Here is a 71779-nt window from a genome sequence, read left to right as displayed (position 1 = left end):
ACACAAACACAACAGCAGCAACATCAAATTCCAAAGAGCATCTGGGCCCATCAGCAGAGCACAGGGTGAGGGTGGGGTTGCCACCTAGGGTACTAGAGTTGAGAAAGTTGTAAATTCCCCACACCCAAGGGGCCTGGCATGTGAACTGTCAGTGGTTGGGAGGAGATACCTTCCCTGTGAACCACAGTCATCACCTTGTGGACTTTCTGCTTTTCCATCAGCTCTGGACACAAACCCAGGCACAGAACAAGAGAAACTCAGACACTTTCCAATGATGGACACTCCCTGTCGGGGCTGCTCGGTGGGCTTGGCTTCGGTTTTGTGGGAAGAGATGGGACACATGGTGGGGCCTTGGGAGACCATTGCAGGCAGACAAGTCACCATAGGAGGGAGCAGGACACACACACACACATATCTGGAGATTGTTAAGGTGCAAGGTGAGTGAGGGTGGAGACTGCACACCCCTCTCTTAGGCCATACCTGCCTAGCTGATGCATAGCTGCATGCCCTCCCCGCACCCGCTCCAAACACAGAGATGTTCTGGAAGAGCTGGCACAGTGGAGACCGATCAGATCACACTTCCGAGTTCAAACCTTCCCCTTTCCAGACCAACTTCAAGTCTTCCCATCTGCAAAATGGGGACAGATCCTTATCATTTTTCTTGATGACCTGGCTGAGAAACAAACTGGGAACTTGGACACCACCTGGCATGGGGTCTGCAGCTCTCTGCTCCCAGACATCCCTTTGTCTCTAGTCTTTCCCTCTTGTGTTTGGGCCTAGCAGATCTCTAACAGCTCTCAGAAGGGCTCAGGCCTGCCCATGCTTTTGACTTGGACTTTAGGTCCACCCTCAGTTGGTGGAGATTTCTTGCTGCGTTTGTAACAAACAAATCAACCATGGCCCTCCAATGATGTGATGAATGCCAGGAATTCTCAGGCTAGCTTGGACATGGGCTCTTGGGTCCCAGGAATGGTGCTTGCAGCTGACCTGTGGTAAAGTATGCTATAGACAGTAAGCATACCATTAGCTTGTCCTTAAAGGATGTACCAGAGAGAAGCACCCTAGAGAGGAGATCCAGCCCCAGTGAATTCTCTTTGGTCACAAGCCAGGCCAAAGGGTCTGGGTCTCTTTGAAGCTCTTGCTATTTCCAACAGATGTTGGCTTAGGTGGTTCTGAAGAGCTGAGCAAAGACCCAGGTAGTTCAGACAGGATGTTTTGAGTTGCGTTATTGTGTGTGTGTGTGTCTGTGTGTGTGTGCGTGTCTCTGTGTGTCTGTTTTTGTATCTGTGTGTGTGTGTGTCTGTGTGTGTGTGACTGTGTGTGTGTATGTCTGTGTCTGTGTATGTCTGTGTGTGTGTCTGTGTGTCTCTGTGTGTGTGTCTGTGTGTCTCTGTGTGTGTGTGTCTGTGTGTCTGTATGTGTCTGTGTATGTCTGTGTGTATGTCTGAGTGTCTGTGTGTCTGTGTCTGTGTGTGTGTGTCTGTGTGTGTGTGTCTGTGTGTCTCTGTGTGTGTGTGTCTGTGTCTGTGTGTGTTTGTGTGTCTGTATGTGTCTGTGTATGTCTGTGTGTATGTCTGAGTGTCTGTGTGTCTGTGTCTGTGTGTGTGTGTCTGTGTGTGTGTCTGTGTGTGTGTGTCTGTGTGTCTCTGTGTGTGTGTGTCTGTGTCTGTGTGTGTCTGTGTGTCTGTATGTGTCTGTGTATGTCTGTGTGTATATCTGAGTGTCTGTGTGTCTGTGTCTGTGTGTGTCTGTGTGTGTGTCTGTGTGTGTGTCTGCGTGTGTGTGTCTGTGTGTGTGTGACTGTGTGTGTCTGTGTCTCTGTGTGTCTCTGTGTGTGTGTGTCTGTGTGTCTCTGTGTGTGTGTCTGTGTGTCTCTGTGTGTGTGTGTCTGTGTCTGTGTGTGTCTGTGTGTCTGTATGTGTCTGTGTATGTCTGTGTGTATGTCTGAGTGTCTGTGTGCCTGTGTCTGTGTGTGTGTGACTGTGTGTGTCTGTATCTCTGTGTGTCTCTCTGTGTGTGTCTGTGTGTCTGTGTGTGTGTGTCTGTGTGTCTCTGTGTGTGTGTGTCTGTGTCTGTGTGTGTCTGTGTGTCTGTATGTGTCTGTGTATGTCTGTGTGTATGTCTGAGTGTCTGAGTGTCTGTGTGTGTCTGTGTGTCTGTGTGTGTCTGTGTGTGCAGGTTAGCAGTATATTTTTGAATACCTGTACCCATGTGTGCACACTATCCATGGAGGCCAAGGACTAACCTCATGTTCCATTCTTCAGGACCCTCCTCCTTGTCTTTCGAGGCAGGGGCTCTCTCTGGAACCTGAGACTCACTAATTAAGGTACACTAGCTGGCCCACAGGACTGTGGTCCCAGCTAAGGCAGGAGACATCTCCAGTACTGGGATTACAAGCTCAAGCCACTTGCTGGGCTGTTTAAAAGGGTGCTTGCTGGGTTTAGAACTCAGGTCCTCCTGCATCTGTGGCAAGTCTTTACCAGTGAGCTATTTCCCTGGCTCGAGGTTCAATGTATAACTGAGTATCAGCTTCTACATTGCTGAGAACAAGGCTCCTTTCTGGTCTTGCCTTGTGCCAACCCTTGGGTGCTGAGAAGACTAGATTCTAAGTCTACGTGTCTTTCCTCAAATGCTGTGGCTGTGTCAGGTAGGTGTCAGCTCCAAGGGTCTTTCCCAGGCTGGTAGTAGGTAATGAGACTGTTTCAGATGGGATCCCAAAAAAAGTACTGGCCACCACTTCTCAAGGGTGGGAACCCTAGCCCGATTGGGACCCCAGATCTGCCTCCATACCTGGGAGGTCCCAGAAGAATTGCTCTAATGGGAGTCCATGTTCATGAAAATGATGAATGCAGAAAGCATTTGGTAACTGTTTCCACACAGAGGGTCTTGTGTCGTCATCCTATCTGTCTGCTGTTATCATGAACATTCTTCAAGTTCAACTGTGGAGACTCTAAGAGACATGGAGACTGGTGTCTCTTGATTAATGGGGAATGTTGAGGTAAATAAGGTTGTGAGGGACCGAAGAGCTGGGACTGTCTTGGGTTCTGCTGACTGAGACCTGGAGCTAAGGCAACACCTGAGGACTCACCTGAAGACTCACTAGTCAGCGTGGCTTCCAGCTTCATGCTCAAATCAGCAGACTCCCCCAAGATCTATGGGCACGCTCTGGGCATGCCCACTGCCACAAAGGGGCTTATAGCAAAACATCAGTAGAAGCTACTACCACTGTGCCTGGCCTAGATCTGCTGTAAGTGCACCTCCTCCTGACCCCGGGTATAGCACCTTGTTGTTTGGAAGTGTGAGTACTAGGTGTGGAAGGAAGATCCTCATGGACAATAGCAGTTTGCATCTAGGTTCCATGGTTTCTAGCTGAAGAGGAAGCTTTACAAAGTCTTAGATAGTGTTCATTAACAGACAGAGCTCATGCTGATGCTTGGGTCTCTGATGGGATGACAGTGAGAGGCGTTGAGCAGATCTCTCCTGAAAGCCTTACTGATTCTCTCCAAAGAATGGGTTGGCTATATGGCATATCCAGCCAGTTTTCATTCTTTGCAACTGCCCCCTGCCTTCTGCCCGCTCTGCCATGTACAGAAGAGCACAAACCCTTCTCCAGATAAGCCTGTGGCACAGGCAGCTACCAAATCTGGGACTTCTAGTCTCCATATCTGCATGTTAGACACCCAATCTCAGCTCTTTTATTATTACAAATAGTATATATATAAAAAAAACTAGACCTAAGCCACCTAGGATGTGCAGAGTCCTTCTCAGACATGACAAGCATTAGTCAGTGACCTGCAGATCGGCTCCTGCTTAGCAGCTATGACGTCGGAGAAGGGGAAGGACTTGTCTGGGATTGGATGGCAGGTTGGGAGCAAAGCTGGAGAACGGGCTCAGCATGTCCTCTCAGGATCATCCTACAGTTGGAGAATGGGAAAACGGGTCGGCAATGACGTGGCTACATATGCCTTCTCTCCATCTGTGGTCTCCCCATCATACAGACACACTCAAACACAAGCAACTCAGACAGACTGATGGCCACAGAGCTGTGAGGAGATAACTACTGAGAGTCAGATTTGGAGAAAAAGGCAGAGATGGCCTCATGGCTGGAGCAGGGATGTCTTGTAAACTCATGAGTGAGACACAGAGAGACAGGTTAAAAAATGGTCAACTCAAACCATGCAGCCATGTTTTCTCTTGCTTCTTGTGACAGGGACTTACTATGTAGGCCATTCCAGTCTCTTGTTGGTAATTCTCCTGCCTCAGCCTACTGCATCCTGGATTGCAAGTCTGCAAAACCACGCGCAGGTGCCATGCTTTCTCAACCAATGTTTTTACATGTGTTGTGACCTAAATCAGATGTGGTAAAGATAATCACTCTCATAGAAGGCATTTTTGTTTGTAACTGTTTATAATTTAGTTTTTTTTTAAGAACAACAACAAAAATTTTTTTAGGATTTAAATATCTTTTAAACACACAGTTTTGTTAGAGAAAGAAGATGGATCAAGATGCTATTCCATTCTCTTCCAACACTAGAAACCTGTAGCGAGAACAAAGGCTAAGGTCAGCCTGGTTAGATAGTGGAAGGTAAGGCTTCTGATTTGGGTTCCTTCCCTGGCTTCCCTCCATGATCAGCTCTGTCCTGAGAATTGTAAGAAGAAATAAACACTTTCCTCCACAAGTTTGCTCATGGCATTTACCAGAGCACTAGAAACCTCTCTGAGATACAGCCTTTCCCTGAGAGCTGTGCACAGATGTGAAAGGGGGAAGAAGTCTATTCTAAGAACAGTAAATAAAGATGCTGGAGAGAGGCTTTGCACAGAGGAGAGCCTCGTCCTCGTAGAGACGTAATGAACTTGGGCAAGAAGCTGACTGGTATCATTCGATGGGGTTGACTTTTTTGTCACACGGGGGGGGGTCACAAAAATCAGCAGATATGCCCTTTGATCCTTTCTGCCATTTTCTGGGAGTGCCACCAGATACTCTGCAAGTAATGTGGGTGCAAGATGACTCCGCACAGCTTCACTGGCAGGAGCTGGAAGTTGGAAATAAACCCAGATGTCCGTCAAGAAAAGCTTAGTTAAATAAGGCATGGGACAGCTGAACAACAAACTCAGACACAGCGATGAGAAGGAATGAGGAAGCTGTCTGGTACTGATGTGAGCACAGATCCAGGATGTTTTGGTAAGGGACAAAAAAACAAGGAACAGTGTATCACGTATAGAACGTCACTGTTCACGATAGAGAGATAAGAATGTTCCAGGTGTCCTGGGACAGGGATATATGAATTCTAGAAGAATCTACAAACAGAGATGGTATCTGTGGGCAGGATGGGATCAGTGCTGGTGGGGGATGGGCTGGAAGAACAGGAAACCTTGCAGACCTTTCTATTTGCAAGTGCTTTGGATGACAGAAAGTTCACACGGATGTGATCATGCCAGTGTCCTACGAAAATATCCAGGATAGACAGGACTATAGAGAGACAGGTGAGTGGTCTCCAGGATCTGCAAAGATGGGGACACAGAGAATGACTGCCCAATGGAGGGAGAGTTTCCTTCTGACTATGATGGGTTCGAGAGGTGGCACATGGCCATATGTGTCTTGAATGAACTGGAGGTAACTGGTAGTAAGTTTTATATGTTTTCTACAGGGAGAAGAAGAGTATCTGTTTCCTGATGTATAATGTATCCTAATGTATAGGCTTCCTAATCCCCACACTTCAGACTGCATTAGCACCTAGTTCGCTCAAAGGTTCTGTCCTCTGGGAGAAGTTCCAGACTCAGGAGTCACCCGGGGCCCTTTCCGTTGTCCTGCTCAGTCTAGAAGGTTGAGGAAGGGGTAAAAATATTAGCTCTGATTCCAGCATGAAGCTTTCCACGGACCTTGAAAGTCATGCTCCCAAAAAACCGTTTTACCTAATTTATTTAAAGCGAACCCCCAGAATGTGATGGATCCCAGCCAGTGGAGTTACAAGGTCAAGGGGTTCAGCCTGCAGGTTCCTGAGGTACCAGATGTTAAAGAAAGGTCTGTATTACCAGGGACTCTAAACCTCTGCCACAAAGGCCGTAGGAAAGACAAGACACAGATAGGACATTGGCGTTTTTAGGGTTGTCAGCGTTCATTTGTCAGAGTAGCTCAGCGGTCCAAGTCTTTCCACACGGCTTCATGCAAAACTGAAGGTTCACTGACTACTCACGAGGTTGCCTGGGCAGACAGATGGTGACCATTAACTAAATAAACTGACTGATGGGCTTGGAATCAGCCCACGCATGGGGGGAAGTGGATTACATCGGAAGTTCTGAGGATAAGCAGGGACTCACTGCCTCAGTTGACACAGGATACAGTGAGCAGAGCAAGTAGGCACAAAGCAAAGTTTCTCAGCAAACACCCTCAGGTATTCCTCACATCATCTTGTGAAGAAGGCATTCCTTTCTAAGGAAACAGGGTTTCTAGAAGTTTCTCAATCCACAGAACCCCATCACTAGATGCTAGCTTTAGATGCCATTTCATCTTCCATCAAGGGGTGTGTGTGTGTGAGAGAGAGAGAGAGAGAGACTCCATATATGTCTTTGTGTGTCTGTGGCCATCTGTCTGTCTGTGTTTCTTGGGTTTGAGTGTGTCTGTCCATGCCTCTTCCCCCCATCCCCATGGTTCCATTTTTACCTTTTCTTATGTGACTTGGGAGATGTCAATCATGGTTCAGTCGGCTCATTGATACGATCGGAGCAGTACTAAGCTTGCCCTGTAGGAACCTATAAGTGACACAGAGGAAGAGTTTAAAGCCACAGCACAGTGTCCGAGGCTGTCCCCAGTCCATGCTAGCCTGTACTGCCTTCAAAGGTAGTAGCTGCTATATTATAGTTCTCTATTGCTTGGCATAGCTGGAAATGGTATGACTGGTCAGTAACAAATCCCCAGGCAGGAGACCCTGGCACAGATTGCACAGGGTTATTCTCTTTCAAACATTAAAACACAGTAAGATACCCCAGGGCTGAATACTTAGAGAGATGACTATTGTTTCCTGAACAATCTAGAAGTACTCCAGGGCCCACCACCACAAACCTGTGCCTTGGCTTCCAGGCACTCTGAGCAGGACCCAGAGTGATGGTCCCGATGGGTCAAGGAGCACTGTATGCCGCAGTGTGACAATAACCACCCAAGATCCCTGTGGTGGCTATTCCTAGTTGTCAACTTGACTATATCTGGAATGAACTACAATCCAGAATTGGAAGGCTCACCTATGATCCTAATCTGGAGGCAGAGAGATACAAGTTTCTGACCTGGATCTTGGCATGGAGATCTTGAGGCATAGTGGCTATACGTTCCAGAAGATTAAGACAGGGAGATCTCTGAGTTCAAGGTCATCTGCATTAAAGGCTTGGTGGCACACACCTATAATCTGGGCCACACCAACCGCTGGAGACCTACATAAGGACATTGGAAGAAGGAAGAATATCTCTTCTTCACCTGCTTGCCTTGTGGGACTGAGCAACTACTAGATCCTTGGACTTCCATTCACAGCTGCTGCTGACCATCGTTGGAGAGTTGACCTACAGATTTAAGCTAATTCCCTTACTAAATAGAGACTACCGAAAAGTTTTGTGACTCTAGAGAACTCTGACTAATACAGCCCCATGCTTGGGAGCAGGGACTGACCTTGACCAGGTACGCACTTGTGATTCAACCTTCTGTTGCCCCTTGCTGTTTGCTGGACTCTCTTCCAAGTTTAGAATCAGCTCAAAGCTTCCTTTAAAAGGACAGCTTGGCCCTAGCAGGCTGCTGGAATGACATGTCAGGCTGTCCCCAGAGCACAGTTGTTTCCCAATAGCCCAAGTCATGCCAAATTGCTTGAGGCTTGTACTGTAGTGCAACCTGAAAATATGTCCTCCCACCCCAATCGGGTAAAAGCTTTCAATGTATTGTAGTGCAGCCGGAAAATATGTCCCCTCCCCTAGAGAAAAGCTTCAGAGTCAACAACTACATGGTAGATGGAGATAGACACTCATTCCTTTCTGTCTCTAAGGCCACTACTTTTGGGGAGACTGAATCTCCTAACTTCTCATAGGTCTCATACGAGAAGAGGCACCCACTGCTCTAGCCCATCCTGCCTCCTGACTCTAGTACTTGCTAGTCTTATTACACCACTGGCTTGCTAACTGTGCTCTCCTCCTACCTTCTCTTGTTGGGTACATTTTGGAATGGACAGACCCACTAGGTTTAAACCTTCCTCAAGGAGATACCAGGGCACTGTGACACGGGCAGGGGAAGCTCTTGCTGCCTCTGCCTCCTACATCATCCTCAAACCTCCCTTCCTGTCCTTATCACTCAAAGAGCCAGTCATATACTGACTTCCATCTCAGAGCAAGAGCTTCCCCTGCCCGTGTCACAGTGCCCTGGTATCTCCTCGAGGAAGGTTTAAACCTAGTGGGTCTGTCCATTCCAAAATGTACCCAACATGAGAAGGTAGGCTTGGGATGAGGGTGTGAATTCTCCAGTTTCTAAATTGGTCAATTTGCAGTATGCCTTGGTATTTGACATTTCCAACAGATGTCAGGGTGGACATTTCCTTGGTAGTTGACATTTCCAACAGAGGCCACTGTTGGCCTCTCCAAGAAACACGTTTTGAGAATATTCGCCATGACCCATGGTCATCAGCTATGACCAGATAAGAGACTAGGGATATGTAATCCAAGCCCTCAAAAGACCCTTGAGTCATCCTCAGTGATAAGATCTTAGGTGACTCAGAACGTGGACCACTGTTCACATCATGGAGCTCAATTCTAGTTGTTGCTGGGTCCCAAGGAAGAGCTAAGTACAAGGGAAAGAAACAGAGACCAGATAACAAAACCGATGCAGAAAGCTGACTTGAAGAAAGCCAGGCCAGTTTGCATGGGGAACTGGAGCCTAGCCTAAGCTGGGATGACATCCTGAGGTCCAGGCTCTGAGGAACACTAACTCCTTAAGAAGGAACTGTGTCACCCTCCATACATCCCAGTATTAGATCCATCTCAATGCCACATGGTCCTTCCTGGCCTCCTGGATGCCTTCAGATACTTTCCCAGAAAGGAGTATCTACCATGCTCATTAGCATCACCAAGCAGGAGGTGTCCCTTCCTAAAAGGATCTCTACCTGTGACAAGCACATGAGGACACATCAGTTCCCAGACATCTTCAAGGGAGAAGATTTACTAAGCTAGTTCTCTTGTGTCAAAATAAAAAGCCAATAATGAAATGTCTACCTTCAGAGATGGTGATGGGAAACCATTTTCCGTGTGGTAATCTTTAGGGGGTGATGATACAAAAGCAAGCCTGCCTGGCAGGGGAGGACAACGACCCTGATGTCATGGACAAGACTAGAATTGTAGATAGCAGAGGCTGGGGGCACTGGAGAGAGAGGATGATAACCAGTCAGTTTTGCAAGTTAGAGCTGGGAAGGAAGAATACAAATACATCCTGGTCCTTTGATACACAGCAAGGAGATTGGAAACAGCACCACATCAGACACACCTCACACCTGGAAAAAATGGTTTGGATTATTCTCATCAAAAAGAAACAACAAGCGTCATGACAGAAGAGAAATACCCTAATTTGATTATTACTCAACATATAAACTGTATCAAGCCTTCATGCTGTGCCTATAAAGATAGGTACAATTATGTATTTATTAAAAATAAAATTCTTAGAAGGTAGAACTTCAACACTTTGGGACTGACATTCGATGTGTTTCATAGAGGACCCATTTGTCACTGTTGAGTCAGAATTGTCAGGTTCTAACCCCTCGGCTGCCTTCCAGCTCTGCCAGCCCCTGAGACCAAGCCTTGGGACCTCTGGGGACACTGACAACCAAGAACTGAAAACTCAGGTTCATAAGGAGCATCCCCAGGGGTGGAACACAGCACCTGACTGTGAGAGATCAGAGCTGTAAAGCACAGGCAGGGTAATTCAGTCTGCTGGGCACTTCTCTTCTCCTTTCTGGGTCTTGTAAAAGTTTCTCAGTTGAAGCTCTTCAGAAAATGAATGACTAAGGAGACAACCATCAACACACTAGACATTTCCTCTGCCCTTCCTCTTCTGAGTCTCCCAGAATTCTGGCTGCTTCGGGGAGCTGAGTTTCTCTTCAGGTCTGCGGTCACCTTTAATGGTGGCTCGCTATCTGGAAGATGAGAGAGAGAGAGAGAGCGGCTGAGGTTCAGACGGCAGACATACGGCTTGTGCCTTGCTCCGCTCGTCACGCGGATTATCTGCTGGAGGAAGTGACTCGGACTGGATGTGAGTGCCCTGTGCTTCGTTATGGCTTCTGAAGTGATCTGGACTCAGACAAGGCCCCTTCCCAGGCTCTTTTGACGGACTTCTTTTGGGAAGGGATGAGAGGCACCTGGGACGGTTACTGTTAAAATTGTTTGGGAGTTGTGTAGCCCTCCGCAATACTGCTCTGTTCAGAGTCAAAATGATTTCATTTCCATTTCTTCTCTCAAAGTCAAAATAACAGGTGAGGGACTTGGAGAGGAAAGGAAGCTAGTTCTACATCCAACCAGCACTGACCTAACTCCCAGCCTACCCGGCCCTGGTCAGCCTACTGTGGCCTATTTCCTTAACATCTCAACGGTTGCCTAAATTCTTAACACCACCACCATCATCCACCCCACAAATTTTGTGTTCACTGTGTCCGATGCAAAAGCTAAGCACAGTGTGTCGGGAGAAAGCCTGATAAGCGCTTTTGCCCGTTTTTCATGTTTTCCTGTATTTTCATGATCATCTTTATCAGAGTTCCAAAAGCTGAGATGGGGTGTTGGCGGGGGGGGGGGGACATTGGGGGGAGAATCTTTTACAGATGAGCAAACTGAGATTCAACAAAATTAAATAACTCGCCGGAGGCTACACGGCTCTTTCCCAGTCATCTTGAGTCACAATTAACTGTCTGGATCCCAGAAAGAAATTGCAGACCAACCACTCGACTACGGGAAATGAGCTGTCTAGAGGTGGCTGCCCTTAAAGGAATGTGGACGGCTGTCTGGGAGCTTCAGTACCCGTAGTGACCACACTTGGGTACCTCCAACCACTCACAGCTCTGGGAGTGTTTAAAAGGACCAAAGGCTTATCCCAAGTAAGCCTTTTATTATCTTAAAGTTCAGAGAGCTCGCTAAATACTGCTGGCCAACTGTTTATGAGCATGAACCATCCAAGTTAATCCAAAATGTTCTGCGTCTCTGCTTGGGTCAGTGCAAGACACTGCCAAAAGAGACTGGCATTGACCATTGAACCAGAGCCTGTCTCGAACAGAGTTTAAAACAGCCATTGTGCACACATGCCCCTTCGGGGCCCTATAGATTGCTCTGTTTACTAAATCCCCACTGGCTTCTGGTTTGTATTTTTCTTTTTTTGTGCTCAACAAAGGATATATTGTTCATTACTAAGATCCCTTGATTAAAAAATCCAAGTGTTGAGTAATCGCACTGTTCCTGGCTGTGCTAACCCCTCCCCCTGTTCCCTGATTCTCATCTACTTCAACTTCCTTCTCCATCCATCTCATGGGGAGTGGATCTGAACTCACATCTGTTTGATGTTACTGATACCGCCATACACACATGTGCCCGTAAAAAAAGAATCCCAGAAAGACTCGGGGAGGGATGGGGAGATGGGAAGAGAGGGCTGGGTTGCTGGGAACCGTCATTCTCCTGATCTTGTCTGCAATGCATGGTTCCACAAAAATTAGCTTCAGGCGTTAACTATTAATGCTGCCCTGGGTTTTAGGTAAGAATTAAATGGCCTAGTCGTTGTTAGTTTGGAAGACAGCCAAGACTGGCCAGCTGCCATCGAGCACCCTGGGAAGACAGTTTGCATCCCAGACAGTAAGGGCAACACTTGCTATAGTGGAGAGTCACTACTGTGACATGGAGCCCCATCAGGCAGAAAGCACAGAGGTGCCACAGCCAGCAACAGGGTGTTAGAGGTTTGGTGACGGCATCCTGGAGGTGGTCCTTGTACAGACACAGCTCAAATTTTACCCATGAGCATCCCTGTCACTCACACTAAGAAAACTGAAATGGATCTTCAGACATCTCTGAAGTGCCAGGAAGAATCTCTCAGAAAAGTGATCACTGCTACCAAGCCAACAGGTGATCTAATCAGCTCAACCAGACAGGGCAACCCCGAGATGTCTCTGAAAGATGAGACACTTTCTTTATCAAGATGTCCTGGGGGTAAATTTAACACCTCCCCCATCTCAGCCATTTCAGATCAAGTCACTATTGTTTTCTAGAAAGTTCTTAGGAAACCAAATTAACTCCTAAACACACAGGGAACATTTTCTTGGGTCTGGCTTTCAGGACAAGTTGGGAGTATGTGTCTCTATAGCAAACACAATAACAGGGTACCCCAGGGTCCCCAGAAAAGGTGCTTCCTGACAAAGGACATCATCGTGTCAGCTGTTAAGATGCTGGTTGAGACCATGCGTTCATTTCTCACCAAGGAGACTGCTGTGTTGCCCAACAGGACTGAAGGAAACCATGCCTGAAAACAAAACCAACTTGGCTGAGTTCTGTTACAAAACCAAAATTTAATTGTTCTCCCAGGACATAAAATCCCAAGAATCAGGAGAGTAGGCAATACTGCTTAAAATATTAGTTTTATTACACAAATGATGGTATCTTTCACTGGAATGTGATTCCTAGGGAAACCAAGCTAAGCAGGCTATAAGGTGGTCACCTTCCAGCCTTTCCCAGTGAGAAATGTTCATCATGTCCTTGGAAGGGGATTTTTTTTCCCCAAAAGTTGGGAAGCAGTGATGTAGCTCCTCAAGCTGCGTAGACAAGTGTGTGTCATACAGAACCAGACAGAGTGCTGTTCAAACAAATCTCAGAGATGACACACACTGAGTCTCCCTCTCTGCACCAAGAGCCTTGGGGCCTGAGGACCGGATTTCTGTTGGTGTTTGTATCTGCCTTTGTGACCTTCCATGGCACAAGCAGGCTTTGCTTGCCTCTTATCCACAGGAGCCTGGTCACTACCTTAGTGTTCTGATTTTTGACAGAGGTTTTCTTTCCCTTCGGTATAAGTGCTGAAGGCCTCCAACTTCCCATATTCAGGAACGCAACCCAGAGAAGCCAGTTTGTAGCCTTCACAGCTCTCACCACTGGAAAGACTGTGACTGGTTTGAAGGATAATCCAATAATTGAAACAACACATACTACAAAACTACCAAGTGTGCATGGGTAGCAGTTTTGCTTTTTTTCCTTTGCTATGACAAAACACCCTGGCAGAAGCAACTTTTAGAGAGAGAAGGTTTAATAAGCTCATAGCTCCAGTCCATTGTGTGGGGAAGTCAAGGACAGGGTTTGAAGCAATTAGTCACACAGCAAGGAGCAGACAGGGGGTGGATATGTGCACACCTGCTCCTCAGTTCACTTTCCTGCTCTTTGGTTATTCAGGACCCAAAGCCAAGGAAAGGCACTGCCCACGTTTAGGCTGGGTCTTGATACAATCTAGACAATGTCCTAAAGACACGTCTACAGGCCAGCCTGCCCTCACAACCTGTCTTAGTCAGGGTTTCCATTCCTGCACAAACATCATGACCAAGAAGCAAGATGGCGGTGGGGGGAAGGGTTTATTCAGCTTACACTTCCACACTGCTGTTCATCACCAAAGGAAGTCAGGACTGGAACTCAAGCAGGTCAGAAAGCAGGAGCTGATGCAGAGGCCATGGAGGGATGTTTTTTACTGGCTTGCTTCCCCTGGCTTGCTCAGCCTGCTCTCTTATAGAACCCAAGCCCAGGGATGGCACTACCCTCAAGGGGCCCTCCCAACTTGATCACTAATTGAGAAAATGCCCCACAGCTGGATCTCTTGGAGGCATTTCCCCAACCGAAGCTCCTTTCTCTGTGATAACTCTAGCCTGTGTCACGTTGACACCCCAAACCAGCCAGTACACAACCCCTCACTGAGACTCTCCTCCCAGGTGCTTCTAGACTGTGACAAGCTGACAAAGCCAACCATCTCGAGGATGAAACCTGAGAACAGGGAAGAATTTGGGCCTTAGAGTTGTGTGCAGCATCTTCCAGACTCTTTATTAAAATGATCTTTTCTACTAAAGGAGCAGCTTTGGCTTGGCTGTTATCCCTGGTGGTGGTGGTGTTATTGTTGTTCATTTATGTAACTGCCTTTGAGCTGAATTCAGGGAGGACTAGAGGAGAAACATGCCTACCTTGTACCGAGACACTTGGCCACCTGTTCAACATGGAGAGGAGTCGCGACAAAGCCCTTCATTGACCAACTGCAAGAAATCCTTCCTTCGGCTCCACCTTCTCTCCCCACCCTTTGGCAAAAACACTGGGTAAAGAGTGCACTTGGTGCCAAGACGTGGAGGTCAACAAACTCTTGCTTTGTCACAGGAACCTGGGAATCAGGTCAAGTGGACTTCAGGGAATGTCAGAGCTGCCCGCCCCAATGGAGTTTGAGCCTGAGGATTAACAGTAAGGGAGTCTGGAGGATGCACGCCAAGAAGATATGTGGCAGACACCCGATGCCACGACTCAGCTTGGCAACACCTAAGAGGCTTGGCAACACAACCTCTGTTGACCTCAACCAGGGGTTGTGTGTTGTTGGTGGAGTCTTCCTCTAGAGTGCTCATCACAGACTCTCTCGCTTGACTATGACAAGCCTAAGCTGGCTCCTGAGATCCCCAGGCCCTGGTGTACATACTCCTGCTGTTGAGGTTGGGTAGGACTTGTTGAATAAATACTGTAGGGAGAATATCGTATGTCTGTATGGGTGTGGCACCTGTCAATAATAAATCTGATGCCCTGTGCCCTCTCTGATTTCCTTGGGCAGGAGATAGAAGGTTAACATCCAGAAAGAGAATTCTGGGATAGAGTCGGGCCCAGGAGACACCCAGGAAGATGTGACAAGACATACTAACGGTGTCTGAGCACCAGTAACGAGCCACAGGGCAGAGTGGAGATTACAGTAAAGGGGTTATAATAAGTTATGATCTAGTCAAGGAAGAGCCTAGCTATATGGCCAAGGTACTCGTAGATATATTTTAAGTCTGAGTCTTAAAATTTATCTACAAATACCTTGGCCATATAGCTAAGTCAGCCAAGGAGCATGGGATTGGAGAAAGAACTGGGACAAAATATAGTATCCTTCTTGTGATTAGGTCACATGACAGAGCAAGGGAAATGACAGTCCCTAATTAGTTGACTTGAGTATAGGGACTCCAAGGGTTTGATTTGATCAGCTGATTATAAAGGAGAGTTCCTCGGATGAGCCTGGACTAGTCAAGTGAGTGCTTCAAAGGAAGACCACAAGTCAGAGATAAAGGAGATTGCAGAGAGGTAAGGCAGTCTTAAACACCAGGAGCCGACCTTAAAACCTGGTATGGGAATCCAGCTTTAGCCAGGACCTTCCTCTCAGCCTTTGTGACCCTGAACAAGATAAGCAGTTGTGGAACACACCGACTTCTAGTGGATTAGTCAGGTCTCTGTGGCTAGGAGCATGTGGGAAAGCAAAGCCACCCACCTCCTAGTGTTGAGAAAGCAGGATGGAGGAAGGACCCTCAAAGGACACATCCCAAGTTGCTCACTTCTCAGTCACTTAAGCCTATCTTGCTAAACGTCCTTGTACATTTCATCAGCACCAGAAGCTAGCAGCCAACACTCAGCACCACAAGGTCTTTGGAGGACATTTCAGAGCCAAACCAAAATACTCCCTGATGCCTGCAGCCTGTGGCTTATAAGTACAAGTCACGTATGCTAAGTTGATAACTTTGTGGCCTTTGTTGCATGGTGTAGAAAGCGATTACGTCATGACTAGGGAGATAAGAGCACTTGCTGTGCAGGCATCAGGACCTGGGTTTGAACCTCCAGCACCTGAAAAACCAGGCATGGCTATGTGTACTGTAAACTCAGTGACGTACAGGGGTGGCAGAGGGTAGAGACAGGCATCTCTTGGTAGTTCACAAAACAGCAAGCTTTCAGTTCAATGAGAGATTTCCTTAAATACATAACCTAGAGAGAAATAAGAGGGAAAGCCCTGATGCCCATCTCTGGCCTCAGTACACACCTGCCTGCCTACATACATGTAACACACACACACACATACACACACACCATTATCGTCACCATGATCATCATGGCCATAAAAACAACTCTAGAGGGAAAACATGCCCGCATTCCTCCACATCCATGTTCCTTGCACACACTTCCCAAAGCACGTGTATTAGTTACTCCTTTAGTGAAGCAAGCTGAGGTTAGATGGAAGGAAGTTGATGGGATGCCACAAAAGGCTCCCACAACCTTCACTCCTTACTGCTTGGATTATCAAAAGCTGAGGTGATGCCACGGGAGGTGTTCTGTGCAAAGGAATCCCATTGGACACACTGCGGGCGAGCACTGCTGATGCCCTAAGAAGCAGGCCAGTGAGTAGACACCCTTCCTGTAGTTACAGATGTCATACATGCCCTAAATGTGGAGAATGGCTCCTTCAGAAAGCAAAATGTCTACCAAAAATTCCTTAAGCAGGTGTCGAGCAATGTCCAAGCTAAGAACTAGCCCTGGTATAAGAGCCTCTGGGTGTGCCTGTGAGGACGTTTCCAGGAGATGTAACTGAGTTGGGAAGGCCCACTCTGAATGTGAGTGGCCCTGCCCGATGGGCTGGGATCCTGGGCTGAATAAAAGGCTGAATAAAAAGCATTAGTGATCATCTTGCTTTGCTACCTCACTGCAGATGCAATAGGACAGCTTCCCCCATCTGCCGCCATCACTTCCCTGTGCGCTCGGACCGTAAGCCAAAATAAACCCATGCCCCTAAGTCACTTTTGTCAAATATATTGTCACAGCAATGAGGCAGTGAGTAATAAAGATGGCATTCGTTTCTGTGCCCGGGGACTGTTCTCGACAATATTATCACTGGGCCTGAGCCCATCAGTCCGAGTCAGGGTTGCACACTGAATAGGTTGGAAAGGCACAGACTGCAATGCCCGTGCAACTCCTGCATTTGACAGTAGGAAAGTGGGGCTGTCGTTATGTCAGATGCAAAGTGTCCCCCACAGGCTCATGCAACCGTACTGCTGGTTCCCAACTGCTGGCACTGTTTCGGAATCTTCCATGCCTGGGGATTGAATGGCACTTGTAGGGTCCTCTGAGTATGAGCTGAGGTTAGATGCTGGCTCCACTTCCGATCTCAGCCGTTTCCTGATTGCCACAGCAACGGAACCAGTAACCTGCTGCCTAATGCGTACAATGTGGCTCCCAGCAGCCTTGATGGGCTACAGCATTGCCTAGAGCAGGGCCCTGAATGAGCCCTTCCTCCTCCCCTCGTCCCTCTCTGTCAGGGCCTCTGTCACAGCAATAAAAAGAGTAGCACAGGTTTCTCCCACAGCGGCACAAGCAGGACTCCTACCCCTCTCATTGAGTCTTAGTTTCCTGGGGATTCAGTAACAGAATACCATGGAGACAGTGGGCGGAGCTTACCTCATCAAAGTGCTATGTTCTCACTGGTCCAGAGACTGGAACTCTCAGTTGAGGTATCAGCAGAGTCTCTTCTAGCTTCAGGTGGTGACAGAGATGATGTAGAAGTGATGTAGTCTTGGCGTTCCCAGGCTTTCTGCTGCACCTCTCCTGCCTCCCATCCTGTCAGCACACGGTCCCTTCCTTTTGTGTGTCCGTGTATTGACTCTTCTTAGGACGACATCCATGACACCAGAATTAGGGACCAGCTTCATTCAACGGGAGCTCATTGGGATTTAACTAATTTCATCTACAAAGATCCTCTTTTGAAATAAGGTCATATGCTGCAGTTCCAAGCCACTATGAATCTTGAGAGAACATTTTACATTAGTGTGTGTGTGTGTGTATGCATATATAAATATATTCTAACATATATACACTTGTGTGTGTGTGTATATGTCTATGTTTGCACATGCAGATGGGTGAGTGTACACATGCTCGCATGCCCACATGCATGGAAGCATGCCTACGCATTCACTTAGGCGCATGCACCCATAATGAACCACAACCAACTTTCTCCTCTGTGCAGCCCCACCTCCACCCCCCAGAAATGTTCTTCATGACTACGCCATATGATGCTAGAACCCAGGATGCAGAAATCCAAGTTGAACTAGGCATAACGTTAGAGGGGGTCCAGCCAATGGTAGACGGTGATCCCAGTTCCCGGCTACATGAGATATTGAGGGGGGAGGGGGTCGAGTGCAAACACTCTTGGGCCATCCCTTGTACCATGAGAGACTGCACATGGTGGGGAGATGGTAGGAACAATGAAGTCTTATATTGGATGCCCAAGGGTCTGGAGCTGGACCTCTGAGTCCCTAAGATTGATTTAAATGTCCCTAAATCTGTCGACAAACAAGAACTCATCAATACATCTGATTTTATCCCGACTCCCTACTTATGTTGGTGTCAGGCATAATCGGGGGCTTCTTGTTCCTGGCACTTCCATGACAAGGCAAATAATTACGGGACTGAGCAGAATGCCGCTTCCCACGGTCATTTAGCACACCAGAAAGAAAAAAAAAAAAAACAAAACAGGGTTTGGGGTGGGTTTCCAGGAACCAACAGGGTGAATTCACACTTTGTTGTTTGGCTCTGACAGGCCACCTTTTGACGGGTTGGTCCCCCTAGGAAATACCTAGAGGCCTGGGCTGGGCTTTGATGAAAACTTTAATCTGTCTGCATCAGGCCAGAATGGTCAACCCAACTAGTACTTCTGGTCCAGTTCCATGGAAGGTGGAGGAGGCTCCAGGGGTGGGAGAAAGTGCCACCTAGTGGTGAAGAGAGACTGGCTTGCATGGGTCTAGGATTCTGGCTTTAGGGAGTCAAATCAAGTCTTATGTAAGTATCAGGCATTTGAAAATAGTGTGTCCAAGCCAAATAAGGGCTTCCCAATCAATCTGACAGTCTACTGTGGAGCCTCCCAGTTCAGTGTGTCTGACAAAGCCCCAGGCCAACTCTCCCCACCCAGTCAGCCCAGAGACCTATGGAAGGGACAACTGAGTCTCCAGTGACCACCATCCCGAGATCCCTGTGTTGTAGAGAACCAAGAATTCAGAGTATAACTACTTCCCACCTGTGTGACAGAGGATCCGATTCTGACAACTTCTGCTTTATGACAAAAGCCAATCAGAAGAGCAAATACCAAAATAATAACAATAATTTTAAAACAGCCAGCTATGTTGTAGATTATAGAGAATGTTTTCTTCTTTTTGAGTCTGAATCTGCAGCCCAGGGTAGCTTCAAGCTCAAGGGACTCATTCTGCCTCAGCCTCCCCTGTGCTGGGCTTTAAGGAGACTGTCACAATAATGTCATGTTATTATGTCTGCTAAGGATTTGGCTGCCGTTTATTATTTGTTTTCTCAGGTCTGCCTCAAAAAAAAAAAATCCTCTGGGGAAGAGGCGGAGAACACGCTCGGCTTCTTAGCGCTTAATCCTCAAATGAGAAAATCAAATAATGCAAGTGAAAACCATGACGTCGTTTGAAAACATTTCCTGTTCTCAAAGCAAGGAACATTCTCAGAAAGGACTAACCCACTGCTTCCGGGAATCAGGATTATCATAAGATCGTTCTGGAGTTTACGGGCGTCGGAAGTGTGGAGGAGCCTTGCAAGGCTCTGGTGGGTGTCAGTACACAGAGACTCAAAGCTTCAGAAAGACATCTAATTCAAATTCACAGACAGCAGCCTCTTGGAAGGACAGCCTTCCAGGGTGACAGAGCTGGCTGATCTGATGGACTCTGGGCCATCCTGGGCAAGACCACGGGGACATTCTTCTTGTCCTGTCACCGAGGGCATTATGGGAAGAGGTGAGAAGAGGCAGCAGTCTCAGTGGGGAGAATGGCGCCTCTCAAAGAGTGTCGTTAAATCCACTGAAGAGCTGGGAGCCCTGGAGGCACCCAGAGTGAGCTGGGACAGGGGCTGGGTGGCTATGAACGAAATAGTGTGTAAGATAAGACCCTGTTGGTAGTCTTACCTGGGCCTTATTCTCGGGACAGATAGCTCCTGCGCCATCCGGATGTGTGCTGCTCCACACTTCTGAACATAATTTCCCTTGGATCACAACCTGAACAAGTACCTGTACTAGTTAGTTTAAGCCAAATAATAAGGGTTGGGCTCTCCCCGACTACACAGCCTCATTCAAAGCAAGAGCTGTCCAAAACTCAGGATGATCCTTCAGCGGTGACACCACTTATTTTGTCCAAGCCAGGCTATGGCCGCAGGCGCTCCCTGTTGGCCTCCTAAGCACACAGAGGATAGGAGAGCAGGCTAGACTTACTAGTGCCAGGTGAGCCTGTCCCTGTTGCCAGGGATCTCCATCCAGCCTTTTAAAATGACCACGCCCACAAGCATGGTAACAGATTAAGCAAAAATTTAAATTTTGAAAGGTAAATGACTTAAGAGGAAAAGCTAAGCCACTGTCATTTTTGTACCGTTTATCACTTATTCGTCCATGTTACCGGATTGGGGATTTCACATTCTTAGAATAAAACATGTTTTTGTTCTCTTAACTGTAAAAGACAAAGAAAGGTTGGGGGGGGGTATTCTAGCTTTTTAAAGCAATTATTCCAAGAATAACTTTGAACCACTGATAATTGGGGCCTAAAGGGTGGCGGGACTCCACTGGGAGTGAGTCACCAGGCATTGGTGCAGGATGTGCAAGGGGAGCCCTGAGCTCTGCTCGCTCTGGGAGTTGGGCGAAGCCGTGCACGTGTATGTGCATATACATGCAAACACGCGTGGGAATAAGTGTATGTGCGGGGTTGTTAAGGGTAATGCGGGTGTATGTATATGTATTTGTGACAGTATGGTGAGCATGTATAAGATGCATGTGCTGGTGAGTGCGCATGTGCAGGTGAGTGCGCATGTGCAGGTGAGTGCGCATGTGCAGGTGAGTGCCCATGTGCTGGTGAGTGCGCATGTGCAGGTGAGTGCCCATGTGCTGGTGAGTGCGCATGTGCAGGTGAGTGCGCATGTGCAGGTGAGTGCGCATGTGCTGGTGAGTGCCCATGTGCAGGTGAGTGCGCATGTGCTGGTGAGTGCCCATGTGCTGGTGAGTGCGCATGTGCAGGTGAGTGCCCATGTGCTGGTGAGTGCGCATGTGCAGGTGAGTGCGCATGTGCAGGTGAGTGCGCATGTGCAGGTGAGTGCCCATGGGCTGGTGAGTGCGCATGTGCAGGTGAGTGCGCATGTGCTGGTGAGCGCATGTGTGCCATGGGTCGGCACGTGGCTAGCAAAGGCCTTTCATTTCTGGATCTGCTAAGATTTTTCTCAGACTGACTGCTACAGGATAACTATGCAGTCAGTGCTCTCTGTAGTCAAAGGAGAGTTGGCTTTCTAGTAAAAATGATGCGGTTATTTTCTAATTCTTCTCAACAACTGTAAGTGAGGATGGAATTAGATCGTCCCAGATGTTACACACACTCAGCATCTGTGGGGGGATTTCCCAGGGAGGGTGGAGCTGGGGGCGTGGCCAAGCAGGGTGGACATAAGGCTGGGCACAGGGGCCAGGACTGAGGATGACTGCCCCCAGGAGCCACTTTCCTAGAGCTACCAGTCATCATGAAAAGGCCCACACAGCATCTATTTCAGCCACCTGGACAAAGAGGCCACACATGTCTGTTCAGACCGCTTTGAGGTGCCATTAAAACGTCTGTGGTTTACAACACACATGGATTATCTCACGCGAACATAAGCAACCTCTGGTTCAGATTTGCACTCTTCGGTTTTTATTTCTTCAAATCCAAATGGAAAAGGCAAAGTGGGAGAGAGGAAGCTGGGGCAGGGGAGGCTGGTTTCACTTAATTTCTACTGTGGCTGGGAAATGGTTCAGCAGTGAAGTGCTTGCTGCACCGGGGTTCAGTTCCCTAGAACACAGGTAAATGTCAGGTGGGTGTGGTAGCACCAGCCTCAGAGGTGGAGACAGGATCCCTGGAGCAAGCTTAATAGTGCGACTAGCCATACGCTTTGGGCTTGAAAAACTCTGCCTTTAAAGAGTAAGGTAGCTGGACAGTGGTGGCACATGCCTTTAATCCCAGCACTTGGGAGGCAGAGGCAGGCAGACTTCTGAGTTCGAGGCCAGCCTGGTCTACAGAGTGAGTTCCAGGACAGCCAGGGCTACACAGAGAAACCCTGTCTCAGAAAAACAAAGACAAAAACAAAAACAAAAACAAAAAAGAGTAAGGTAGCAGAGCAGTCAAGATTCTCAACCTCTGTCATCCCAAGCCTTCACCGCATGTGCATGCACACCCACACATCCCAAACACAAACACACATGCAGGCGTGTTAAACACACATACACAAACTAAAGAAAAACAATGGAGTTGATTGAGAATGTTTAATTTGTAAGGCACATCGCTTGTGATCATTTTAATATCTAAAAGAACAAAATTAACATAACTAACTCCCAACCATCAACTCATTTACCAAGTTTGAATGTCACAAGAGCTTAACAAGGTGACTCCTACAGAGGTGCTGGACCAGGATGGGACAGGCTAGACAGAACCCTGAAAACCTTCTTTGGGTGACAAAGAAACAGACGATTGGACTGAAGCCACAGCTTCCAAGAAACAAGAAAATGTAGTGGCCACCATATTGGACTTCGTTTCCTTTCGAGATATTTCTTCACCTAATCTCGGGATCTTACTGGCACCCTCACCCAAGTGCCTATGAAGCATGAGGTTCCAGAGCCCAGCGCTGTAGCCAAGTGTACAAGAGATGTTTCCTGTAGGGTGTATGGTGGTGAAGGGACAAGCCTTGCAGAGCTTGCAAGCTCACATTTCCTCATTCATGGTTAGGCTGGAACAGGCCTCACTATGACCAAGGGTGGCCCCAAGGATGATGGAGGGAATGCCACAAGCACACCAGAAACTCCTCAACTTCTCAGGAAAGGACCATTTTTCCAGAACAGCTTAAGAGTGGGACTTTCCGGATTTTCATCTGGAATTCAGTTTTCCTGCTTCGCCTCAGGTTGACATAGAAAGAACAGCAATGAGATAGAAAGAAGACGTGAATGAGCTAGCCTCGGGTACACCATCTTCACCGAAGCACTGACATGAGCAGGACTTGTAGGCTTACACTGTGATGTAAGGCAGGGAGAGTCTCCAAGCCAGAGCTGACAGGAAGAGTCCCCATGAAAGCACAGTCCCTCTGGGGGAGTGAGAAGAGTGGGTTCCAAAGGCACGGGGAACCCTCTCCTCCACACCTGGGTTCAGAGCAACAACATCCTTAAAGCAGAAGCAAGATACCCTGGTCTCATTACCCTAGGTCCCGCTGTCCCATGGTTCTGCAAGAGGCTCTACAACCCCTGTGTGGCTCAGCAGGGCTAAATCCTTTGTTTTAAGTCTTCTGTGATAACCTTTAAGGAACCAGAAGATACCTTCATTGCCTTCTTACACAAATGCCATTCCACGGATGAATGAAATTATATGTGATGTATGTGCACTCACGAGTATGTATGAGCACAGGCATACATGAAAGATTGGCCGGTTCTGGAAATATTCATCAAATTGTCATCAGAAAATATATAGAATTTTATGTGATTTTAAAAACTTTCTTCTTCATACCCTCTAATACTGTTCTAAAGCATTCTATAAGTATAAAACAGCATCTCCATTTTAAACTGATACTTGAGAAGAGAAAAACAAGCCATGTGATTATGAAAACTATCAAAGAAAGACTAACCTCTTTAAAATGCCAAGAACTTAAGTCAAAGCCTGTTTGCCGTGAAACAAGCTACAAAACACTATCGCCCTAAACATGGATTACAGGAGAACTGAATCCCAAAGATATAAATTAGCGTAGGAGGAATGAGTAGACAAATCGCCAAGGCCCTGCATCCTATGGTGGCATTTAGAGAGTCAGCGCTATTTTGCAAAAGAGCTGTTTCAGGGAAGAAACAGAGGGCTCTCCTGGAAGGTCCGCCCACTCATCTGCCGCAAGCCAGCCTCACTTCATCCTTTTCGCTGCATCGGAATACGCGTGTTCAATCTCCCGGTCGGCTGGACACGTGTTAGTGAATTCATCCCGGGCGTAAGCATTATTCAAGTACCTCCAAATGCCAGTCATTTCAGAAGGAAACTCAAAATCTCTGTATTTCTTGGCCACAATCTGCAAATCAAGGGGAGATGGTGAAAGGTGACAGGCCACTCACGTGGGTGATCAGGTCAGGCAACCCTTCCTTGGGAGGCTCACAGCCTTGCTTCTGATGTCATCCTATGGTTATGTGGGCCACCCATAGTGGCACTTTAACTCTTCTAGGGCACCTTGGGAGAAGGGCGGGGGTCTGGGGGGTGGGGAGGGGGAGTTGGCAACAGAAGTACAGGACCCAAATGAAGTGCCCTGTGATGAGATCTAGGATCACTTGGGAGACCACCCTGTGGGCACCACAGTGAGGGAGCCTCTAGGGTGTGTTCATTGAGACTGAAAGACCTACCCTAAATGTAGAAGACACGACTCCATGGGCTGGGATCCTGGACTGAACAGAAAGGGCTTAAGGAGCTGGACACCAGCGCCCATAGTGCTCTGTGTCCTCACTGCTGATGCCTTGGGACCAAGTGCCTCACATTCCAGCCCCCATTGCCCTCCCTGCCACCATGGGCTTTATCCCATCAAACTGTAAGCCAAAGTCAACCTTCCTCTTGTAATGTGCCCATCAAGTTTCCCAGAGGTGGTCCTTGGGTTCCAGCCATGCGTGTGCACAGCATGCCAGTGGCTTTCTCCTTGTGTCTGTGGCAATGCCTTGGCAGGTGTCAGCTACTGCGTTACGTGGTACATGAAGACACACATACAGGAGGTCTTCATTTTAGATTTCATCAGGATCTTTTAATCAGTTCTCTCTTCTAGTTGTTCAACCCCATCTCCAGCGATCCCTAACGTCTGGTATTCAGAAGTCCACTACTCTCTTCTAAGCAGATTGCTCAACCATGAGCTTACTGTGTGCAAAAGGAGGTGCATAAACAAAACAGCTTGTTCCTCATCGTCATGGAGACAGTAGGAGCAAGAAAAGGACAAGTGGGTGGGTTTACTAAGGGACTCAGCCCTGTGAGATGGCTTCTTTGGTCCTGAAAGGGCTAGGTGGGAAATCAGTCACTAAGGACAGTGTCCAGTGACAGGGATGTGTGTCTCTGTTAGTGCTGCACACTTGAACAACTGAAAACAAAAAGGTTTTCTATCATAGTCCCAGAAGTCAAGATGTCAGTGGGGCCCTGCTCCCACTAAAGTTTCTAGGTTAGAATCTATCTCTGGCCTTCCTCCTGGCTTCTTAAACTCTTGACTACGGAAGTACAGCTGAGTCTGTGCATGTCTTCTTGCTGTGTTTGGGTGTCCCTGTCTTAAATCCTCTTTTAGCAGCAAGCCATATTGGAGGAGGGTCCAACCTTCTCTTCTGCACCTTTAACTTAGCTAATTGTGTCTTTGAAGACCCACATGCCAAATACATGCCATTCTGGGGTAATAGTGATTAGGACCGAGATATGAAAGCTTGGGGAAGCACGATTCCATCTGCTGCAGGGATCCAGGGCTACAAAGGTCATGTCTGCTGTGTCCCCACTCTTCCCACTGATCCTGGGATGTTGGAATGAATGCAACATGAGACTCAGCACAAATCAGATCTCAGTACTCAATTGTCAGACTATAACAGAGACCACCATTCATGCAGTGTGGCAGCCAATTAGGACCAAGGAACATCTAGAGAGCCTGTGACAGGGTCTGGCGTTCTTTGTCTGAATGCAGGTTTAGGGAATGCTCGAATCAAGAATTCTTATTTCTTTGGTGGATGCTTCCCTGATTCACTTGTGATCTTTTTGAAAAATATTAACCTGGAGTTTCATGCACACTAAGCAACTGCTCCCCTGTGGAGCCCCTCCCCCAGCTGAGCCCAGCTCTCTCTACTTTTTATTTAGGCATGGGGGTCTTATTATCTTGCCTAGGTGGGCCTTGAACTCGCTCTGTAACCCACGCAGGGTTGAGCTTGCAGTCCACCTCCATCAGCCTCGTGGGTGGCAGGTATTACAAGCCAGTGCCATCAGCCCTGGATATTTTAATATTAATGAGGAAACTTGGTAAATATCTTCCGATCATACATGGACACTTGCTTTTATAATTTCTCTCTGTTTGTATATATCTCTTTGTGCATGTGTGCAAGTGTGTGGATACTGTGTGGGAGTCAGATCAACACTGGGTGACTTTCTGGATGGCTAACTACATTTTGAATTCTATTCTAGATTTACTTTCTAAGTTATGATGTATGGAAGTGAGGGGGTTGGGGGAGGTGGTCTGTGCATGTGAGTCTTGGTTGGTTCCCATGAACCTAGAGTTACAGCTATAAGCTGCCTGACATGAGTGCTAAATGCAGGTCCTCTGGAACAGCAGCCAATGTTCTTAACCACTGGCCTAACGTATTGTTTTAAAGAAGTATTTCTTATGGGTGTGTACACGTGTGTGCAGAGGTCCCTAGAGGCCAGAGGAGGCATTCTAGTCCCTGCTGCTGGACTTGCAGGTGGCGACTCTCAAGGCCTGGTCTCTGCCAAACACAAGTCTCAACTGTTGAGCCATCACCCCAATCCCTTTTTCTCTACCTCATTTTTGAGACAAGACCTCCTGTTGAGCCTGTAACTTGAAATGCCAGCAACTCGGTGATTCTCCTGCCCGTGCCTTCCGGAGATGGGATGCCTCTCATCTGCCACGTTTTGCAAGCATTCTGGGGAATCAAACTCAGGTCCTCTTGCTTATGTGACAAGTTCTTTAGCCGCTGATCCCCACTCCCATCATGATTTCTGAGTTTCCTGAGTGTATGTGCGCACGCACACGCACACACACACACACACACACGCACACACACACACACACGCACACACACGCACACACACACACACGCGCGCACACACACACACGCACACACCCACACACACACGCACACACGCACACACACACACGCACACACACGCACACACACACACACACGCACACACACTCCGCTTCAGTAGCCCAGAGGCTGTAGTTTGGTTCTTTCTGAGAGCTCCCTAATATTTTCTATCAAGTTGATTCCTGTTGATGACAAAGGAGGGAACGTGCTAGGTCTCCTTGTCTTTCTGGCTCTTTTCCTTTACCATATGCTGACTTTACTCTGTCCCAGGAGCTGCTGCTTGGTCTCTACTGGTGTCAGCATTGGTTCCTCACAGGAAGGGCTGCAGCTCCAAGCTAAGAAGCTCATGGAAAGGATTTGTCCCTCTAATTGAATTTTCAACTGCAATCTATTTTTATACATTTATTTCACTTTTGATTAAAATGTAATTATATCATTCCCTCTCTCTAAACCCTTGATACGTGTGTTCACCAAACACATGAGAACAGAGAAACCAAACAGGTAGATGACAGAGATGTGTGTGTTGGGACTGTATAGTTAGGTTTCTCGTTCTTCTGGCACACTATGAGCAAGCCGGTGTCCTTTGAGTAAATTTGTGCTCTAAATTAGAGCAAGACAGGCTCCCTGTTTCTTAACAGACTTTTCTAAAGCACATCTTATCTGTGTCTGTCTTCTATTTTCATGATCATTTGAGTATTTCAACATATAGTAATTTTACTACTCGGGAGTGCTTATTTTACTGAGGCTGGGTGTCTGGGGAGATAATAACTGGGGATATAAAACTCTTTCATAATACACCAGACAGCCTTCCGTTTCCTCTCTGTTTGATTTTTGATGCCATGAAGGTTCTTGAGGCCACTGTAGATGCCTTCCTCCCGTAGGCAGTTCTGCTGTTTATTTATGTCATCACTGCTGCTGGTGAGTACTATTGCCTGGCTGTCTGCTCTAGTTTGAGTATGCTCTTTGACAGGTCACAGGTTGGAAGTTTGGGTCTCAGTAGAGCAATGTGTGGTGAGGCCTTCAAGAAGCATGGCTTGGAGGAGGGCATCACTGGAGCACACCATCTGGAGAGACTGAGATAGTTCTCATGGGAATCTGGTTGTCTGATACACAAGAGCAAATCTGAATGCTTCCAGTATCACCATACAGAGACTTCCTACCTCACCATATGGCTACTTCCTGTCTCACCTATGGTCACTTCCTGTCTCACCTATGATCACTTCCAGTCTCACCCATGCTCACTTCCTGTTTCACCTATGGTCACTTCCTGTATTGCCTATGGTCACTTCCTCTCTCTCCTATAGTAACTTTCTGTCTCACCTGTGGTCACATCCTGTCTCACCTATGATCACCTCCCCCTACACAAACACACCACACACACACACACAAACACACACACACACACACACACACACACACGCTCATACTGGGATGCCATAAGGTCCGTATAAGAGTTGACTCATGCTCTTGAATGTCTACAGCTGTGAGCTAAATAAGCTTTTCTGCATACCCCTGCCCCAAACATTTTGTTATAGTAATGGAAAGTGGACAGATTCAGTTTCTAATGCTTCCTTTCTATCCTTGGCTCTGTCAAGTATCAAACACGGCTCATTGTGTCGTTTGTCCTGGGAATATGCTGCCTAAATACGGCATGACCTTGAAAGCATAAGTTTGGAGCTAAGGATGCACCAGGGCTTGTTTAAATGTCCAAGGCCCTGGGTTTTATACTCAGCAAATAACAAATACAGTAATGATATAAAAATAAGGAGTCTTGTATGATGTACACGCTTGTAGCTCTAGGATTCATTACAGGCTTGGGGAATGGCGAGACTGAGCTACATAGTGAGACCTTGTCTCAAAATACCAAGGATTGGTGATGAATTTTGTGGTAGAGCAGTTGTCTAGTGTGTGCAAGTTCCTGGGTGTCATCTTAGTACAAATAATCAATTAGGATTATTCTTTAGATAAAGCAGAAGGCCCGGCTCTACTTTATATTAAAATAATGCCCTGCTTGGACGGCCCTCTTCCTGCTCTCCTTCCCTCTACTGTCATTCTGAATATAAATATCTGAGTTTGGATGATCTATTTTCAGATCCAGTCTAGCTACTTTTTGTGGTGTCCTTCTGTCTGCTTCTTGCTACTTCTACATAATTTTTTATTTCTTTAGGACTTTATCTGTTCTTTTCTTACTCAAATGCCTCTGGCCTAAGTTGCATCCATTTTGCATCCATTTATGGTACTGTGTTTTTCGACATTCAGTGTCTTGTGTTAGAGCTTTTTCTAAAGAAGTCCGTAGCATTTTCCCTTTTCAAGGTTGTAGAAGAATATACAATGTTCTTTGACTTTCCAGGACAAGTCTTTGTCACATATGCATTTCCCGTCCCCCCTTTTCCTTTCTTTAATTTTGGGTCTTCCATCATTTTTTTTCACTTTTATTGTCTGTAGTTATACAGTGGCCGTACGTGGGTCCCTTCTTGTGGCTACTGAGGAGTTAATGAGGCAGACATACTGAAACTACCATTTACTTAGAAATCATGTAGAGCAATAGGAGAGTGGGGACAGGTCAGTTGGTAGAGCAAATTTAGTATTCCATTGGAGCATTCATTCAGGAAACTTTGACCTCTACTCTGCCTCAGAGACACACTGGAGCTAGAGTTAGGGTTAGAGATAGGGTTGGCATTAGAGTTAGAGTCAGGGAACTCTTGCCTGCCTGCCTGCTTGCTTGCTTCTTTCCTTCCCTTCCCTTCTCTTCTCTTCTCTTCTCTTCTCTTCTCTTCTCTTCTCTTCTCTTCTCTTCTCTTCTCTTCTCTTCTCTTTTCTTATTTCTTTTTCTTTTTCTTTTTCTTTTTCCTCTGTTCAACAGCCACAAAACAGAGTGCCAGATCCTTCCTCTTCTAACCCATCTCCCACCAGGACACAGTGTGGAAGAGGAGCTGGGCACAGGCTGTATAGACATCATCTCTGTTGGATCTTCCTCCAACTTTGTCTCTTTAGAGATCTCAATCCACAAGTATTCTCTGTCATCTTTGCCTCACTGTCAGCTCATGCTCCACCCTCTATGCAAAGGTCTCAGGCATTTCAGGATTGCATTCTTTACTTCTTAAAAACTCTGAACTTTTCTAACCATAAAGGGAGAGCCATGTACCAGTCAACCCCGTCTCTTGGATTCCTTTGCATTTGTGGATGATCTGTCATTCTTCCGTAGGCTCGTGAAAGATGAAGCCAATACTGTATTTTTAATGTCGTTTTCAGTGGGTTTCAGGAAAAGGAAATAAATTATAAATCTCCTCACTCTCATCTTTTACCATAATTCCTTTGGACTAATTCTCATTTCCTTCAAATTTACTCTGGGCTGGAAGATCATTAAACAGTTTAGTATCTTAAGTGCTAAATGGCTTTGCAGCTTCTCTTTCTAGGTCTTTCATTCCCACCATGGACTGCTTTAGCCCTACTCCCAACCCCAAAGCTTGCCCGTTCTACGGCTTACACATATGTGTATGTCGAATGTTCGTGTAAATGCAAGCACTCACGGGGATCAGGCGAAGTGTTGGACCCCCTGGAGCTGGAGTTACAGGTGGTAGTGGGCTATGGGTGCTGGGAACTAAACTCTGATACTCTGCAAGAGCAGCCAGTGCTCTTAATCACTGAGCCATCTCTCCAAGCCCCCTTATTTTTTTTATGAATAAAGCACATTGTGACTAGTGCTGTGTGCCTGAGATATTTCTCATGTTTTCCAATGTGCTTTGGATATTAAACACTTTTGTAAAATGAAGGTTTGGTCCACAACTAGTGGTGATTGGACCATGAGGGAGCTAGCCTCATCGACTGATTAACCATAGTGGGTTAGACAATAGGAAGTGGTGCCTAGGCAACTGGAGGCCTTTGGAGAGCGCATCTTGTCTCCTGACACTCCTTCTTGCTCTCTCTACCTTCTGGCTTCCACAGACGAGCTGCTTTGCTGTTCTACAGCATTTGCCACGAGCCTAACATCAATAGAGCCAACTCAGCATGCACTATTAGCTCTGAGTCCACAGGCTTAAGTAAACCTTTCTGCTCTGACAGACTTTCTCAAGCATTTTGTCATAGTAACCACCATGTCTTCTTCAGCCTGCACATACCTGTCTGGTGCTATATCATTCACAACAAAGACTAAAAACCCATTCCCGTAAGAGACTAAATCACAACACAGTGGCATAAATGATGTCCAGAGTCAGCAGATTGTCAAGAGTTGAGCATCTTTCGTTACTTTGGATGTTGGGACCTTAGTGAAGCTACTGAAAAGACATTCACTCAAGGAATTGGCAATGTCTGTTGTAAGTAGTTCTCACTGAAGTACACAGGTAAGAGAGAAGGAGAGAGTTAGAGACTCAGCGGGAGGGCAAGAAGAGCTGTTCAGGAAGAGAAAGATGAGGTTCTCACATGGAGCGACCAAGAGTGGCAGGTAGCCCACCATAGACTGTTGAAACCAGATGAGTGATCTGACCAGCCAAATATGTACGAGCTTAGAGCACGACAGAGACTGCTGTTTCCCTGTGTTGCCTCTTTATTCTCGCTTTATGTTCCTACACTAGCTCTAGGCCTAGGGGAGAATTTAATAATAATGAAGATGCCCAGTGCACAGGTTTCCTTTTTAGACATCTGAAGGTCACATACATAGCACTGATGGCTGTCAGTCACAATGATAACTGACACCCACAAGCTGTGGAGCCAGCTGCCTGGGAATCCTCACGGATGCCACAACAAGTTCTGATTAGCCAGGTCAGTGACCAATCAGAGAACTGAAATTTAAAATAATAATAATAATAATAAACATTTAAAAAGCTTTTAAAAGATTCCCCCAAACAGCTCTAGTTGTCTGTGACTGTTGACTCTTCTACCATATCCAACCACCTAGGAAGACAGAAGAGATGCCGGCTATAGAAGAGATGCCGGCTATAGAAGAGACGCCGGCTATAGAAGAGACGCCGGCTATAGAAGAGACGCCGGCTATAGAAGAGACGCCGGCTATAGAAGAGACGCCGGCTATAGAAGAGACGCCGGCTATAGAAGAGGCTCAGCCAAGGAGATATATCAGCTGCTCTTAGCTGTGTATGTGGGGGGGGGGGATATTAAGAGTTTATAGGACACCCTTCTATTGTCCCCGGAACATCTTTGCTTATCCCTAGAATTATCAACAACGCATCATCTTCAAGCCACAGAGACCCTGAGTGCACTTGAGCTTTTCTTCAGACTGAGGACTTCAGGGAGGACCTGGGGCAGGGAGCACATTCACAGGTACTTTGTGAAGACACCTGGAACTCTTGGTTCCATGTGTTTAGTGTGGCTGCCTAGACTATAAACTACTAGTTTCGATTCAAACTGATATTTGCTACTATTACCCCTGTCCTGAGTAGTTCAGGGTCTCCTTCCTAGGGAATGGTACCACCCACAGTGGACTGGATCTACTATTACCCCTGTCCTGAGTGGTTCAGGACCCTCTTCCTAGGGAATGGTACCACCCACAGTGGACTGGATCTACTATTATCCCTGTCCTGAGTGGTTCAGGACCCTCTTCCTAGGGAATGGTACCACCCACAGTGGACTGGATCTACTATTACCCCTGTCCTGAGTGGTTCAGGACCCTCTTCCTAGGGAATGGTACCACCCACAGTGGACTGGATCTACTATTACCCCTGTCCTGAGTGGTTCAGGACCCTCTTCCTAGGGAATGGTACCACCCACAGTGGACTGGATCTACTATTACCCCTGTCCTGAGTGGTTCAGGACCCTCTTCCTAGGGAATAGTACCACCCACAGTGGACTGGATCTACTATTACCTCTGTCCTGAGTGGTTCAGGACCCTCTTCCTAGGGAATGGTACCACCCACAGTGGACTGGATCTACTATTACCCCTGTCCTGAGTGGTTCAGGACCCTCTTCCTAGGGAATGGTACCACCCACAGTGGACTGGATCTACTATTACCCCTGTCCTGAGTGGTTCAGGACCCTCTTCCTAGGGAATGGTACCACCCACAGTGGACTGGATCTACTATTACCCCTGTCCTGAGTGGTTCAGGACCCTCTTCCTAGGGAATGGTACCACCCACAGTGGACTGGATCTACTATTACCCCTGTCCTGAGTGGTTCAGGACCCTCTTCCTAGGGAATAGTACCACCCACAGTGGACTGGATCTACTATTACCCCTGTCCTGAGTGGTTCAGGACCCTCTTCCTAGGGAATGGTACCACCCACAGTGGACTGGATCTACTATTATTCCCATCCAGGCCTGTTGTCGATGCCTGGCCTCAGCATAAGTCAGAACAACAACAAAACAAAACCACCAGTAAAGCCTCTTTCATGCATCCAGCCAGCTGTCAAGAGCAAAAACAAACCTTAATGATATGGAGCTTGGGTAAGAGGTTACAGTCGGCCAGTGTGAGCTCATCGCCATCCAGAAACTTCCTTTGTGAAACAGTGACATCCTCTGAACTGTCAGCATCTATTTCGTCTGGCAGCGGGCTGTTTAAGTAACAGTCCAGCTTCTTCAGGGCCCGTAGTAGGTTCTTTTCATAAACTAAAACACAAAGGCAAGAGATGCTGGAGATGGGCCACACAAATGTCGGGGGGGGGGGGCGTTGTTTGTTTGGTTTGGTTTTGGTTTTTGGTTTTTGCCTTGGAAGGAGAGAGTGGGTGTGCTTCCTTTCTGAGACACAGACAGTCAGCAGCAAGAAGACCAGAAGGACACAGAGGCAGACAGGACTCAGTCTCTCTGTGCCATCTACATGGCTATGCTACTCCCAGAACCCATCCGTTTTTAAAGGTATTTTTTATTTTATTTTTATTTTTATTCGTGTCTTTGTGTATGCATACCACATGGGTGCAGGTGCCCTCAAGGGCCAGAAAAGGACCTCAGGTGCCCTAGATCTAAAGTTATAGGTGGTTATGAGCCACTTGGTAGAGGGGCTGGGAACCAAACTGCAGTCCTTCCCAAGAGCAGCATGTGCTCTTAACCACTGAGCCATCTATCCAGCCCAACTGTATCCACTCTTATAAACATTTATGAGAAGCCTATGGAGAGCTAGGGACTGGCAGAGTCTCCGTTTAAACAATTGCCTCATTGCATATGGCAACAGCTGCATGTCAAAATGTCTCCCCTTAACAGTGTTGTACTTTGGATTCCCAAACTCTAGAAACTGTCTCTCCAAAGTCACATGCAGAGTCGAAGATAGAAATTTTTTCCTTGTTCACAGAATCCCGTCTGTACCCACACTCTATGAAATGAGCCCAGATACTCAGTCCCTCCCCAGCAGCCACGTGGACGACCCCATGGGGACAGAACTGTGGGGACAAAACCCAGGACAGAGTACTTACTCTCATTTGCATCCTTCTTGGTGTTTTTAATAAATGCTGAGAATTTGGCAAAAACATCATTTCCCGCTGAGTTGGACTCAGGGTGCTGAGTTCCCAGCTTAGGGTACCTTGAAGAGTTCAAAATTGGAAGGTCACAAGAAAGCAACGGCTAGTCAGGATGATGAAGCAGATGGAGGGAAAGGCCTGTCTCTGGGCAGATGTTTAGAATGGCAAGCTCCTGGAGACTGGATTAGTGATCAGTGCCTCTCAAGGCTGAGTAAAAACATGATTTGGGAGAACTGCATTGGATCTGGTCCTGGTGAGATCAATCCTGAAACACAGGGACCAACCAGATGTTTCTGACCTAATCCTCTCCCCAGTCTAATGGAGATGTTTGACTAGAAGATTCCTGAAGTTTCTTTCAGTAGCAGATATGAGAGAAAGTTATTCCACACAGCAATGACGCTTCCTCCCTTCCTTCTGCCATACCATCCTAACCTCCAAGCTATGGATACATAGAAGGGAAGCTGTTATGGTTGGTTTTCAGTGTTGACTTGCCACAACCTAGAGAAGAGCCTCATCTGAGAAACGGCCTAGATCAAATTGGCCTGTGGGTATGGCTTGATTATTGGTTGATACAGGAAGATCCAGTCCACTGTGGGTGGTACCAATCCCTAGGAAAGGGGTCCTGAACTACTCAGAACAGGCATAATAGTAGATCCAGTCCACTATTGGTGGTACAATTCCCCAGGAAGAGGATCCCGAACTACTCAGAACAGGCATAATAGTAGATCCAGTCCACTATTGGTGGTACAATTCCCTAAGAAGGGGGTCCTGAACTACTCAGAACAGGCAATAATAGTAGCAAATATCATCCTGCATTTCTCTCTGCTCTTGGTTGTGAATGTGACGTGACTGGCTGGCTGACATTCCTACCCCACTGACTTCCCTGAAATCATGGACTACAACTAATTGTGAGATAAATAGATCTTCCCATCCCTAAGTTGCTTTTTTTGTCAGAATGTTTTTAATCACAGCAACAGAAATGAAACCAGAGCAGAAGCAGACTCCATCTTAACTCCAAGTGTCTGATCTGGTTGTTTCTGTGGCATAGTACGCATGACCAAGGAGGAAGGCACCAATGACCTTGTGAGCATCCGTCCTAGGAGGCTTACCTCGGGGGAACTAACTTCTCCTCTAAGAACTCCTCAATTTTATTCACATCTGTCTTGACTTCACCATCAAAAGTCATGAAAGGAGGGTTCGTCCCAGGAGCCAGGTTCTGAAGGTCTGCAGGCTTCCTAGATAGGAGGGAGGAACAGTCTGCATGGACGGTCTCTAGCACTTGGAGTCACAGCCAAGGTTCAGTTGTGATCTCATCGTGTAAGAGCTATAACCCTCGAAAATGTTCAAGTGGTTTGTGAATTAATAAGGTGGCTTGTTGGAGACTAAAGCCAAGGAATTGGCTAACAAATGATCGGTGGCTGCCTACAGCAATGGGAAGTTAACTCTCCAGGGTTATCAGCGCGGAGCAGTACTCAGGCAGGGTTCTGGGAGGGAAAGCAGACTCTCCCTGGCCCCCAACCCCTACCCCTTTCTGACTGCAACCCCCGAGTTCTCTATGAACCATACTGCTGGGCTAGCACTTGGGCTTCATTCCAGGCTCCTGACTAAGGATCGGCATATCATTATATGCCCATGGTCCCTAGCAGTGTATGTGAGCATGTTTGTGTGTGTGTACACGCATGCTTGTATACATGAAAGGGTGTGTTGCTGTATTCGGGGAATTAGGCCCAATTTCTGCAACAACACAGAAGCCCCGTCTCACCGTTTTAGGTCCACCGTTGTCACATTGAATATAACACCCTTTAGCCAGAGGATCATAAAGAGACGCTGTGAAAATGGGCAGTTTCCGATGCTCTCGCCGTCATAACCAGCCTGAGAGTAGAAGAGTAGGGGGGAGGGGGAGAGAGAGAGAGAGAGAGAGAGAGAGAGAGAGAGAGAGAGAGAGAGATTGATCTGACCCGGTCTCTCAGTGCTAGGTGTCAGCAATTACGATATATACACACATAGTTATTATGATTTTTTATGAATGGTTACTGTATTTGATCTTCTGAGTCCATTTAACTCAGGGTCTATGACAGGTTAGAGATGGATGTGATACAGGGATGATGCTCACACACACGCACACACACACATGCACACGTGTGCACATACACACAGACATACACACACACATGCACACGTGTGTACATACACACACGCACACATACACATGCACACATGTGCACATACACACACACACACACACACTAAATGGAAAACAGAAATTAAGGAGACAGCTCAGTGGTTAAGAACACTGGCTGCTCTTGCAGAGGACCTAAGTTCAGTTCTTAGCACCCACATCGAGGCTCACAACCATCTGTTAACTCTAGTTCCAATCGATCAGACTTCCCTCTTCTGACCCTCATGGGCATGCACATGGTCCGCATACATGCAGACAAATATTCACACACATAAAATAAAAATAAATAAAGCTTCCCTCAAGTTTGCACAGAAAATCTGGGACCCAGTAGATGGTGACAAAGTCACTCAGGACCTTGCTCTGGGGATGTATTCAGGACGGTCTCTGGGAACAATTCTCATATGAGTACCATGTTATTTAAAAGACAAAACAGAGATGTTGGGCCCTGCCATCTGCTTTTGATTCCTTGGCTTTTATTTGATTGTTTTGAGACAGAATCTTTCTGTTTGTTTTTTTGTTTGTTTTTGTTGTTGTTGTTGTTGTTATTGATGTTGTTATTTGGGGTTTTTTTGGTGTTTTGTTTTGTTTTGTTTTGTTTTGTTTTTTGAGACAGGGTTTCTCTGTGTAGCCCTGGCTGTCCTGGAACTCACTCTGTAGACCAGGCTGGCCTTGTACTTAGAAATCAGCCTGCCTCTGCCTCTGCATCCTAAGTGCTGGGATTAAAGGCGTGTGCCACCACTTGACACTCAGGCTGGTATCAAACTCATCTGTAGCTGAAAATGGCCTTGAACTCTCAATCCTGACCCTTCCATCTCCCCAGGGGCTGGGCATTCATAGCCACACTCCACCTAGGAGATCTAATTCTGATATCAAATCTAAATCAGAATCTAATTCTGATTCAAATATAAGAAATTTGAAAAGGGCAGTGGTGGCGCACACCTTTAATCCCAGCACTCGGGAGGCAGAGGCAAGCAGGTTTCTGAGATTGAGGCCAGCCTGGTCTACAGAGTGAGTTCCAGGACAGCCAGGGCTACACAGAGAAACACTGTCTCAAAAAAAAAAAAAAAAAGAAAAGAAAAAAAGAAAGAGAGAGAGAGAGAGAGAGAGAGAGAGAGAGAGAGAGAGAGAGAAAGAAAGAAAGAAAGAAAGAAAGAAAGAAAGAAAGAAAGAAAGAAAGAAAGAAAGAAAGAAAGAAACTTGAGAAGAAAGAAATTTGAAACACTGCCTTGTACATGGAGGGGACGAGGCATGAGGCACAAAGTCAGCGGCTTGCTCGTACGGTGAACAGTAAAAGATTAAAAATCAGTGCAAAACAACCAAAGTATGGAGGACTCTGGAGGTGAGACACCTGGGGAGAGGGTGCAGGTTATGTCAATGGAAAATAAGTGAGCAAACACCACGACTGGATAGTCCTAGAAGAGGAGAGATGATAGTTTAACTTCTAAAGGTACTAGCCAAGCAAGCTGAGCTTAAGCCACAGAAAGCGTCTCCTAGGCTCAGAGTCTGGGTTCTGTCTCCCACCCATACCCAAGCCTCCTCTCCCTCAGCTCACATTTACTCTGCTCTGCCTGTTAGAAGGCAAGGATTGGATCCCAGTGGCTGACAGGGAACCATTGTGACACAGCCATCGCAGTATATTTTGCCCTGAAACTCCACCCTGCCTCGCCCACCGAGGACAAACCAGCAGGGACCCCACCCCCTGATACCCTGGTCTCCTGCTCTCTGTTCCATAGAACAGAGATGAGCTGTATAGAATGTCCAGTCCCTGCTGCTTGCCTGGAAGCCTGTCCTACACTTTCCTACCTGGTGCAGGTTTGGGCATAGTCAGACACAGCAAAGGATGAAGGTGAGGGGAAGGCAGGGATGTGCCGACTGGCCAGCCCCAACTTGCTTGCTTGCTCGCTTGCTTGCTTTTAAGCCTCTTATTTTTATAATAGCTGCATTAAGCACCATAAAGTCTAGAAGGTCCATGGAGTAGGGTGACAGTTCTCTCTTCTTGCTTCTTGGATCTTTGGGGTCTGATCACAGCTCACTGTGAATGGGGCAAAGGCCTGCTGAGTCCTGGGCCTCCTGTTCTACAGCTGCCTGTCCGGTGACAGAGCTGACCATGGCAATACATTCTGTTGGTAAAGCCTCTGTGTCCCTCACTGCCTCCCACCATAGCGTCTGGAGAACTGGAGTACACTCTCGGATCTGCCTGCCCGCTGTTTCTCGGATGCTCCCAAACTCACTTCCACATTTTCCTCAGAATTGTCCCCAACAATTTCTCAACCCTGGCAGCTGCTTCCTTTGGTGGAAACACGGGCCTGGGAGCAGTGTGAGAGAGAACTCTTACACTTCTCAAAATATAAGAAATGCCCTTGTCATTCACCTCGATAAAAACTTAGGTTGAACCATCACAGAGATGGTTCAATTGGCAAAATGTTTGCTGTGCATGCATGAGGACCCAGGTTTGAGCCCCAGAATTTGTGTAAAAGCAAGCCAGGGCATAGTGGTCCTTGCTTGTAATTCCACTCTGAGGAGATAGAAACAGACAGAGAGCTCCCCGGGGCCTTGGTAAACTCCAGGGACAATGGGAGACCCTACTTAGAAGGATAAGGTGGGAGCAACTGAAATGGACACCAACATTAACCTTTGGCTTCCATGGGTACTCATGGATGTGCATATGTGAGCATGCATGTGCACGCATGCACACATGCACGCAGGCATCAAAACCCTCTTGAAAACCTGTCATGCTCCTTAACAGATCTGCAGTGGATGTGACATCCACTCTGAAAATAAGAAAATGGTCCAGTGGCCACTGAGCTCATGTTGTAAAGACAACGAGGGGATATTTAACTATCCATGGTCCCCCATGTGGCCTTGACACTGAATTATTCCAAGCCAGTGGAGCCCATAAACTGTAGACTCCTAGGTATCTCAGCTAGCTGCCCCAACTGCCAATAAAACGGGATTTACATAGCTAGCATTGCCTCATCTTAAATTGCTCTAAAACTTTCTTTCTATCTTAGTCTGCCGTAAATGAGGGGGTTACGGGAACATGGTGGGAGGGACAGGGACGCCTTGCTTAATTTTATTACTTTAATGCGCTTCAGTGCTAGGATGTGCCAGCAAAAATAAAGGCAAAGATACGCCATCTCCACGGTCCATTATTGAGCAATAATGGGAGTGGATCGCCTTGCTTGTATCATTAACCCGACAAGATGATGAGATAAATACATATATATTCGGAGTGAATAACTGACACTGTCCCCATAATTGGGAGGCTCTATCTTACGGACTTTTATTTCCCAATTCTCTCTGGCTAATTGCACTCTGGGCTGAAATGTCTCAGCAGGGTGCTCAGGCTGCAGGGGAAGTTTTTGTAGGTCCACGTTCCTGATTAAATCAAATTAAGTAGCTTGAGAAATGGGAGTGTTTTTTTTTTCTTGCTGTTGTTGTTGTTGTTTTCATTTTCAGTAGAGACCTGGACACTGTGAAAAGTCAGAGCAGCCTGGTGTCTGTCTTCCAGGATGCACCAGGGCATCCACGTGGCACATCTCAAGAGTGGAGCAGGCACATCTTTGACCTGCTCTCAGAAGACGCTCGCTGCCTTTGCAAGCTGCATCTGCCTTGACCTTGGAAAGGAAGTAGCACTGATGACCCCTGGCCTGCACTCACTGAGGGGACTGCAAGGTGTCAGAGGAAAAGGTCTGGCCAACCAACGACCCAGCAGTGAAGAGCCTCTCTGTGCTCCAAGGCCTCCAAAATCCAGAGCCTCCCCCGCTAACCTACCATGCATTCATTACTCAAGACTTGTTTTCTGCCTGTAAACTTTCTTCTTTTAATCAAAGGACCTCTCTGATGCCCACAGCCTCCTAGTGTAATGCAAAGAAACTCATTTCTCATAGCCTCGGAGGCTGAGAAGTCCAGTACTCCATACCAGTCCCTGGCAAGCCCCTCTACTGCAACACATGGAGGACCACATCACTCATGAGGTCAGAGAGGCAGGACACATGGGCAAGAATCCACCCTGAGCCCCACTGTGTGTCTGCTCTGTGAGACAGTAAGAACAAGCCGATGGTCCCACTTCTGGGTGGTGGTCTTTTGGGATAGATAGGGGACTGTCCTTCTGGGTCTTTAGAGGAGGGCGGAGATCTCTCTAAGCCTGGCCTCCGTGAGTATCTGGAACCAGGGGACACATCCATCCCTTGTGCAAGGTCATTTTCACAGACACTAGCAATTGCTAGCAAAGAGGAATCCTCAGGCAGTGACTGGGAGACTATCTCCAGTGACTCTACTGAGCCTGGAGACCTGGACCCATGGGACCTCTCTGCTCCTTCTGTTGTGTCAGAGGCCGGGAAACTTCTAGCCTGTGTAAAACCCACACATATTCACTGCAAAGCAATGTGATGCGCTGAGTCACATCGACCGAGAGGGAAGCAAGTAGGAGGTAGAAGAGGAAGACAAAAGGCTCAAGCGATGGCCACAAGCATCTTCCCCAAGCCACCATAGCCGCAGCCGCCTAGTGTAATGGGGGTGCCCCATGCTATAGTGTTGTAATCTGAGGTGTATTTATTTTCAATGATTCAGGGGGTTGGAAAAAATCACAGTCCTGTTCATGAGCCTAATTTACTTCTCTGTCTCTCTCTCTCTCTCTCTCTCTCTCTCTCTCTCTCTCTCTCTCTCTCAAGGATTGAGCCCCTAAGATCTGCTTGTCTCCATCCCACACTGCTGACAGTCCAGATATGCACTTATGCACCTAGATTTTTACATGGATATTGGGGACCCGACCCCAGGTCCCCATTCTTGCCTAGCAGGCACTTTACCCACTGAACCATCTATCTCCATAGCCTCACTTCTCCATTTCTAAGCAACAGCGAGTGTCTCGGAGATAATGAAAGCAGGGGTTGGGGGGAAGTGGAAGACTGCAGTCAGTCGGTTCTGTTCCTTGGGCACCATTTCCCTATTTTTAAAGACAAAGATCTGGTCTGAGCTCACGGGTCTCTGTGAAAAGCGCATGCTTTGAGAGTGCAGGAACCATAGTTTGATTCTCTGTCATCCACATGTCTTAAAAGCCAGGCACGGGGCAGTACTTGTCATCCCAGTGCTGTGGAGCGAAGTCCAGGGGATCTCTGGGACTCCCTGGCAGCCTAGCTGGAAAGTTCCAGACAGTGACAAATCCTGTCTTTAAAAAAAAAAAATGTGTGTGGCACCTGAAGTACAGCAGCCACATACACATGTTCACAGGTGCTCACCCACATACGTGCACCTAGTCACACATGCACACACACACACACACACACACACACACAGTGGGGAGGGGTAGAGAACAGGGATTAAAACACTGATATACCTAAACACCCTGGGCGCCCAGTAAAGGGAGCTATTACTGTCATTATCCACAGCACCTTCGTTTATGCTCCCAAACCCAAGCCCATCGGAGCAGACAATTATGGAATTTAGGGTACTTTTTAACAAGCCTCAATTAGTGTGATTTTCATGCCAGCCCACGTCCTCCTCAGGGAAATGGATTTTTCTCTCTCTCAACAACTCACCCGTCTTCTACCTGCTCTCAGGGAAAATTCAAATGTCCTTCACAGCAAAACAAACAGACCTCCAGCCAGTTAGCAAAGAGGTGGAACTCCGGGCTGGCATCGAATCAGAGAGCCGCCTGAGATGACCTATCACTGGATAAAGGGTCCCGTGGGGACACGTGCAGAGTTGTTCACACCTTAACCACAGCAGGGCTGATGAACCCAAGGGAAGACATGAGGTCATGCTCTTAAAAGACTTGTCATCCCAAACAGGGGTCAGTCAGCACCTCTGGTTTGCCCTGGACCACTCTGAGTTTATAGCTAGTCTCTCACCCTCTGCGTTCTAGGCAGGCTGGGACAGCCGGTCACCCTACCACCTAGGCAGAGTCCCATTTTTAGAGGAGGAGAAGGCATTACCAAAGTCCTGCTGGGTCACCCAGAAGCAGGCCTCTACACTCCCCCGCAGAACATCAGGTTCCAGGGCTGACAGTGAATGCTGAAGAGGTGGCCCCAGACCCATGCAAGGACCCATCATCTCCCAGGGAGGGTGAGCAGTCAGATTCCCGAGACCTATGCAGGACGCAAAAAGGAGGCAGGGTGTAGCCTGGAACACATCCCAAGTCTGTGCAGAAGCTAACCCAAAGTCAGCTCTCCATACATCCCTACCCAGCTCTGGGCCGGTCTTCTGCTAAGCTGGACCAAGCAGATAGGAAGCAAGGTATCAGGTGGCTAGCATTCCAGCACAGTCCATCTCAGAACACTAGAACAGATACACCTAGTCAAAAGACACCACGAAAGCTGGCTGCGAATGAGCCCCTCCGCGCTCTCAAAGCCCAGAGTCTCTCTCAACAAAGGCCTCCGTCCCTCTTTGATCTTCTCCGGGGTTCCCTGAATTAAAAACAGACATGAATCTCTGCCTAGGCTGAGTAGGAGAAGTGTCCAGGGTCCCCTAGGCTGTTGACAGTGGGTGGAAAACAGGTGGCCTTGGAGGGTATCACTCTGAGGAAGCCGGGGCTCAGAAGCATCTATACCAGCCACACAGGTTGCCATGGGCTGCAGCCCCCACTTCCCAGAGGATACAAAGCTAGCCGCATCTTTTCAAAACAATAGGCCCAAGTCCCTAAGAAGCCCACAAGCCATCCCTGTCTTTTACAGGTCGGATTATGCACCAAAAAGCAGTCACACTGTGAATGTTGCTGGTGACGGTGGTGGCTATGACCAGGACCACAAGCATAACTTAGACATGCATAGCATTTATTCTGTCCCACTCACTGTTTGAAACGTGTTACTTAAATCACTGCCATTGAGCCTAACAAGGACCTCAGATAGTAAATAGATGTGTGTTTATTATCACCATTTAGAGGGGAGAACGTTAAGACTCAGACAGGTAGAGGAACCTGCCCAGGGCCACACAGCAGCAGGATTTGAATCAAAGAACCTAGGTTGTATATCCAGTTTATAACATGCTGGACAGTGGAAAAGCCCCACCCCTCACCCCTGTCCACTCTTTACTTCACTTTCATCAGAGCCCTTCCAGAGAAAAGCAGAACTTTTCCAGATGACTTCCCTCATCCCTGTCACACAAGGGTTGGAGGTGACTTGCAAGAACCACAGCCAAGGTGAGATGGCTCAGCGGCTAAGAGCACTGAGGGTTCTTCCGAAGGTCCTGAGTTCAAATCACAGCATAAACATGGTGGCACACAACCATCCGTAATGAGATCTGACGCCCTCTTCTGGTGTGTCTAAAGACAGCTACAGTGTACTTAGGTATAATAATAAAGTAATAAATTAATCTTTAGGCTGGAGTGGAGTGAATTCAAATTCCCAGCAACCACATGATGGCTCACAACCATCAGTACAGCTACAGTGTACTCATATATACAATCAATCAATCAATAAATAAATAAATCAGAACGAATGAAAGAAAGAAAGAAAGAAAGAAAGGAAGGAAGGAAGGAAGGAAGGAAGGAAGGAAGGAAGGAAGGAAGGGCCACAGCGACAATAAGAGACTAAGTATCAGAAGCAGGTAAGAAGACCAAAGGACACTGTGGTTGGAAAAGAAGATGGAGCTCTGTTGAGGCTCTCAGCTGAAGCAGCGGGAAGGAGACACCACAGAGCCCCAGGGGCCCCTTTGGCTCGCTTTGGCTCTGATACATTGTAACTCCTCTGTCCTCACTGGGAAACTTTCACCAGCCAGGAGGAAGGCAACCGGGCTGATTCTGCTAACCCTCCCCATACTGAGTTCGAGGAGTCCGGCTGATGAACGGAGCCCCATCTCATGAGGGAGCTGACTCTGGGGCTGACCTCTCACATCACATGCAAAAAGAAGGGAGACCTATAAAGCTGTGAGCTGTGACCTTTGTCCCCTCTCTGTTTCCAGCTGGGCAGGCAGGGACAAGGTCTCCTAAGGAGATTCCTATGGAGTCTGCTGCAGGCCACCACAGCCCCATGTGCCCAGCCAAGGTGTTTTTGACGGCAGGTAAAGCCAGTGTTCCTTTTGGTCATAACGAGTTTTCGATAGAAACACGAGGAGTGCTGGGTGCTAAACCGAGTCATATCTTAACATGGGCCGTTTTATATCTGAGAAATCATTGGCTGGCATCCTGGATTCCGAGAGAAGCTTGGGAAAAACTCCCCAATTGGCTTTCCAAACAGGTCTGCCCTTGACCACAGCTCTCTCCACCACTGATGGATAATGACAAGAATGTGGGAAAAGAAGTTTGAAGACTATTTACTAATACAATAGACGGGGAAATGACCTTTTAAAGATGCCAGCTTCCTAATGCACACATTACCTTATGAGGCAGAGAGGGCGGTGTGAATGATACCCAAGCTATACATTTTGAGATGGAGGCGTTATCCTGGATGATTAAGTTGGTCCAAGCTAATCATGTGGGTTCCCACAGGGAGACCTTCCCCTAACTGCTACCTGGAAAGTTTTAACCAGGGAAGGATGGTCACAGATAAAATTAGCTCTAACGCTGAAGGGGGAGGTCGTGGGTCCAGGAGAAGAGATGGCTTCGAGCAGCTGGAGAATAAAGACTGTGGTCTGTCCCCTGTAGCTTCAATACCAGTGAGACACCATCATGCTTGGACCAGAAAGACAGTAAAGTAAGAAGCCAGAGTTGCCTAGGCTTTCTAGTCTCTAGCAATCTGTTACAGTAGAACCAGAAAGAAGCTGCAGCTGAAGTTCCCATCGGAAATCCTCAACCTCTGCCCAAGACAGTTTGGCAGGTGAGCCTCGAGTCAGACAGAAAGAGGGACAGCCTGTGGCACAGCGGGTGCTGAGCCTCGTTCTAGAAACTTCCTTCATGGAGCTACTCCTGGGAGTTGTGTAATGGCCACAGGGCCCAGGCAAGGTAGGCAAAGCTTCCTTTGTTTGCAGCTGAGAGGAGAGCTCTTCTGTGTGAACTCCAGAACTCCCAAAGCTGTTTTGATGTCAACACAGGAGACCCCTCCCATCCTTCCTTCTGGAAGCAATGAGCTTTTCTAGCTGGATTCACAGCTTGCCCTCAGAGACCTAGTCACAGAGACGGTTTCAGGAGGGCATTGGTGCCCCCTCGTGGTTACAAGGATATATTCCGTGTGTAGCGCTTGAATCAGGAGGGCCCTCAGGCTTTAGGGTCCCACTGAAAATGCCCTTAGGTTTTAACCCCTTTAGGTCATTAAAGTACTCAGATGTTGCCAGATCATGGCAGTGGGTGTCCTCATGCACAGGATTTCAGTGTTAAACAGAAAATTCTATGGCTAGGAGGATGAATGGGTCAGTGAAGTTCTGCTGGGCAAGCATGGATACCTGAGTTCAGTGCCCAGCTGGGGGGCAGAGATGGGAGTGTCCCTGGGGCTGGCTGGGCAGTGGAATCAGTGAGCTCTAGGTTCGGGGAGCACATATGCTTCTCAATACAGCAATGGAGGGAGAGGAAGACAGCTGGTGACCATTCCTAGCCTCCACACGTGCCAACATGGAGAAGGGCACACGCCACACACATGCTCATGTGACCACTCCACAGGTAAAGGGAAAACGGGGGCGCACACACACATGCACATGTGACTACATCTCAGGAACATGGGAAACATGGACAGCTCACACACATGCACATGTGACTACATCTCAGGAACATGGGAAACATGGACAGCTCACACACATGCACATGTGACTACATCTCAGGAACATGGGAAACATGGACAGCTCACACACATGCACATGTGACTACATCTCAGGAACATGGGAAACATGGACAGCTCACACACATGCACATGTGACTATAGCGCACAGGTACATGGGAAACAGGAAAGCAATAAATCAATCCAGGCAGTCTAGGAAGACCAAAACAAAATGTTCTCCCTAGGCAATAACCTTCTATAGTCTACCGAAAGCTACCAAGGGGATATGGTCTCTCTGTCTTCCAAGCTAACACCGTCCCCAACAAACCTGGGCCCTCACAGTGAGCCATTAAAATGCATCTTAACTTGAGACCAGCAGGAAGACTCAGGACAGCTTGTTAGGAAGATACCAATTCCAGGTGTGTCCATTCTCTCTCACTGAACTCGGAGAGCAGAGACAGGGAGAGAGGTAGGTGAGCGGCATGACAGGGACGCCGGTGTGCTGGACGGAGTGAACCCTGAGCACCTTCAAATCCAGCTTCCTCGGTTTGTTCGGAATCCCCTTGCTCACTCGTTCACAAGTTCTTCAGACTCCTGTCTCTCTCTCAGTGACGTTTCTAAGTGCTGTGGAGATGAAGGCCCGGTAGCTACTTATTAACGAAGAGGAAAGGTCTAGGGGCCTCATGACACTCGGGTTGATTTTAGTGGCCAGTGTATGAAGTTCTTTGCTGCTGGGAGCCAGCAATTCTATAGCAACTTTTGTTCCTTAGTAAATCAGAAATCTCTTAAGGGCTCTTAAGGGAGGTAACATGAGGCCAGGGGTGGGGCCTGTGTGGGTCTGGGAATGTTTTCATCTTAACAGGAAAAAAAAATAGCAGAAACCAGTGCTCTATGGCTAACTGCATACATAAGGAAGCAATGACCACCTACAAGATTGGTGACATTTGGAAAAAAAAATCTACCTAAAACATGTTCCCATAACTTGGCTTGTAAGCCTGAATCTCAGAGAGATATCTAGAAAAAAAAAAAAAACAAACAAAAAAATGTGGTCCTTCAGAGTGGTGGCTTTCCATACGTCCAACGTACAGAAGAGTGCTAACATTCCTGTGAGAAGATTTTCTCTGTGAGTTTCTTCATCCAGAGAGCAAGTGGGGTCCATTTGAAGACTCCTTCAGCACCTTTGTACTGGTAACACCCCCTCACAGGTGCTAGGGAGTAGGGAAGCCCAGTGAGCACTCTTGTCCTTTCTTTATAAATTCCACTGGCTGGAGACACACTCACCAGCTCTCTATCCTAACCAGGTGGTGGCATTTTGGGACCATGTACTAATAATGACAGAAGCTGCTCACGGCAGCTCCAAAAGACAGTCACAAAATAATTTAGGCACTTCGTCTGCTCCTCAGATTGAAGTTCTTTTTATTTATTTATTTATTTAAGATTTATTTTTAAGTACACTGTAGCTGTCTTCAGATGTGCCAGAAGAGGGTGTCAGATCTCATTACGGGATTACAGGTGGTTGCAAGCCACCATGTGGTTGCTGGGATTTGAACTCAGGACCTTTGGAAAAGCAGTCAGTGCTCTTGCCCGCTGAGCCATCTCGCCAGCCCTGGATTGAAGTTCTTAATGGGGCTCGTGAGTGCTGTGGTCCTTGACACGTTTTGCTTGTTTTTAATGACTAGAACATTCTCATCTCCTCCTATTATCCATAGACGAGAATGTTCTAGTCATAGATATGCACTCACTGATAAGTGGATATTAGCCCAGAAACATAGAATACCCGAGATACAACTTGCAAAACACAAGAAAATCAAGAAGAGGGAAGACCAATGGATGGATACTTCATTCCTCCTTAGAAGAGGGAACAAAATACCCATGAAAGGAGTTACAGAGACAAAGTTTAGAGCTAAGACGAAATAATGGACTATCCAGAGACTACCCCACCCGGGGATCCATCCCATAATCAGCCACCAAACCCAGACACTATTGCATATGCCAACAAGATTTTGCTGAAGGGACCCTGATATAGCTGTCTCGTATGAGGCTATGCCAGTGCCTGGCAAATACAGAAGTGGATGCTCGCAGTCATCTATAAGATGGAACATGGAGCCCCCAATGGAGGAACTAGAGAAAGCACCCAAGGAGCTGAAGGGGGTCTTCAACCCTATAGGTGGAACAACGATATGAACTAACCAGAACTCCCAGAGCTCGTATCTCTAGCTGCATATGTATCAGAAGATGGCCTAGTCGGCCATCATTGGGAAGAGAGGCCCCTTGGTATTGCAAACTTTATATGCCCCAATACAGGGGAATGCCAGGGCCAAGAAGCAGGAGTGGGTGGGCAGGGGAGCAAGGCGGAGGGAGGAGGGTATAGGGAACTTTAGGGATAGCATTTGAAATGTATATAAAGAAAATATCTAATAAAAAATAAAGAAAAAAGAAAAAAGAAAAGATCATTACCCGTTGGTTGCTTGGCAAAATAAAGCAAATGGTGAATAGAAAAAAAAAAATGACCAGAACAAGAGCGATGTCAAGCCAATTGGGTAATTAGTTCATCCTGAACTTGTCTTCCTTAATGGAAGAACTTTAACAAGAATAATAATTTCAAGAAAAGAACAGCTCTACATGCCAACACAGCGCCGATACAGAAGAGGGGTAGAAGAACGAGGCCCGGCGAGACCGCAAGCTCGGTCAGCGGTGGAGTGAGTTGGGGTTCTATTTCAGTGTAAGTTAGGCGAGCCTGCCTAAAGATGCATGTGTCAGAACCAGGCTCTGCCAGCCTCCTGATGCTCAGAGATTTTAAAATAAGTCCTTTGACTAAGCCAAAATACAGGTTTCACTAGCTCTCGGGGCAAACCAGGCTGCGGTTCTGCTGATGGGAGTGGACAGAGGCTGCACGGGTGTGTGTGAGGTCATGTCATGTAGAATATACCAGAAGGCGACGGGAAGCTTCCAAAGCAGAAAATTACAGTCACGATTATGACAAAAAATAGTGTGGTGTTTAAAGAGAGGGAGAAGCAAAATCATTGTTAGATCTCCATCCCAAAGGCCTGGTCTTCTCATTTTCACAGTCAAAAGTCACCTGACATCTTGCTGTCACTAAATCCTTATCCATTCTCCGATTCCAGGTCAGATCAATTAATAAACAAAACTTCAAAGTTCCTCGTCAGCCAAGACAGCACCACCTTGTAGGTGTTGACAGCTCAACTCAAGCTTTTCAAGAGACTTCGGATGAAACAGAATTATCTGGAAGCTTTGCCCTCCCCCATCTCCAGCTTTGGCCTGGCTTAACCAACACAAGGAGAAGGGCCCTGCCTGGCCCATGGCCCAGTGGGATCAGCTGCTTGCTAGACAAGGAGAAACACAACGGCTGGCCAAGGCCAACACGTCGGCTGAGCTAGAGGGAAGTTTTCCCAGTGTCACATGCTTTCTCTGGCAGTTGCTGTACCTCCCTCCAACCCTCATCCTTGAGAAAAAGGGGAGGAGAAATATTGACCTGTTTCAGGGTTCCCCAACCCTGGACCAGCCTGGGATCAGCTTGACATCATTGTCCAAAACCCAGGCGCAGAGCGAAGCATAAGAAGACCCCTGCTTTCAAAGCAGGGTGGTGGGCTAGGCGTCCAGAGACCCACGTCCCTCATTCACTGCACAACCATAGCCACCCAGTATCAGGGCAGTGCATCAGCTTATTTCCACATACAGACAGTCACACTGACACCGTGGGATGAGAGGACTGGCATTTTCTAAACCTATCCGTTCTGTACCCTGACTTCAACCCAGGTGAGTCCGTGTCCCCAGGGTGGACATGGTTTCTATTCATGTTCATAAAATTGTCTTGAAAAACTGGAATTTAGAGAAAGTGAGAAAGTCTCACCTCATGCACAGAGTAGCCTGCAAATATTTTTGAAATGCAGCAGATAATCACACAGGGAAAGACATGGAGTCTGTTCCAAGAAGGAAGTGGGATGTGGAGGTAACCTAACTATGATTGGATGGTATACCTACTCAGGAGGCAGCTACCGAGGCAGGTATCAGACAGTTCTTACCCACAGTGGCTGGAAACTGGATTGAGGAAGGACCCTGTTCACCCCAAACTCAACCTCAACCTCCTGGTGTATTATTTTTTGATTTGGAAAAATATGCATCCAACCCATGGCTTGTGGACCCCAGGAGTCTTGATAATAGCCAAGCATGCAGCCCTACAGGTGCATGAATGTCAGAATCATGTCAGAAGGTTGGACACAGCAGGATGGAGCGAAGAGTGCTTTCCTATAGAGCAGTGGGGGAATCGGAATGAATAAGGCCTCCAAGGTGATGACAGAGAAACAGAATCAATTATCTGAAAGGCTCCGCCAACCCTAAGGAAGCAAATGCAGAGAAATAAATCCCCACGAGCCACAGTCCCCAGAGAGGGTCCCAGCCACCACAGGACACACTGCACATTACGTTCAGACCCTAGCCTGTGCTGGTGAATAGGGGTAGTGCCCCCCTCAAAACACACATGTGAAGCTGGGTTCAGAACTAGAAGCAGTGCGTCTGGCTCTGACAAGTGGAGATTAAGGGAACAGAAAGGACATGGAGAGCCAACAACCCCATGCCCCTCCTCCCAGCTCCGCCTCCTCCTCACATGGAAAACCAGGTTCAGCTACAAGAAACAGGGGACTTCTGGGACAAGGGTGAGGACAGAGCTCTCCCTGGGGAGAGCAAGATGAAAGGGAACCCTGGGCTCTCCCTTCAAACCTCAAGAGAACTACCCTGCTTTACGCCCACCCACCCCCACTCCACGCAGAAGGCCTTGAGTTATTGGAAAGAAAGATCCTACTGGCATAAACGTGAATTTTTGTTTTCCTACCTCTGGAAGAGTTCCTGTCAACCGGTCGCTAAAATAAAGGTATCTATGTAGATTGAAAATGGGAGTTCTCTGGGAATTTTAAGGTGGGGTGTTGGTCTTGGGGAATGGTGACTTTACAGTGGACTACATGCCTTAGCCTTTCCTGCCCACTCTTGTGCATCCTCTAAACCAACAGTGCACACTGGATACCCAGACGCTATCTTTACCCAAACCCACAGGAACACCATCATCTGTGGGACCCTGGCCCAGAGAATTCTTTTTCCTCAGTGGGCATCACAAGAAGAGAGAGCTGAGGAGGATGAGGTTGTGCCCCATCTGGCCCACATCTTGGCTCAACAAAAGAAAAGTTACTCAAAAAACATGGGACTAGGAAGACAGTGTGGTCAGGCAAGTGCTGAAGACTCAGGCAGGAGAACCCTGGTTCAATCCCTAGAAAGTCACTCGAGAGCCCGACTCAGTGGCACACACTTGTCACCCCAGTGCTGAAGAGTTTGGGATAGGCAAATCCCTGGGGTTGGCTGGCCACCTGGCCCAGCCTCCTTCACAGCCACAAATTGCAGTGGGAGATCCTGTCTCACAAAACAAGGGTAGGGACTGGAGAGACACTTTAGCGGGTTAGAAGCACACAGTGCTCTTGCTGAAGACTTGCATTTCTTTTCCAGCATCCACATGGGGTGGCTCACAAGCCCCAGAGAGATTCCACAGCCCTGGCCTCTAAGGGTGGCTGCATACATCTACCTAAACACACAAACACACCAGGTACAGGCAAAAGAGACAAGAGGGCTTTGGGAACAAGACTGAGGACGAAGCTTTCCCTGGGCCCTCATTTTTTAAAAAAGTATTTTTAAAATTCACATTATTTAAAGAAGAGGAAGAGGAGAAAGGGGAGGGGAAGGAGGAGGAGGAGGAGGAGGAGGAGGAGGAGGAGAAGGAGAAGGAGAAGAAGAAGAAGAAGAAGAAGAAGAAGAAGAAGAAGAAGAAGAAGAAGAAGAAGAAGAAGAAGAAGAAGAAGAAAAGAGAAGAAGAAGAAGAAGAAGAAGAAGAAGAAGAAGAAGAAGAAGAAGAAAAGAAGAAGAAGAAGAAGAAGAAGAAGAAGAAGAAGAAGAAGAAGAAGAAGAAGAAGAAGAAGAAGAAGAAAAGAGAAGAAGAAGAAGAAGAAGAAGAAGAAGAAGAAGAAGAAAAGAAGAAGAAGAAGAAGAAGAAGAAGAAGAAGAAGAAGAAGAAGAAGAAGAAGAAGAAAAGAAGAAGAAGAAGAAGAAGAAGAAGAAGAAGAAGAAGAAGAAGAAGAAGAAGAAGAAGAAGAAGAAGAAGAAGAAGAAGAAGAAGAAGAAGAAGAAGAAGAAGAAGAAGAAGAAAGAAGCCGCATCTTTAGGGGATGAAGGAGGGGTGGCTCAATGGTTAGGGATGCTTGCTGCTCCTCCAGAGAACCAGAACTCAGCTCCCAGGACCATGTGGTGGCTCCCAAGTGTCTGGAACTGCACTTCTGGGGATTTAATGCCTTTTTTCTGGCCTCCTAGGGCTCTGGACTGAGACACTTGGCACCTGGGACCCAGCAGCAAATCTTCAGAGTCAAGGGGACCAAGACAGCACCACAGGAGAAGGCAAGCCCACTTGGATGAGCATCCACTCCTGAACTTTATGCTTTTCTCCCTTCCTGACAGGGATTCTGGTCCCCTAAAGAACACCTCGCACCCCATCCATGATGGAGAATGTTCCTGAAACACAGCCCAAGTCTACACACCTGTCCTTGCAAGGGAACTGGATAGAAGCAGGAAGGTTTAGAACTCATCTCATTAGCTTATCAAGACACCCATGGGCGTCGGCAGCAAGAGCTTTATTGGTATTTAACAAATCCAAAAGTAAGTCACCCAGAGTAAGGCGAACCAGAGGCTTATAGTCCTGAAGATCTGGACTTCTGGCTTCAACGCGCTCTTACTGAATTCGGAGACGGTGAGCATCAGCAGAGGATCGAGAATCCGATATAAGTGGAATGAGTCCAGTCTGTCTATTGACCTTTTCACGGAGACAGTGCTATAGAGAATTCTCTTCTTTGACTAGGTCCAGAGAAACGACTTTTGTGTCAAGTTCAGAGGAACCCAAAATTGGTGAGAGAGGTCCTACGGAGCCTGGGTGCTCCAACACACTCATAAACCACATAAGGGGATAACAGACAAGGTGACGTAAAAGCATGAGACGTCAACTAGAACATCACACACACTGTCTACACTCGCCAACTAAACACTACTGCTGGGGAGCGGGGGCTGGGGCGGGGGGGCAGTGCACAAGAACACCTTTGCCATGAAATAAATACAGGGCTCTGGGGAGAAGCTGACCTCACAGACCTCAGAATCTAACTCCGCAGCTCAAATTCTAGAATTTCTATCCGTGAGTCTCTCTTCCGGGCTGATGCCAAGCTGTTCCCTGGCATTACTGTTAGGTGACTCACCACCATGGCCCCCTCCTCTCCCTCTTGGTACCCCCTGCTCTAGCTTTGTTCTGCTCAGCAGCCTCTGTCTCCTGTCTTCCTCCACAGTCTGTACCTTTGTCAACCTCTCCTCTCTCTCAATCAGGAACAGGATGGACCCACTGGAGACCTGAGCAGACCACCCTGAAGTTGAGAAAGAGAGGGAAGGACTGGTGTAACCCAAAAAGATGTCTACAGACCACCAGGAAAGTCTGGTTTCTTTAGGAAGAGGGGATGGGGACAAGGGGAGTCGGGGTGGACCCTCATTAACAGCAAGAGAAACCAGTTGGCTCTGTGTCCCTCTGACCTATGTCTGCCCCGTAGTGGGGCAACAAAGTGACCAACAACAAGCAGCCAAAGAACTAAGTAAGGAGCTAAGAACTAGAAGGGTGGGAGTCTGCCCTCCTGGGGTTGGGGGGGGGGGACTATGGTGGCCTCAAGTCCCCACCCTCGGGACTGTGCATTGTTCGGTTAGACAAGCTCACCACACACAAATACTATGGGGCACCCTTCTCTCAAGGCCATAAAGGGAAGAAATAAAAACTGTCCTAAGTAAAGATAGGTTTATTTTAGAAAAAATGAAAAGTGGAGTGGTATTTCTTCTCTCTCTCAAAAGTGAGCTGTTGACAAGGCTGTCGAACCCTGTGTGGCGGGCAGCCATGTGCACCATCTGTTCATTGTTGGTCAGATGTGTCTGCACTGGGTACTTGGGTATTCTGCACTATTAGGACAAAAGTTCCCGCCTCCCCCTCTCCCCCCTCCCCTCTCTGTAACTCAGAACTGGTTCCTAAATACACTTTAGTTTTCAAGACTATGAAACTCAGACCTTTGCAAACAGCCCCCTAACCCTAAGTGTATCCTAAACTGTGCATAGTGCTTATTCTTGTCAAATGCTGTAGCAATTAATTTATTATTAGCAAGATCAAGGGGTTGACCCACACAGCTTAATTGTCTAACCACATAGCTTTCAGCTTTCAAATGCTTGGTGCTGCTGGTGTTCCTTGTCACAGCAAGCAAAATCAAGTCATGAAAAGGACGTGAACAAAGAGAATGTCCTCCGACACCCACACCCCCACCTTACGTGAATTAAGCTTAGAAAATGCAGGGCTATTTTTAATCCTTAGTTAATAATACGGCCCAATACCAGCCGGAGCTTTTACACGGAGATGAAAAGCTTAATTCCTTGTAAAATTCTCACAAGGAATTATTACAACAAAGGAACACCTTGTTCCGAAAGCCTGCTTAATAACGCAGTCCACTCTTACACACCCTGCACTGTGGGTGCTTGAATGACGGAGTATTTCAGTCTCTAGACTGACTCTGAGAGGGAAATATGCAGAAATCAAATAGGAAGGCTGACAGTGACAGAGCCACCTCCTCTGCACATCTCTCCACCACTACCCTTGCCCACTCACTCCAGTCCCCCAACCCCAGTCAGGGCCCTGCCTTCTGCTCTGCCTCTGTCGACCAGCCTAGAAATGACATACCCTTACACGTCCCCATCACTGATTGCCATGCAACAGACTCTCCCAGAGTTAGGAATCCCAAGTCGCTGCTCTGCTAGCCCTCATATTTTAGAAGTAGTATATGTGTGCGCGCACGCGCGTCCTGGTGAACACATGCCACAGCTCGAGAGTGGAAGTCAAAAGACAGCCACCAAACCCAGACACTATTGCATATGCCAGCAAGATTTTGCTGAAAGGACCCTGATATAACTGTCTCGTGTGAGGCTATGCCAGTGCCTGGCAAACACAGAAGTGGATGCTCACAGTTATCTATAAGATGGAACACAGGATCCCCAATGGAGGAGCTAGAGAAAGCACCCAAGGAGCTGAAGGGGGTCTGCAACCCTATAGATGGAACAACAATATGAACTAACCAGTATCCCCAGAGCTCGTGTCTCTAGCTGCCTATGTAGCAGAAGATGGCCTAGTCGGCCATCATTGGGAAGAGAGGCCCCTTGGTATTGCAAACTTTATATGCCCCAGTACAGGAAAAAGCCAGGGCCAAGAAGTGGGAGTGGGTGAGTAGGGGAGCAAGGTAGGGGGAGGGTATAGGGAACTATCCGGATAGCATTTGAAATGTAAATAAAGAAAATATCTAATAAAAAAAAGATGGCTCCTCCCCAGTCTGTTCTCTCCTGCCACCTTGTAGGATCCAGACATCCACCTCTGGTTGCCAACTTTGCACAGCCATCTTGCCAGCACTCTCAGGTCATTCAGATGCAGCTTTCCAAGTGATGCGTGTGCCCCACGCAGCATTGACAAAGTCACTGGGTAGTCAGCGGGTGTGTGGGCTAGCTGTGGGAAAGATGATACAGCTTCACACGGGTGTCCAGTGTCCTGTGGACATAACGGTAAGGCAGGATTTGGCTGGGACCATCAGATTTCAGAAAGGTTGGAGGGGGGGTCTCTCCAGCATGGGGACCTCAGGATTATCAGTGAATGGGCGGAAGTGATCCCCAGTGGTAAAAAAAAAAAAGCACATAACACAGAGACAGAAAAATAAGGGGTCAGCAGCCTGGGGCTGTCCTTGGCTTGGCCTGTGTACACATTCATCTCTTAACAATGCATTTGGCAGCCTTGGACCTTTGCCTATACATAACGCACATACCTAGCAATCTGTGAGGGACCAAGGACAACCTCTCACACACACACACACCTGAATTGATCTAACTGATTTTAACTATGGACATAAGTTGTTGCCCTTGGCAGCCCTTTAACAATGCCCCATTTCTATTCAAAAGCATCCTAAAACAAACATGAGAACTACAGACAGTGGGCCAGTTCAGCCTAGCAAACCATGTCATCTGAGTACACTTTTAGGGAATCCCCTATTTGCCTCATGCTTGTCTACCGTATGCATAACAGGGTGCACATGTGGCTAAAATCATATGTACCATGGGAAGAGACATGTCTTGCGAGCAAAGGTTTACCTAGTCCAAAACCATCCGTCAAGACGCAGAACTACCCATGATACACCCCATGGGCTTTCAAACTCCTGCTCCTCTCAAGCCACACAAAGAAAGGTCAGCATCATTGTGACCTTTGGGTAACCTCCCTCATGTGATCCGCTGTAATAATGTCTTCTTGCTACTCCTGCAATCTGTTTGAGCATTTGCTTCAATTCCTTGAATAAGAAGTACCTCTTCGTAAAAAATCTGGAAATACCCAGCCTGGACCTGGACCACCAGCAACAGCATCATGGGTGTTCGATCCTACCAATCACCCTGTGGGTCATGAAGGTCCAATCTTATTCAGATTAAGGACAATCAAAGGCTACTTCTTGGTGGCCAGCATGTCACAGAAGGCAGACTTGTATTGAATCCATCACATTGAAAGATTCCACACTCCATCCTTGATGAACCTGAGCAAGCCAGAAGACATTGGCAGTGTCTACCTGCAGTGGGGTTGTGTTCCTTACGGTCAGCAGCAGGAAGGGCTACAGGCACCACTCACCTTCGCCACCCCAGCATCCACAACAGACCTTCCACGTGGCTGCCACTGACGTCTCAGAGTCATGGCGCATCCGCTCAGGTGTCAGTGAACAAAGGCCGGCCCCCTCCTCTCAGGTGGCCTCCACCCTCCAGCTCTCTTAAGGATTGAATTCTGTTTGGAGAGCTAAACGATGCCAAGGAGCCACTGAGAGCAACCTAAAACTTCGTCATCCTGACTGATTATTCATGGGAGCAGAGTGGAAAGCTTCACCCTGGAGTTCAAACAAAGAGAACCAAGTCGGAGGAAAGATTACATCTTCCCAGGTTTCTTTGAACTCGGCTCCAAGGTCCTGACATCAAAGGCATCAGAAAAAAAAGTGTTAATTCTCCGCATCTGCAGACCAATAACGCCTTTGTTCTGGGAAGCTCCAACACACATGATGCCTGTGATGCATCCAGTACCCTGGCCATCACTCCAAGGCTACATCAGAGTACTGCATGTGCCTCAACCCAGGACAGGAACAACAGTGGCTGGCTCTCATTCCTCATGCCATCATCCCTCCATCCTATGGGGGCTTGAAATACAGTAGTGGCCTGTTGGGGACAAGACTGAGGACACAGTGCACTTCTCCTGCTGGGTTGGCTTGTCCAGTGTTCAGAAACAGGAGAGCAAAGCACAGCAAACATTGAGCACTCAGCAAGATGGCTCCGGGTCTCTCCCCCACAATCCCCACCCGCTCCATTTGTCAAATGTTCCCACTAATGAAAGCCAAAAGGAGAGCAAGGGGGAGTGCAAAGGCACTCCCTAAACCTTTAAGAAGTTACAAAGACAACAGACCAGAGAGCACTTCAAGATCCCAGCCAATGAAGTGAGGGGACCTGAGCACAACCCCAGCCCACACTGATTCCCTAGCACCAAGGACAAGAAATACCAAGAGAATAGGTCACCCCAACACTAGGGCCAACACGCACCCAGGAAGGTAATCAGAACACACATGCATACCAGCAAAGGCCTTATTCCTTTAGAACAAAAAATCAGGAAGAATAACAAGTCCAAAATCAGACCAAGGACCTACATAATCAGTCAAAGAAACCGGAGGCAGGAACCTTCAGATGGAGAAGCACCCTCACCTGTCTGTCAGAAACAGAAACCCAAATTAAATAACAATACCATTATTTTCCACCTTTCAGATTCAAAGTGTTCGATAACTCAGGACCTGAGTTGGAGAAGGCCATGGGGAAAGTGGAGTGCCCACAGGACATCGAGAGAAGGTCACATAGCACATCTGTGAGAAGGAACATTAGTAAGGGTTGTCATATTCTACGCATGCATCTCTTTTCTCCTGGCAATTCCGCTTCTCGGTATTGCGACGTGCCTAGAAAGATGTTCAGTACTCGGTTCTGGTTGGGGTATCAGAAAAGGAAAGCACCTACATATCCATGCATGGAGGGCTGATTAAACCGTTCACCATCATCAGAACACTAAGATATCTTCAACAAGCACAAAAGATGATTTCTAAGAAAATGCCAAACCGTGGAAACTAAACGAGCAATGCATTTCTTGTGCGCTGGTTTTTGTGAGAGACGATTAAAGCTGGAACTGACTTTTGTGATATGTATCTGTAAGCATCTTGGCTTCCCCTTTAGAAGGTGGGCGATGCCAACGCCACTCTCATTGAAGGATGAGTTTGGTAACTCTAGTCAGAGGAGTGAAGTAACGTAGACGTCACACCTTCATTTTTTTTGAGTCAGCTCCTGTGTATCACCAGCCGGTCTGGAATTTGGTATGTAATGGAGGCTGATCCTGAGCTTCTGTGCTCTGCATCTGCCCCCCAAGTGCTGGGATTACAAGCGTATGTCACCACAACCCACGTGCATGGTGCTGGGGTTCAAACCACAGCTTTGAGCATGCCAGGCAAACATGCTGCCAACTGAGCTACACCCTTGCCACAACACCTGGGGCTTTTGAGAGGAAACCATAAAGGCATCGTGGCTTTTACTTTTATGTTCCTTGGATTCCTAGTCTAGCCATCCCCATACAGCAGGCCGGAAGACACTAACATGGAGTAACCTAGTCCCACACGGCGAGGAGCTGAACCTCCCACCGAGAAGCAAGTGAGTCAGCCATCTTGGAAGGAGGTTCTCTGCCTCTGCCAATCTTTCATCCCTAGCCAGACTCCTGACTACGACCCATGCAGGATGCTTCAAACATTCCCTTGCCCAAGAAACTCTGGGCAATAAATGCCTGGAGCGCAAAGATTCTAAGTGTTGGCACAACTCTTCAGAGCAATTATTAGCAAAGCCACAGAGAGGGATTTGCATACAAGTTTGACATGCACAGGTGTCTCTGGCATGATCTTTAATAGTTATCTCTAAGGAGGGAACCTGGGAAGCTCATACTCAGAGGTAAAAGACTCGGTTTACATTGTATTATATATCTCCATGTTCACCTTTCCGTATACTAATTTTTAAAAACATGCAGAGAATGTTTCATGGAAGAGCCACATAGACTGCATACACCGGCTGTTCTAAACTTTATATGGGCATCTTTAATCTATATTTTATTTTGACCTTACTGAAATCAAATCGATGGAATCTGTAGAGGAAGTGAATGTCTAATACTAAGGGAGATGCCTAGTGTCACGGCATTTCCTGCTCACTCTGAGAGAGCCCAGGCTTCCTTATTCTGCAGTCTGTTCCCTTGTCTCCCTCTAAACCAAAGCCTAGCTTGGTGCCACTGGCGGTCCTCTCTACCTCAGGTACTGACCCAGAGTGGCTGTCCCTAGAGGTCAGCAAACCTTAAAGAACCCAAAGTAGATATTTTAGGTGGTGAGGTCTACAGTTTCTATCACAACGACTCAATCCTGATGTCACTGAATAAAAGCAGTTATGACCAGCACTGTGGGGACAATCATAGCCAGCGCGGAAAACCTTTATGGGTGCTGAGACCTTAATTTACCTTCTTCTCATGGCTCTTAAAAGAGTTTCTTCTGCTGATCAACCACTTAGTAGTGAATAGGCTAGTCTTGGGTTTCAGATGCACAGATACTAAACCAGCTTCTTGTCTCACTGCTCTGTGCCTGAGAAAAGGCTGCTGGTGGAGGTGGCATAGGCCAGCTCTAGCCAACGGGACAGAGGGGAAATCCACTTCCAGGTAAAAGGGAATAAGGAGTGGGCCTGAGGAAAAGGCTGAGGAGAGGCCTCATGCCAGACCTCTCTGGTGAAGGTCTGATGCAGGTGGAAAAGGCCATCTATCTATAACACAGGGAGAAGGGACACAGAGTGTCAGACTCTTGGGTGACAGTGACAACTGCTGCATCCTATGTCTTGTGTAAGGGAAAGGAAGCTGTCTTAGCCTCTTGTAACCACAACTGAGCCCACCCCTTCTGATATTCCTCTCATCAGTCACCACGGGTTAGTGCTGCTCAGAATAAAAGAGTTGTGGGATAGACTCAGCTGCCCAAATCTAGGCCAAGCATTTTAGGAAAATTTGAAGAGTTTGCCCTGGAGATTACCAGGTACCTGTTACGTGTGGAGCAGAAAGGAAAATGGTTGTGTCTACCCAGCTATGATGTAATAGGAAGCTGCTCAGTAGAGAGAGCCCTGTCTTCAGGTCCTGCTACCTGCACCCCACCTTCCATCCTCACACCTCCTCCCCTACACCAGCGTTCACTGGGGTCATCATGTGCTTCGTGACGTGCTAACAGCTGAGAGAGAGCAAGCAGCTGCCGGGTCTCTTCCACACCAGCTTCCAGCCCCGTGGAGATGTTCCATCTGCATAGCATATAGCCTTATTTAGTACCTCTCCTCCACACTACATCATCTGCACAGTATCCATCCTTTATTCTATACAAGCTCTGAAAGGACAAGGACCTTCTTGGTCTTCTTGGTCTTCTTGGTCTTCTTCTTCTTCTTCTTCTTCTTCTTCTTCTTCTTCTTCTTCTTCTTCTTCTTCTTCTTCTTCTTCTTCTTCTTCTTCTTCTTCTTGGTCTTCTTCTTCTTCTTCTTCTTCTTCTTCTTCTTCTTCTTCTTCTTCTTCTTCTTCTTCTTCTTCTTCTTCTTGGTCTTCTTCTTCTTCTCCTTCTTCTTCTCCTCCTCCTCCTCCTTCTCCTTCTCCTCCTTCTCCTCCTCCTCCTTCTCCTCCTTCTCCTTCTCCCTCTCCTCTGTCTTCTTCTTCATCTTCTTCTTGGTCTTCTTCTTCTTCTCCTCCTCCTCCTCCTTCTCCTCCTTCTTCTCCTCCTTCTCCTCTTTCTCCTCCTCCTTCTCCTTCTCCTCCTTTTCCTCCTCCTTTTCCTCCTCCTCCTCCTCCTCTTCCTCCTCCTCCTCCTCCTCCTTCTTCTTCTTCTCCTCCTTCTCCTCTTTCTCCTCCTCCTTCTCCTTCTCCTCCTTCTTCTCCTCCTTCTCCTCTTTCTCCTCCTCCTTCTCCTTCTCCTCCTTTTCCTCCTCCTTTTCCTCCTCCTTTTCCTCCTCCTCCTCCTCTTCCTCTTCCTCCTCCTCCTCCTCCTCCTCCTCCTCCTCCTCCTCCTCCTTCTTCTTCTTCTTCTTCTTCTTCTTCTTCTTCTTCTTCTTCTTCTTCCTCTTCTTCTTCTTCTTCTTCTTCTTCTTCTTCTTCTTCTTCTTCTTCTTCTTCTTCTTCTTCTTCTTCTTCTTCTTCTTCTTCTTCTACAGTATCAGTGTGACCCCAGAATTTAAGTGCTGAAATTTTGGTCTCCAAATTTACCTGTTAGTAGTATTTGGAGGTAGGAACTTTAGGAGAGGGTTAGGTTTAAGTGAGGTCATAGGGTGGGGCACTCGTGACAACATTGGTAAAGAGGAAAGAGACTTTAGCTAGATCTGTTCTGTCCCATCCAATGCTACCTCTGGCATGCTATGACACAACCACCCAGGAGCAAACACTACGCTCTTGGACCTCCCATCCTCCAGAATCATGAACCAAATACACTTCAATGCTTCATAATAACACAGCATCTAGTATTTTGTTATGGTGACTTCAGGTCTTTTTTTAAAAAAAAAATATAGCTTCTAAAACATGAGCCAGTGTGTTCTCTGATTTTAACCCAGTGTCCAAATACAGAACTTTATACATCCTTAGTTAACAGGTCATCCTAAAATCCAGTACATCCCCTGAACCCAAAGCATTGACCAGAATTTGGGATTTATGTGGCCCTTCCCTTCTTAGGTATTGTCTACCTATCTAAAATGACAGGGAGAAACACTTAGAGGATCTAGTGTAGTCTGTCTCAGGTGGCTTCAGGTGCTCCCAGAGATGGAGCAGCTGAGCATGCTTCACTGTGTGAAACCTGGGCCCTAAGTGAGACCTCAAGTGAGAAGCAGGGGCCCATGCTGAAGGGCAGGAGACACCACTGCTCCTCTAAGGCTCAATGACAGAAGCAATGGCATGTGTGCACAGGGCAGATGGAAAAACATGTACCTAAACCTCAAGTCTCAGCATCCATAGTCCTAAGGCTGAGATGTCCCCAGGGAGGACTCAAGCCATATTCATCTTTCAAGGGATGCTGGACTGGAATCGTGGGAACCTAGGATTGTGTGTAGAACTTGATTCTCACTATAAGTCACATTGAAACCATCAGCCATCAACCTGAGCACTCACCTCTCATCACTGAAAGCAGAGACTGAGTAGGGAAGGGATGGGGGGTGATCCTACTGCAGGGCCAGTTTTAAGGGTGGAAAGAAGTAGACCCCATCTCATTAAGGTAAGTGAGGGGTGCGGCCACCCATGTCCTCCACCCCCACCGCAGTGTGCATACACGTGCTGTGTCTAGTTGTAGGAGGAGAGCAAAATCACACATCCTCCTTATCACTCTGCTCATTAACGCTGTACTGCTTTCATGTATATCATTTTCAATCCAGTTTTATGAGATAATCCTAAAACAAACAGGGAAGGCCATTGTTTTCAGGGGAGAACTGAAGTTGTGCGATGCATACTTGTTCATTTCCTTTCAGAACACATAGTGCTCACACTGTTGGGAAAATAACATCTCTCCGGGACGTTCCCTAGAGACTGAGCTTCACAGAACAGGTCTCAACATGTTCCCTCCAGGCAGAGAGGTCACAGGGAGCAACAGCCTACTGGTCGACCAGTAATCTCTAAGAAGCAGGTCCTGGCATGATCCTATCCAGCTGTGTAGTGTGGCCATGCTTGACAGACTTTTAATTAACATGTTTAGTTTTGGCACTTCTGATGACATAGACAAAAGCCATGTCTTTCTTATTTTTTTTTTATTCTACTAGATTTATTTCACTTAAAGAAAAAAAAAAAAAAGCCCCAGCTCTGATGGTCCATGCAAACCCACAGGCTCAATCACACCTCTGTGTTCTAGTCAAATGTGAGCTGTTATAACTTAAAGTTCTTAAACTCCAGCCAAGGGTCACTCACTGGTCAGATGGAGGATTTTTTTAAGTCATGTAAATTTTGTCATTAAAGCCATATCTCAGGCTCCCCCAGTCCTAACCTTGCCTCTGAGAAATCAGGCTGGATTTGAGGAAGCAATGTTCTGAGCCACACTTCCCTGGTGACGAAACCTCAGTGGGTATTTAGTTTGTTGATTTTCTTTTCCAACCCCAACCCCCACCGTGTGGTGTGAAGTTACCTTTTCCAGTCCTGAATGGAAAAGAAAAATGTATCTCTTACTACATGTATTTTATATATATTTGGGGATCACCCTATAGTCTGGTGACCTCGTTAATACTTCTTTAAGGGAAGAAAATAAAGATAGTCAATGATTAGCCATTAATTTGACACACAAAACCCCAGGGAGTCTTCCTTGGCCTGCTGCTGCATATGGCGATAGCTCCTTTACAAAACCACATCCTTGTATATTTATTGAATCAAACAAATGACAAGTTAGAAACATGATAACTCTGAGGCAATCTACCAGATGGTCAAGATCATAAGCTGACTTAGTAATGACTTACTAGTGATATTATTAGTCCATATAATTGGGTAGACAACTTTCTAGTGCATGTTATAATGAGTAATAGTTAAATAGATTTATATGAAATAATATATACAATTACAACCAATTTATTTCTTTGTTAAAAATAAGAAAAGTAGAAAAGGCAGAAAGGTCATGGACAGAACACAGGCAAAGTGCAGCGTCTGGAAGAAAGACTTTAATTAACAATTCTGGGGAGTCAACAGGTCATCTAGGTCCCAGAAAAACCACCATGAGCATGCACCTGACAACAAAGCTGGTCAGTGGGTCACTGTGGACTAGGAAGTCCCCATGCAAGGAGGCCCCAGAAGAGCCCAGACACGGTTGAACTGGTAACAAAATGTGATTCTGTCCTAACTTTGGGGTTTACCAATACAACCTTACAACTCTGTGACTCTGGAAGACCCCGTGGTACAAAGGTTTTTTTGTTTCCTTTTTGTTTCTTTATTGCTTTGGGTTTCATTGTTTCTTCTTTGTTTTTCAGAGAGGTGGATTAGTGGGATAAGCCTTATGGAAGTGAGGCAGGTCTTTTTAATGGCCCTAAGAGGCTACCCAATCTCACTGTTGGGAGATCCGCTTGTTTTCTTAAAGGAGAGGAGGATCAAGCAGAGAGAGTCACGGCTCATCCAACCCATGTCCCATGTACACCCACTGTGCGCAAGCTCCATTTCCAGCCACTCCGACCTTTGCCCTAACCGACCACCTTGGAACAATAGTCGCAATGATAGTTGCTTGAGGTTTCACAACACTCTCATCCCCATAAACTGAAGATAGTTCAACACCTAGAGGGAGGTTCCCTTAAAAAAATGGCAGGGTTAGAATGAGGGAGAACTCCTTGTACCACATCACAGAAGCTGGGGGGGAGGGAGCAGAGGCAGGGGAACACCCCCTGACACTGCTAATGCTGAGCCAGGCACAATTCCAGGGGCTTAGCATGACCTATTCCTGAGACTTCATAATAACCTCTAGGGGAGGGAGCTACGTTATTGTGAAAGGAACCAACTAGTACGGAGAAAGTGACCAAGCCAGGATTTGCTCCAGATCCACTGGCCAGTGTCTCATTCAAAGCCTCATCGTTTCCACACCTGCAGTCTGCACTAGGGACCTAATGATACATTTAATCTGCCCAGGGAGGAGGCAAACACAGGTGAAGTCCTCAGGGACTCCAGCATGCTGCTGACAGGTGGAGGCATGGTCAGGGCAATGGTGCAGGAGACTCCACTCGGGCAGAGAGTAAAGAGGGTGCACGCCTTCAAGGCTGGGAGAATCAGGAGTGTGGCTCTCCCCTGGTACACAGTACCTTCCTACAGCCGCCACTGCAGTGCCATTGGTGACACGGGGACCCCACAATGCTAAGGGAAGGCCAGAGAGAAGAAAGGAGGCAAAGAACTGAGTCCTGAAGGGCTTGCGCCTGGGCCAGGAGGTTGGATTTACTTGCAACTGTGTGATAAACAGAGTAGTGGGGGGTCAGGTAATGATGCAGAGGAGCAGTTCACTACATAACTGCAGGCCAAGCAGGTTGGCCGGGATCATCACACAGCCACGTGACCAGAACAATGCAAAATGTCCTCCTAAGGGAACAGACTGGAGCCACCCTGCTCCTGCACGCCAATCTCCACAGAACTAGTGAAGGACTGTGCCAACATGTTGGACTCCACCGTTTTCGCCCTCTCCTAAGGTCTTTAACATAGAGCTAGTGTGCAAGGAGCCATCTCACTGTTTAGAAGCAAGGGCAGATCTCAGCCATCTCAGATACTTGGTTAAGTCCTGATGTTAATCTCCTGGGAACATTTTTCTTTTTACTTATTAAAATCTCAGCCAAGGGGGTTTAGACCGTCTGTAAACGTGAAAGGATTTCTGAAGGATTAGGGTTCATTGGACATGTAACACATTCTTCACCCTATTATCTCTAGCTTCCTGGGGTCTGACCAAAGGTCCCCAGGAAGAACTTTTTTCTTTTAGACAAAGCTCTTGGTGTGAGCCACTGCTGGACTTTGTCCACTTTTTTTTTTTTTTGGAAGCCTTGTAAAAGTGCCTGTTTACACTCAAAACTTCCTCCTCATGTGTCTACAGACTCTTTCAAAAATGAAATCATGGCTTTCTTCCTGATGGAAAGGGAGACGAGAAACATATTACTCAGACAAACGATGCCCAAGTCTCCTGCATCCTCAAATCTGCCAAAGTAAACCTTAAAATGTTCAATAAACAAGACAGTGTATAGGAGACTTCCCAGTGTCCCCTGGACGAGGTTTTGTTTTGTTTTGTTTTTTCAGCTGAAAATGCTGGGCAGCTCTGGGCCTCTGGGAGTTAAGTCTGGGAATTCTCATGTTGAACCTACCTGTTCACATTTTTTCACTCCAAGGATTAAAGCCTTCTTTAGCTGAAACCGTTTGAATACTAATAAGGCTGGTCACGTTTTTGTTTTCCTCCTAATTCTTAGGACTAGAAGGGCCAGTTAGGATGTTCAGGACAAGGGATAGTGGAGTGTCGCCAAACACACACACACACACACACACACACACACACACACACACACACACACCCCTGACTTCCAAACCTTACATGGTTCATGCTACCGACTCTTGAGATGCTGGGGATGGTCCCTCATAAGTGCTAGGCAAACCACTAACCCATTCACAGTCCTAACTCTTCTGAAATCCTAGCTGTTCCTTCTGGCTGACTGAAGCACTTGAGTACGGTTTTGGTTCTGTGCTGGCCCTAGACCTAAACCGACTGGGCAGTCGCATACTCGTAGGCCCTGGGGGCGCGAGATTTACCTTGACGAAGAGGGTGATGTCGTGCTCCTGTCCCGGATCCCCCTCCTCCAATGCTGGGCCATTCTCCCTGCGGCCATTCACTCGCCCCAACTCTTCTCCACCCTGGCCGCTGGGCTCCTCAGCTAAGTGGTTGCTGAGCTCTGCCTGGGATTCCTCCTCGTGCCCGGTGGATTTGGCCTCCTCTCCATCAAGGCTGCCGTCGGGGGGCTTCTCTTGGATGGCCCCCTCGCAGGGTTCCTTCAACTCGGGTTCTGGCCTTGCTTCTTCCTCCCCGGTCTCCTCCTGGAGCCTGCCCTGGTCCCCATTCTCATGAGCATCTACTCTCGCATCCTCGGAAGCTGCTTCCTCGGACCCGTCTTTCCCTAGGGTCTCCCCTTCCCCCGCGGTGTCTGCAGCCGAAGCGCCCGCCAGCTCCCGGGACTCGTGCCCTCCGATCTCTGCGGCTACAATCTCAATCGCCTCATCCTGGGGCTGAGGGCTGCTTTCCCCTCCACCCTGGGGCTCACTCTCCGACCCAAGTGGCCCTCCTGCGGGTGCCTCTGTGTCCATGTTGTCCCCTGCAGGTGCCTGGACTTCTGGGTTGCTCTGCAACCCTAGCGCGCCGCTTCCCTGCGCTTCCTGACCAGATTCTGCCTCTTCCCCTGCCTCTGAGGCCGTGGGGTCCTCGGGCTCCCGGCGAGCGTCCCCAGGGACCTCGGGGGCCTCACCCTGAGAGTCTAACCCAGAGCTCATCCCCTGCACCTGCTGGGCGCTTGGCGCCTCCTCGGCTCCCTGCGGGATCGCGCCCTCGGGGTCGCGCTCCGCAGCCTCCGCTTCACCTGGAGCTCCGCTGGCGCCCGGCGTCTCGGTCTCAGGGCCGGTGCGCGGGTCCTGCGCCTGCGCTCCCCCAGTTCCCCCGTCCTGCCCACAGCCTCCTTCCTCCTTCCCCGAGGCCCTGGCATCTACGCCCGCCCCCAGGTCCCTAGGTGCCTCTGCAGCTTCCTCGCTCGCTTCCCGCCCCTCCAGGTCCGCAGCTCCTGGCTCTCCTGGTCCCTCGACTGTCGCACCTTCGGGTTGCCCCTGGGAATCCGGAGCGACCTCCTTGGGCTCCGTGGCCTCAGCCATGGTAAAACACCCTTCCTCGACGCTGCTCAGGGTGAGGGGCAGGGGCTGCCGTGCCCCCTCCGAGAGGACACCCCACTCGCGGCTCTAAAAGCGAAGGTTTCGCTTGATGCAAAATCTAGAGGGCCCCAAGACTCTATGTCCCTTTTCCCTGTCTTAAGGTCTTTCGGCTCTTCCTCAAGCGTTCGTGTTTCTCCTAAATTCGCGCCCGGACCCCAATCCTTCTGTGCAGGCCAGGGTGTGGGGCTAAAGAACTCAGCTTGCCTCTTGAAGTCTTTCGAAGAGATGGGCTGGTTCGCTGCGGTCTCAAGGGTTGACCAGAAATTCTCAGAGCCAGTTCTCCCCTCTTAGGGCTTGGGCGGGGTTTGTCTTCCCCACCTCCTAGCCACTTTGGGTGGCCTGGGAAGCTAGCCAATGACAGCCTTTCTGTGGCTTTTGTGGATTTTAATGAAAAGACTGATTTTACTGGCCACTTTAGCGTTTTCTGGAACAGCTTCAAGTTTCAGAGCCATTTAAATCACGGTCACATACTTCAGTATTGGATTCCCACCTTACCTCACTTCACCATGAAGGTGACTCTGATGCTGAGTGGAATAGACCCATCCCATCCCTGCCTCAGGTTCCATAGAAAAGGTATTAACCCCTAAGGGGGGAATGGCTGCCCTCTTATTTCTGAGAGTTCCAGGAACCTAAAGATGGAAGGAACAATAGCCTGGCGTGCTTGTTGAGGTGGTGGGGGGAGGAGAGGAGAACCAGAAGGTTACCTCTCCTTCCCCAGCCCCTGAAGACGCTAAGAATCTGTGCATCCCTCGGACTCAGATTTTCTAACTCATGTCCAGTGCTTGGGTCTCAATATCGTGGTTAGGGCATTGGGGGTTGAAGGTGGGGAAAGAAAATTCGGGATGGGAAAAAAGGAAGTGATAGAATTAACTGGGCCAGGAGTCCCCCACTATCACCCGTCAAAAACTTCTTAGAGAAGTTTTCAAAACTATTGCACTGAATTGATAGAAGGAGGACCTCCCACCGTTTCCCCCTTATCAAAGGACACACCAACTCTAGACCAATATTGCTGATGAATATAGATGCAAACATTATTAACAAAACACCAAGGAGTTGAATACAACAGCATATCAAAAAGATCATCCGCGGCTATCAAGTTGGAGGTTGGAGGGTGCAGTGGTGGCTCAACACATGCAAATCTATAGGCGCAATGCGTCGAAACAACAGAGTGTATGACTTTAAAAATCACACGCAGGCTGGAGAAATGGTTCTGAAACTAAGAGTGCGCACTGCACCCACATCAGGTAGCTCACAACTTCCTCCAGGTCTGAGGATCCAGCGCCCTCTTCTGGCTTCAAATGGCACCTGCACTCACGTGCACAAACCCCTGCAAGAATAAAATATCTACAGATGATTACAAAATAAAATAAATCTTTTTTTGAAACATAATGTGTTCATCTCAGTAGGTACAGACAAGGCACTTGATAACATTCAACATCCTTTCACAATAAAAGATTTGAATTTTCTTTCATAGACAGATAATATCTCAACATAATTTAAATTGGTTGGGTGTTTTGTTTTGTTTTGTTTTGTTTGAGGCGGGGTCTCATGTAGCCCAGGCTGGCCCAGAGCATACAATATAACACAGGATGATCTTGAACTTTGACCCTCCTGCCTTTGCTGAGATTACACATCACCTCGACAAGTCTCGATAAAATGCTGGAGACTGAACTCAAGACTTCCAAGGATGCTGAGCAAGCACCCAGGAAGATGTTGCCTAAAAATGATGGAGCCGTGGGCATTTCAGTTTGACTTCTCAGGCTCTTGCTGGTTTTAGCCACCACACCCACAGAGGATCCTGTTATCTTGACAAGAGAGGGATGCATCTTGAATTCTTCCTTTGTATCCCCATTGCTCATCCCTGATGGATAACTAAAGCTGTGGTTTGAACGTGTCCCTGAAAAGTCCATGTGTTGGAAACTTAATCTTGAACATAACATTTAGTGTCAATTAGAGGTGGACTTCGGGGGTGTTTTTATAGTTAGATGTGTGTGAGGTGAAAGACTTTCCCGGTGACATTAGTGGCTTGAGCAAAAGGAAGGGAGATCTATACTAATTCTGTGTGTGTGTGGAGAGAGAGAGAGAGAGAGAGAGAGAGAAAGAGAGAGAGAGAGAACTGTACATGAATGCATGGGTGCCTGCCTGCCTACCTGTTTGTCTGTCTGCCTGCTCCCTTTCTTTCTCTCTGTCTCTATCTCTCTGTCTTCCTCTGTCTCTGGGTGTCTCTCTCTGTCTCTATATCTCTGTCTCCCTCTGTCCCTGGGTGTCTTTCTCTGTCTCTGGGTCTCTGTCTCTCTGTCTCTGGGTGTCTCTCTCTGTCTCTGGGTCTCTCTGTCTTCCTCTGTCTCTGGGTATCTCTCTCTGTCTCTGTCTCTGTCTCTCTGTCTTCCTCTGTCTCTGGGTGTCTCTCTCTGTCTCTATATCTCTGTCTCCCTCTGTCCCTGGGTGTCTTTCTCTGTCTCTGGGTCTCTGTCTCTCTGTCTCTGGGTGTCTCTCTCTGTCTCTGGGTCTCTCTGTCTTCCTCTGTCTCTGGGTATCTCTCTCTGTCTCTGTCTCTCTGTCTCCCTCTGTCCCTGGGTGTCTCTCTCTGTCTCTGGGTCTCTCTCTGGGTCTCTCTCTCCTTTTCCTTTCTTGCCTTCCTGACTTTTGTTGCTGTATCCAAAGCACCCATCTACCACAGGTCACTGCATCAAGAAAGCATTTTTGATATGCTAATGCTTTGCTATTGCCATTCCCAGACCCTAAAACTGTGAGCAGTAAATTTCCAGCCCTTATTAATCACTCGGAAAGCATGAATCCGAGACGACAGGACAGATGGACACCCATATCCACATCACATTTCTCTGAGGCTGAACTCTACCTAGAAAGAACAAGACGAAAGCCATAGCTTTGAATAGAAGTCACAAAACACTCAAAGCACACCCCACACACACACCACACACACACACACACACACACACACACACACACCAGGGTAAGATAGACAGACATTTCAGGTAGACCCTACATGGCTCCTGATGAAGGAATCCTGATGCATTCGCCAGAGAAAGCATCTATCCCTTGTCTCTAAGAGGAGAACAAAGGCAGCAGTGAGGTCCTAGCAGCAAGTGGTAACTGTTCATGTTCCTTTATGTAAATATTCCAAACCAGACGTGCCACAGGAATCAGAATCCTAAAAACAATGGTGGCACGGTACCTCATATCATATGTTGCTTGACACACAGGATCCACCACCCTGTGATTCAACAGAGAGATAGTTTCTCAGTGTCACAGACAAATAGCACATTATGTAAGGAATGTAGAAACCAGGGAAGATGGCTCACCAGGTAAGTTCATTCTGTGCGAGCAGGAGGACCTGAGTTCGAATCCCCAGTACTACCTAAAAAGGCAGGTGTGATGGACACACTTGCACCTGTAAGCTCAGCACTGTGGGAGACAGAGAGAGAAGAGTTTTTAGGGGTTGGTTGCTGGCCACCTGTCTAGCTTTGGGTTCAGTGAGACTCTGTCCCAAGGGAATAAGATGGGGAGTGATGGAGCAGGACACGTGTATAAGCATTACAATACACACACGCATCACATGCATATGCACACACCCAAAACCAAAATAAAAATAAATGTAAAAACTAACATAACTTCCATGACACAGACACACTCACACACAGACACACACATATGCACACACACAAAACCAAATAAATGTAAAAACTAAACATAACTTCTGAAACATACACAGAGAGAGAGAGAGAGAGAGAGAGAGAGTTTAAGTTGACCCTCAAATGAGTTTCACTAAACTGGTTTGCTTCAATGTTGAGTGCTCCTCCAAAACCTCGCAGTGTTTGAAGCTGTTGGGGGATTTCTAAGTGTAGATAGGTACGGTGGCTATGAGCCACTGAAGAACTGTAGCTACATCTGTGGCGCTGTGTGAGCCTAGATACATGTGAAGCGTCTTAATCCCAAGCCAGTGTTCTCTGAGTCTTTCACACAACCACTGAGTGAAGGTCTATACCCACGTGACACAAATAACTGGGTCCACGCGTCCTGATAATCAGAGGGCTAACACCTAAAGGAACTGTTG

General features: G+C 47.5%; 1 protein-coding gene across 1 annotated transcript; it reads right to left on the bottom strand.

Annotated features, from left to right (window-relative positions):
• Positions 1-22331: 22331 nt before the first annotated feature.
• Clic6 (CLIC family member 6) lies at positions 22332-67982 on the bottom strand. The gene is made up of 6 exons (XM_021185242.2): positions 66544-67982; positions 36025-36134; positions 35372-35497; positions 34218-34324; positions 33239-33420; positions 22332-24111 (listed from the first exon to the last, which is right to left on the bottom strand). The coding sequence occupies exons 1-6, from the start codon at positions 67645-67647 to the stop codon at positions 23950-23952; spliced, it is 1791 nt and encodes a 596-aa protein (XP_021040901.1). The 5' UTR covers positions 67648-67982; the 3' UTR covers positions 22332-23949.
• Positions 67983-71779: the final 3797 nt, after the last annotated feature.

Source organism: Mus caroli, unplaced genomic scaffold (assembly GCF_978045245.1).
Source record: "Mus caroli unplaced genomic scaffold, Mus_caroli_1 scaffold_17, whole genome shotgun sequence".
Taxonomy (NCBI): Eukaryota; Metazoa; Chordata; class Mammalia; order Rodentia; family Muridae; genus Mus; species Mus caroli.
Note: the sequence above shows the minus strand (reverse complement) of the source record. Positions and strands in the feature narration are given on the sequence as shown.

Excerpts from the sequence above, each read along its gene's own strand:
- Clic6 (XM_021185242.2), bottom strand. The coding sequence starts at position 67,647 with ATGGCTGAGGCCACGGAGCCCAAGGAGGTCGCTCCGGATTCCCAGGGG. Across the intron at positions 35,498-36,024 it reads ACAACGGTGGACCTAAAACG|GAAGCCTGCAGACCTTCAGA; the intron begins GTGAGACGGGGC and ends CCTCCTATCTAG. Across the intron at positions 24,112-33,238 it reads CCAAGCTCCATATCATTAAG|ATTGTGGCCAAGAAATACAG; the intron begins GTTTGTTTTTGC and ends CTTGATTTGCAG.